Genomic DNA, 72,089 nt, shown 5'->3' on the forward strand with positions numbered 1-72,089 from the left:
TTTCCTTAGCTTACCCAGGGGAATACACTTTCCCGTGACTCACCAATCAGCTTTCACCTTTGTGTTGACGTCACTTTTTCATGCATCCCCGCACTCGCGCTGGTTCTGATCTCTCCATCGCTCTCGCTCCTGTTTTTTGATGTCACTATTTTTATTCTCAAAAATATCTGCAGGATAGTCTTTGCAGACTGTTTCACCGCGATGCTGACTGCAGGATAGTCTTTCCAAAACCATCTCCCGTCTGGACAGCTGTCGAGTTCCTTCATCACATTCTTATTTCATTCATTCATGGAATTTGGCCGTCGCTGGCTAGGCTGGCATTTATTCCCCATCCAGAATTGCCCTTGTTCAGAGGGTAGTTAAGAGTCAAGCACATTGCTGTGGGTCTGGAGGCACATGTTGCCCAGCAGATTTCCTTCTCTAATGAGCATTAGTGAACCCGGTGGTATGTTGCAAATGTCGGCAATGGTATCCTGGTCATCATTGTGCGTTTCATTCCAAATTTTTTATTAAATTCAAATTCTACGATCTGCCAGGGCGGGATTCGAACGCCTGTTCCCAGAGCATTATGCCGGGTTTCACGTCCAGTGACAATCCCTCTACACCATCGCCCCACTTAATTTGAACCCCCTGTCTCCCATTTGTCCTGATTGTGCTGCTCAATGTTCTCACCGTCAGACACATTTTAGTGAACAGCAGAGCCCGCAGGAGACTCCAGCCTCACAGCAGTGGAGAGAGTCCCAGAGACCCAGAGATAGAGCGTCGGAAGAAATCCATGATTTTACTGCTCGTTATCTCAGCCAATTTCATCCTGTTGTGGGCAATGTTACTACTGTTTTCTATGTGGAGCAAGATATCGTTCTTGGGGAATGTGTAAATTGATCTAGAATATATTGCGATGGAATCGGGCTTCATACTGCAGCTCCTGAGTTGCTGAAAAACACTGGGATTAACACCGTGACCGAGGTTAAATTCAGGGAGCAGTTGTGCTGAAATATCCCTTTACTCTAATTCCTTAATCCACCCGAGAATTTGAACATTCACTGACTGAGAATATCCATTACTTTTCCGTTTTATTTTTTCTTTCCATCAGCAAAGGACATGTTTGCTGGGCTGATATCAGGCAGAGGGCGGAGTGGGAGGGTGTGCGGCAATTATGGTGACAGAGCAAACGGACAGAGTCTGTTCCATAAGCTGTTATTTGCCAGCGCTGCACAGAGACCCATACAGACTGGAGAACAGAGGGAAGGGGAGCGACATCAGTGGTCCCGCAAATCCCTGGTTGTGAGAGCAATCAGGCCATCAACAAAAGCAGCAGCAGCAAGGGGGGATGATGTCTATCGCTGGCAGGGGGACGGATAATAAAGGTACATGAGGTTGGACGTATTCCAGGCACACCAGGGCATGAAGGTATATAGTAGCTACAGTTGGGGGAGGTACCTGTTCCAGGTGCATGGGGAAGTGGGAACATATAAAAAGTAAAAGTTGCGAGTGTGAGTGAGATTCCAGGATCACGATTGCGGAAGGCTGTTATACCAAGTACACCAGCAGCGGGGCTGCGCCATGTGATATACCAGGTAGAGAGAGGGAGGGTGGGTGATATACCGGGCTTTGAACTCAGCACTGGCCCTCTGACAGCGCAGCACACCGTCAGTACTGATTGTCCGACAATGCGGCATTCCCTCTATGCTGAATCTCTGACAGCTCCGTGCTAACTCAGTGCTGATAGTTCGATAGTGCAACAATTTCTCAGTTCTGACCCTCAGACAGTGCAGCGCTCCCTCTGTACTGCCCCTCTGACAGTGCAGTGTTCCCTATGTGCTGACCCTCTGACAATGCGGCACTCCCTCAAAAATGAACATCTGATTGTCCTTATTACACCCCCCTCATTTACCAACCCCACCCCGCATTTAACGCAAAACATTGAGGTGCGTAGAATAACTTGCTCTCACTTTCAAAAGTTTGGAGGCGTGAAGGTAAATTCAGGATCACAGAATGACGGAGTTGCGATGGTGCAGAAGGAGGCCATTCTGCCCATCGTTACCACGCTGGCTGTCCGAATGAGTATTATTGTTCAGTGACATTTCCCTGCCTTTTTCCCATAACCCTACTCATTGTTTCTATTCAAATTCTCATCTAATGCACTTTTGAATGCATCGATTGAACCTGCATCCACCACAATTCCAGACAGTGCACTCCAGACCAGAACAAGCTGCTATATGAAAGAGGCTTCCTTTTCCCTCAGGCCAAATTTAACAGGCCGGATTAGAAGGTTAAGAGTCATATAGCAGCAGGTACTAAACAATGGGTGACTTCTCCTTGGCTTTTTTTGTGTAGACATAGCGGTTACTATCATTTCACTCAGGGCCGACGGTCGAGAAGTTTTGTTAAAGCATTAGATCTAAATTAGTTCAAGCATAATCCATGAAGATTGAAGGTCAGTAAGATCTATATATTGCTTCAAATCAGTGAAATGTGTTCCATTTAATGATACATATACTAAAGGTCTAGTTGAGAAGACACCTGAAGATGCCCCTCGGAGATGTGTGCAGTTTTGTGAGAATCTCTGGTTTCCATTGATCTGCCTGTTTTATGAGATTGTTTAGCTGCAACTGGGACAGGTGCCGTCGAAAGTTCACTGTAAGAAATTAACCAGTTGATGTCACTTACTTAGGCTTGTGCAGTGAGCAGCGAAATCTCTAAACCCAAGATTCATCACGTGGAATGCAAGTAAAGTTAATCTCAGTCTGGATTACATGAGGAAAAATAATCTGGAAGGTTGTCTGGTTTGAAACTGAAAAAAATTCTACAGCGGTCCTCACAGACCCTTGTGACTAAATATAGCCAATCGTGGATTAACATGGAAATATTGAGGAGAAACTCTTTCGAGTTATCAACAGTCACAGATTGCAACTCTTTCGAGTACAATCACAGTTCTTGGTTTCCAGGAGTGGGACATGAACCCACAACCCTCTGATTCAAAGGCGAGGGCGCTATGAACTGAGGAGAAAAGAGAACAAGGGAATGTGTCTCCTAAATACATGTTAATTGAAAGTTCTAAGGCTGAGGATGGCTGGAACTGAGAAGGTATAAAGCAAGCGACATAGCACTGTCATTCTGGGTGATCCCTAACGAAGTTCATAGCTTCAAAAGTTTTTTATGTTCTAAGATAATTCGCTGGAGGAAGGAGCAAATTTGATCGTGTAGCATCTCTGATTATAATCTGTAGCATTCAGACAATTGTGCTTGTGTTGCTAAAACATCTGTTACTGTTTCCCAACAAACACCGTAATTGGCACGTGGTCATTCGTAGTCCGTATAGTTAACAAAAAACATACTTTCATCAAAAACCCTACCTGATGCTTCATCAACGATGCCAATCGAGTTTGTCAGAGGCATTATTTCATTAATGTGTCTCTTCTGGCTGTTTTTTATAAACCCATGTTTTCTAATCAACAAACTCATTTTGCCCCAAATTATTGAATCTCTGATATAATACAACGTTTCATTAACAGTTCTTTGATTTATTGGCCGATATAAGGTTTATCCATCTGCCCTTCGAAAAACAGGGAACAACATTGACAACAGTTTGGGTATAGTCCGATATCCAAGGAGGGTTGAAGGATAATGTTTAGTGTGTCCACGATTTCCAACTTTCCTTCCCTCGTAAAATCTCAGACATCCCCACAAAAGCTGCAAAAAAGCTGTTTCATTATGGTGCAATAGAAAGGGGTTAAATTATACCTTTTTTTGTGGCATAATAATATCAGTCTCTATGGACCTTAATTGTGCTAATAAAGCTAATACCTCTTCAATTAAAATGCGAATCCTTCCAATCAGCCATCTCGTCCTATAACACAGATACTCAATGCGGCACTGTCAGGGAGCAGCAGATCCAAAGCGAGGGAGAAGATATATTAGAAACAGAGGACAATACTTTGGACTATTATAATGATCTGTCCGAATCAAGAGCAGCAGCTTGGAATTTTTCCACAATGGATCAGGATCTGAGAAACATAGATTGGAATGTAAAAACAATGGATCAGAATCTGAGAACAATAGTGCAGAATGTAACAACAATGGATCAGAATCTGAGAACAATAGATTGGAATATTACAAAAATAGATCAGAATCTGAGAACAATAGATTGGAATATTACAACAATGGATCAGAATCTGAGATCAATAGATTGGAATATGACAAAAATGGATCAGAACCTGAGGAATATTACAAAGATAGATCAGAATCTGAGAACAATAGATTGGAATTTTACAAAGATAGATCAGAATCTGAGAACAATAGATTGGAATTTTACAACAATTGATCAGAATCTGATAACGATAGATTTGTTTTTTACAACAATGGATCAGAATCTGAGAACTGTACGTTGGAATGTTTGAACAATGGAATAGGACCTGAGAACAGTCGATTGTTATCATACAAGAGGCAGGGGTTTACCCTGGTATGTTCACTATTTGTTGACGATTTATTGTGGAATCGCATTGAAATATCGGTTCCCAATGTTTCTTCAGGTTATTCAATGTTCTTATTATCCAATGCTCGCTATTGTTGGTGTGCATCGTAAGTCTTTCTATCTCCAGTTTTTAAGTACATAAAGAATGTTCAATTGCAATGCGGTGCTTGAAATTCACATTCGTATCTTCGGTTCAGCTGATATCCCTGGATGTCTCTCTATCTAGCTATTATATTTGGAAGCCACATTTCACTGATTAGCTGCTCCTGTTTCTTATTTTTCAGTTGAGCCTTGTAAGGATCGAAGCCAGTGTCACCTGACTGCATCCGCAAATTTGTCCTCCATCCACACATTCTCCACCAGCCACACACCCCACCACCTCCCCTTATCGCGACCCAGCCCAATTCCTCCTGTTCAACCAGAGGGTTTGCTGATGGCCTTAGCTCAGTTCCTACCCAATATACATCTTTCTGAAATACGGCCCACGACCACCCTCATAATATCACATATATCCAATCCTACCTCGACACATCTGCTTCATAAACACACAATTTGGGCATTTATTTTTTCAAATTGAGACCCATCTATTACAATGTCAACGGAGCCAGAATCGTCCTCTCACTCCACACCCACCACCACCACCTTGCTCAAAGTGCACCTCCTGGTTACAAACCTTTATAAAACTCAACAGATACCACGTTCTGCTGCCTGTAATCTAACTGGAATCAATCCCGCTAAACCACCGTTCCTGTGCTCAGAGAGTTACATGGGCTGGTAGGCCGAAAGCGAATATTTTCATTCTTATATTGTTTTCCCTCAACACTTTAGAGAGGTTTTCGCCTTCGAATGTTTAACAAATGCACGTTTGAAATGCAATATAAGAACAGGCAGCACCGCGTTAGTGGCCTGTGTATTTCAAATGAGACGTCTGCTCCTTCTGCCAATCAGATTATATCTGAGCCATCCGTTTATCACCCATTCAGCAAACGGAAAATCAACTGGATCTTTCTTCAATTTCTTTCAACTGGTCAAAATGTTGAACACGTTAATGTTAATTTCTCAGCACACAATTCTGACATTGGTGCAGGAGCAGAGTGATCTGTATGTACATGCATGTGCATCAGTGAATGTGGGAGGATGGGTTGAGACAGTGGTTCACTAACCTACCCGCATCCTGCGCATTATGAGGAGGCACACAGACTATGAAAGGAAGATGCAGATGATGAACCTCCATAAAACGCAGTTTAGTCCTCAGCTGGAGCATTGTGCCCAACTCTGGAAATCTCATTTTAACAAGAATGTTAAGGCACCAAAGATGGTACAGAAAATACAGACCACAATTTGCTCTGAGATGATTAATCCAAGTTGTGTAGATGAATTGGAAAAGTTGTAGCTGTTCTCCTTGGAAAACACACGTTTGAGGGGCGACTTGAACAGATATTTAAAATTATAAACGATCTGGAAAAAGTAGGCATGGAGAAACCCTTTCAATGTTGGCAGGATCGAGAATCTGAGGGCAGGATGTAAGGTAATTGGAAAAAGATGCGATGTCCCCCTGAGGAAAACCTTTATTACAAAACTGGATGCGGTGGCTGAGAATGTGGTAGAGCCAGGCCCAACCGAGGAAAAGGGGCATTGCTTTAGTACCTGAAAAGGGGATAAGTGTAGATCAAGGGAGATGGCTGTGGAAGTGACACCAGCGAATTGCTCCGTCAGTGGCCCAGCATGGATAAGATGTATTGAGTACCAACCGACCATGCTGCACCCATTCTGTGATTGCACTCTTCATGATAATAAAGAAGCTTCTCCAATTTATCCATCTCATTGCAATCACTCACCTGCGGTGCCATTCAGCCTGTTTCCTCTCTACCCTCTAGACATTATTCACCTTATTTCTAAAGTGACCTGCACATTATTCGGCACAATACATTTCGTTTGGCCAAACTAGTGTTATGAATAGTTCTAGAGTAGCATTCTGGAGTTTGCATCCATTCATCAAGCTGAAGGTCCTTGCTGCTTTACTAACTGCTTTTGTTAACCTCGCCTGACGTGTTCAAATATTGGGAACAGGCACCCAATGCCGCTGTGCTCCTGCATCTCCAATAAAATTGAGTTCCACAATATCAGTGTTGTACTTTGAATATTTAATCTATCCAGACATACAATATTTTAAACCTCCACCATTTGTTATTTCAGGTAAAATCATGTAAATGTATTAATGGTTACAGTGGGACAATCAAAAATGACTATAAGTTATCAACTAAACTTTTCTGCCAACCTAATGTATTCTTTTCCTGTTTATTTCCCTTGCTCGCAGTTATATCGGTGACAATTCTGATCATTTCCCGGGGAAAGTGTGGTCTATCCAAATGTGTAACTTACTACCTGTTGGCTATGGCATCGGCGGATTTAATGGTGATTATACTCGACATGGTATTGAGGCATATTCCAATTGTTCATCGGGAGCAGTTTCGTTTCCTGTGGTTCTTTCAGATCTGTAATATCCATGCCGTGCTGCTTTATGCAGCCACTGATTGCTCAGTCTGGTTCACCGTCACGTTCACTTTTGACCGATTTGTCGCCATATCTTGCCGAACTATGAAATGTAGATACTGTACCGAAAAAACAGCAGCTGTGGTACTTGGAACAGTGACTGTGCTGAGTTTTTTAAAGAACCTTTTCTGGTATTTCATGTTAACAGGACGGTATCAAATGAGGAACCTGCCCTGGTTTTGTTCTGTAACGCTAGATGTTTACTTGTCTACGGTTTGGGTAACAATCGAGTTTGTCCATTACATTCTTACTCCCTGTGTCCCATTTGTCCTGGTTCTTCTGCTCAATGTTTTCACCATCAGACACATTTTAGTGAGCAGCAGAGCCCGCAGGAGACTCTGGGCTCAGAGCAGTGGAGAGGGGCTCAGAGATCCGGAGATGGAGAGTCGAAGGAAATCCATGATTTTACTGTTTACTATCTCGGTAAATTTCCTGCTGTTGTGGGCAACAATTATGTTGTATTCTGTATGGATCCGGTTGCAAACTTTGGGCTCTGATTCCATATTTCTGCATCCTTATGTTCAGGAACTGGGCTTCATGTTGCAGCTCCTGAGCTGCTCCACAAATTCTTGTATTTATGCCCTGACCCTGAGAAAACTCAGGGAGCAATTGAAGCAGGTGCTGAAATGTCCCTTTGCAGCAATCGTGGAATTCATTCAAAAAGGAGCGAAGAAATGAATCGGGGAAAGTCCAGCATTTTCTCATTTTAATTCACATTCCCAGTGGGTGGGGCTGCTGTGCCGTTCGACAGAGTGACTGGAGGAGTTGTATAGCACCGCCACCGGCATGGGGTGTGGGGAAGGTGCCTGATCCCCATGGTGACAGTATTGACGTAAGGCACCTAATCCGCACAGTTCCCGGGGAGCAGGAGGGCGATGGGGGGGTGGGGGGTGGTGATGTTTCCCATGACGAGGGCATAACGGGAGTTGCGGCACCTGTGACTGCACAATGCCTAGGGGGAGGGATCTGTTCCCCATGACAACGGAATAATATGGCAGGTGGGTCATGTGACGGCACAATGGACAGGGGGCGGGACTGTTCTTCATAACGACTGCATAATAGAAAGGGCGGGAACTGTGGCGGCATCGTAAGAAGGGCCTGCTCGCATTGTTGACAGCTGAATTGGAGGGATGGGTCCTCCGGCTGCACAATGGAAATGGGGGCAGGACCTAGTCACATGATGACGTCATAACAAAGAGTGGAGGGCCCTGAGATTGTACAATGAACGGGGGAGTGATCTTGGCCCATTGATGACGTCACAATGGAAAGGGCCTGGTCCTGCTTCCTTTGTCAGGCACAATGGACGGGGTCGGAGCGAAATTTCCCGCCCGCTCCGCCCATTGGCGCAGGGAGAAAAGGTGAGAGTGCAAAGGTTCACCGCCAAGTCCCTCCACATGTGCTCTCCTGAACATCCAAGGGAACAGCAACAAGATGAATAAAAATGTCGTTTGAAACTTCGTGCGAAATATTTCTCCTGCACCGCCTTCCACTGGGCGCTTTAATTGTACCCTTTAGTACTTTAATAATGCTGAGGAGAATCAATAAAGATAAATGTGATTAAATCAAATCTAAATGCTCGCCAGTAGAAGCACAACAATGTCCCTGATGTCCCTTCGTCAGTTACACCGAGAGACACTCACCAACATCAGACAGCAGCGGGTTAGAAACCACATGATCAGAAATGATGAACATTAGCAGAGGCAGGAATTGTGAGCCCCTCGCCACAGACACGCAGACAAACACACAGGCACAGACACACACACACACAGGCCCAGACACACACACACAGGCACACACACACACACACACAGGCACAGACAAAATGATGCAGACACACACACACACATACACAGACACAATAATGCAGATACACACAGGCACACAAACACACACACATGCACAGACACAATGATGCAGACACACACATACACTGACACACATAAATATAGACCGACACACACACAGGCGCAGAGGCACAAACGCGCATAGATACACTCCCCCCCCACCCACCCGCACATACACATACACAGGCACATACCCACACGCACACAAATACTACTCAGATATGCATACACACAGCCAAACACACACACAGACATACACACGCACTCAGACGCACAGAAAGACACGCAGACACACACACACGCACACACACATAGATGCAAACACAGACACGCACACACACACACAGACACATTGGAAGGAACTAGAATGCAATTTGAAATAACGTGATCCGGTTTTCAGGATTCACACAGTGACTGGGAAATGAAAAGGACCCACTGACAGAGCTCACTTCCATCCACAACTCACAACTCATCTGAATTCCTTTCAGCTCAATCTGTCTCTATATCTCTCTCTCCGCTTCTCCCTGTGACCTGACTATTCCCGCGAGCTTCGGAAAAATGAATTCGGGACCCAATCAGAGTCCCGAGTACTGATGTTGGGATTGTGAGATGAGGGAACAATCTTTCCTGGAGGCCGTCTCCTAATTGTCCATTGCGAAGCTCACTGTCAGATGCAGAATAGTGGGAACTCCACATGTAGCCTCATTATTAAGTGAGCCGGTAGTTCTGGCGCTGGGGCAGCCCCACCGGGAAAGTTGCACAGCCCTGGTAATCGGTGGCTACGAAGCTGCCACAACATGGAGGCTCCCTCATTGTTCTTTACATCAATCACCAAATAACCATTTCTATACTGAAGAAGAGGTAACCAGCCGCTCTATTTGTCTGCACACTCTCACAAGAGTAGCCCCCTCCTTTGGGCACTAATGGGACCAGGAACATTCAGCCCCCACACTCACTCCGTTTGTGACTCTCTCAAGCCATCTTTTTTCGCACTCCTTCAATCTTAACCTCACTCCCTGTTGTCACTCCCTATCACACCATCTTTCTTTCTCACATTTTTTCACTCTGACTCCCTGTTTGTCACTCTCCCTGAAACCATCTCTCTTTCTCGCACATTGCTTCACTCTCACTCCGACCCACTGATTGTTACTGTCTCTCACAATATCTCTGTTCCTCTCACATTCTTTCACTCTCACTCCATGTTTGTCAATCTATCACACACCTTCTCTCGTTCACTCATATTCCTTCACTCTCACTCTCTGTTGTTACTCTCTCTCAAACCATTTTTTACTCCCACTCCGTCACCCTCACTGTCAATCCCTGTTTGGTTCTCTCTGTCACATTCCATCACTCGATTTACATCTGTCCCTCTCCCTCTCTATTTTCGCGTACTTGTCACTCTCTTTCCCATTAAATGCCGGAATCTCCTACATTTTGTTTGTCACTCTCTCACTTTTTACGTCCCCGTCTCTGCCCCAGATTATGGTTCCAATACACTTGCTGCGTTATTGTCCCTCTCTGTCTCCATCAGCAAGTGCTCTCCAATACTTTCTCTCCGACTCTGTATTAGTTTCACGATTTGGTTTAGTTTCAGGATGTATACTAGTTTCAAGATATGTATTAGTTTCAGGGTCTGCATTATTATCAGGATCTGTATTAGTTTCCGGATCTGTATTAGTTTCAGGATCTGTATTAGTTTCAGAATCTGTATTAGTTTCAGAATCTGTATTAGTTTCAGGATCTGTATTAGTTTCGGGACCTGTATTAGTTTCGCGATCTGAATTAGTTTCGGGATCTGAATTAGTTTCAGGATCTGTATTAATTTCAGGATCTGTATTAGTTGCAAGGTGTGCATTAGTTTCAGGTCGGTTTTAGATTCATTGTATTCATTCAGGGTCTGTATTCGTTTCAGGATCTGTATTCGTTTAAGGATCTGTATTCGTTTAAGGATCTGTATGATTCCATTGAGGTGAGTGGGATGCAGTGACTGAGGGGAGAGGGGAGTAGTGACTGAAGGGAGAAGGGAGTAGTGACTGAGGGGAGTGGGGTGCAATGACTGACAGGAGTGGGATGTTGTGACTGACGGGAGTGGGATGCAAAGTGTGAGGGTAGTGGGATGTAGTGACTGAGGGGAGTGGCCTGCACTGACTGAGGAGAGCGGAATGCAGTGACTGAGGGGGGTGTGATGCATTGACTGAGGGGAGTGGGGTGCAGTGACTGAGGCGTTTGTGGTGCAGTGACTGACGGGATTGGGATGTAGTGACTGACGGGAGTGGAATGTAGCGACTGATGGGATTGGGATGTAGTGACTGACCGGAGTGGGATGTAGGGACTGATGGGAGTGGGATGCAGTGAGTGATGGGTTTGGGGTGCAGTGAGTGAGTTAGTGACTGTTGGACATTCAGCGGGGAGAGAGCACAGTGATATTGGTGTGTTTCAAACTGTATAAATGGAGAAGTGAATCATTTTCTAAACTTTGCTACCAATTAAATGCTATCTTGAGGTTCTCCACACTCATCAATCTTCCATCTCTCCTTACTTCATTTGGGAACCAGGGATATCAACAACTCCAAAATCTGAGGAACATATCACTTAAATTGCAGTACCCGTGTATTATCCAGCCCAACAGCATCTGGAATAAGAGATATCATTCTGGAGGGGATATTCTACAAAATACAATGAAGTGACTGATGGGAGTGGGGTTGACTAACTGAGGGCAGTGGGGTCTCGTGGCTCAGCAGAATAGGGTGAAGTGACTGAGGGGGGTGGAATTAAGTGACTGAGGGGAGTGGAATGAAGTGACTGAGGGCAGTGGAATGAAGTGACTGAGGGCAGTGGAATGAAGTGACTGAGGGCAGTGGAATGAGGTGGCTGAGGGCAGTGGAATTAAGTGACTGAGGGGAGTGGGAAGAAATGACTGAGGGGAGTGAGTTGAAGTGACTGAGGGGTGTGGGTTGAAGTGACTGAGTGGGTTGCGATGAAGTGACTTAGGGGGTGCGATGAAGTGACTGAGTGGGGTGTGATGAAATGGCTGAGGGGGTTGGCACGCAGACTGAAGGGAGTGGGATGAACTGACTGAGGGTGTTGGGATGAAGTGACTGAGGGGAGTGGGATGCAGTGACTGAGGGGATGGGGTGCAGTGACTGAGGGGAGTGGGATGCAGTGACTGTGGGGAGTGGGATGAAGTGACTGAGGGGGGTGGGATGAAGTGACTTAGGGGGGTGGGATGAAGTTACTGAGGGGAGTGGGATGAAGTGACTGCGGGGGTTGGGATGAAGTCACTTAGGGGGGTGGGATGAAGTTACTTAAGTGAGTGGGATGAAGTGGCTGAGGGGAGTGGGATGCAGTGACTGAGGGGAGGGGGATGCAATGACTGAGGGGAGTGGAATGCACTGACTGAGGGGATGGGATGCAGTGAGTGAGGGGGGTGGGATGCAGTGTGTGAGGACAGTGTGTGAGGGGAGTGGGGTGCAGTGAATATGGGGAATGGGGTGCAGTGACTGAGGGGAGTGAGGTGCATTGACTGAGGGGAGTGAGGTGCAGTGATTGAGGGGAGTGAGGTGCAGTGACTGAGGGGAGTGGGGTGCAGTGACTGAGGGGAGTATGATTAAGTGCCTGAGGGGAGTTGGATGAAGTGACTGAGGGGAGTGGGATGCAGTGACTGAGGGGAGTATGATTAAGTGCCTGAGGGGAGTTGGATGAAGTGACTGAGGGGAGTGGGATGCAATGACTGAGGGGAGTGGGATGCAGTGACTGAGAGGTGTGGGATGAAGTGACTGAGGAAAGTGTGGTGCAGTGACTAAGGGGAAAAAGGTGCAGTGACTGAGGGGAGTGGGGTATCCTGAGTAAGGTGAGTGTAGTCTGGTTGCAGTGGCTGAGCGGACTGGGAGTTAGTGATTGTTGGACATTGAGGGGTGAGCGAGCAGCGTTTCAAAGGGAGTTGGTATTAGAGACTGAGGGGAATGGGACACAGACTCTGAGGTGGGCGGGATGTCGGGACTGAGGTGGGCGGGATGTCGGGTCTGAGATGGGTGGGATCTAGGGACTAAGGGGGGAGGGACGTTGGGACTGAGGGGGGAGGGACGTGAGGACTGGGGGGAAGGGACGTCGGGACTGAGGGGCTGAGGAGGGTGGGATGTTGGGACTAAGTGGGGTGGGACATCTGGACTGAGGGGGGTTGGACATCTGGACTGAGGGGGGTGGGACATCTGGACTGAGGGGGGTGGGACATCTGGACTGAGGGGGGTGGGACATCTGGACTGAGGGGGGTGGGACATCTGGACTGAAGGGGGTGGGACATCTGGACTGAGGGAGGTGGGATGTAGGGAATAAGGGGTGTGGGATGTAGGGGATAAGGGGTGTGGGATGTAGGTACTGAGGAGAGTGGGATGCAGGGACTGAGGGGAGTTGAATGTAGGCATTGAGGGGAGCGGAATAAATGAAGGAGGAGACTGGGAGATGGTGACAGTTGTTCAGTGAGGGGTGACAGAACAGACTGGCATTGGTGGGTTTCAGATTGTATGAAAAATGCGTGAATCATTTTCTGATCATTTCAACCAAGTAAATGGTCCCTTGAGGTGAAACACACTCTGAATTCTTCCATGTCTCCTTACCTCATTGTAGATCTAGAAACAACTCCAACTCTGGAATCTGAGGAACACTTGACTCGAGAATCCATTGTCCCTGCATCATTGACCCCAACAGGATCTGAAATAACAGGTATCAGTCTGGAGGGGATATTCTACAAAATAATCTTCACACAACACAATCGCTGCAATCTCATACTGAAGGGAGTGGGATGTCGTAACTAAATGGGGTGGAACTGGGACTAATGGGAGTGTAAATCAGTCAGCGAGGGTAATGGGTTGTAGTGAGTGAGGGGAGTGGAATAGAGTGAGTGAGGAGACTGGGAGTTAGTGACTGTGGTACATTCAGGAGTGACATTGCTGGGGTTCAGACTTTGATGGGGTTCAGACTTCGGTGGGGTTCAGACTGTATAAATGATGAAGAGAATCATTTTCTAAACTTTCCTACCAAGTTAAAGCTCTCTTGAGGGGATCCACCATCTGCAATCCCCCATGTCTCCTTACTGTATCATCTGGACAAACAGGATCAAAAATAACAGGTATCAGCCTGGAGTGAATATTCTACCAAACATCTTCACACAATCCGGTCGCTGTAAACACACACTTAAGGGAGTGGAATGGAGAGGCTGAGGGGAGAGGTGTGTCGTGACTGAGAGGAGTGGGATGTAACAACTGAGGGGAGTGTGATGCAGTGAGTGAAGGGAGTGGGAAGTAGTGACTGGTGTACAGTCAGGAGTGACAGAGCAGGGTGACATTGGTGTGTTTCAGACTGCATAAATGATTAAGTGAATAATTTTCTAAACTTTCCTCCCAATTAAATGTTCTCTTGCGGTGATTAAAACCGGAGACATTTTCTGTAACTATTTAACTTATTTAAACATCTGTTAGTTCCAGGCCGGAATCTGACTAACTCCACAACTAAAGTTGAAACACATTTACCCTTTTAATTCTCACTTTAAACCAAATTCATAAATATTCTCACTCAGTCTGTGTTTAACTCAGGCCAATGTCTCCTCTCACTGACTGTGTGTTATTACTGACTGCACACTGTAAAAGCTCCTGTCTTATATCGAGCTGTGATGAGGCCCTCTCTACCTGTGTTTCCAGCTACCGTCGTCAAAAACTATTCAGGCAAAGGTGATTTAAACCTGAGGCAATTATTTGTCCAGTTAACTTACTTAAAAATCTGCGAGTCCATGGCCATATTCTGGCCTTTACTCTAAAAATGAAATTGAAACATATTTACCATGCAAATTCTCAAAATGAATCAAATTTCAAAACAGACCCACTTTTGGATCTGTCTCTGAAATCTCCACCCTTCCTAAGGCACCTGCCTGCTAAACAGAATACTTCTAGGTCAGAATCAGACTATTACTCGAAAACTGAACTTGAAACAGATTTACCATTCAAATTCTCACTTTAAAGCAAATTCCAAATTCACTAATATACTCACTCAGTCTTTGTATCACTCAGGCCAATGTCTCCTCTCACTGACTGTGTGTCCATTACTGACTGCACACTTTAAAGTTCCCTTTCTTATATTGAGCTGTGATGAGTCACTCTCCATCTCAGCTTCTTGCTACAGTCATCAAAAACTAATCAGACAACGGAGGTTGACAGTTAACTGCCACTAATGCTGCTCATCTCAGAATCTGACTATCTCTCTAAATGTAAACTTGAAACAATGTTCACTGTTTTGGCGTTTGGTTTTTCAGTGTTTTGGGGTTCAGTCTTGGTTGGTGTTTGGGGGTTTCAATGTCAGTGGAGTTTGGTTATTCAGTGTTTTTGGGTTTTTCGTTTCATTGATTTTGGGGTTCAGTGTTTTGGATTTTCTGGCTCAGAATTTTTAGGGTTTTGGGGTACAGCGCTTTGGAGATTTGGGGGTTCAGCAAAAACTTGAGTAACATTCCCTTTTGCTATCACAGACCGGGACACATCACACAACGAGGGGTCTGAGGAACAAAGTAGTTGAGATTCCACTCGGCGTCCATCCTTTGTCAGAGTCGGAACATCAGACTCAGGCACCTGACTTGTCAACTCGATTTGAGGATAACCTTCTCCCAATACAACTTTATCACGGAGATTCATTCAGTCTGTCAACGAGGGGAGTGGACAGAGTCTGACCCTCGAGCCATTCCCCTCCCCTCTCTCCCACCCCTACACAACCCCTCCCCTCCAATCCACCTCCGTACCCAGTTCTCACTCCCACCTCTAACCCTGCCCAGCGGCTTTGTGTGGGTGTGTCTGAAGCATTGTCCTCTCCATGTTACAGTGGTCCTGGACCTCAGCAATGTGGACTGTGACCAGACCAATGCCGAAGTCCAAGTGAAGTACATCGGGAAGAACAAACCGGACACTCGCGAGGAAAAGGAAGCCCATCTCCAGCAGGTGAGGGTGTTCATCCTGCAGTCATTCTCGGGCTGTGGGCATCACCCATTCAATAACCCGACTCAGCATTATTTAACCACTTCATTGATTGAACATCTCCAGTTGGCATTGAGTCGAAGGCAGGGATAAGATTTCCCTTCCTCACTCTCTGGTAGATGTTTGATTGAACTGATAGGGGGGAGTGGGGAGTGAATTTCCCAAACGCTGAATAAGGAGAGAGTGAGCTGGTGTGGAGGGGACAGGGATTGTTCGGGTGTAGAAGTGGGGCACGTTTCCCCCTCGTGTTAAGGGAAGGAATTTCCCTCGAGCTAAGGGGCCCATCGATGTCTCCTGAGATCCCCTTGTCAGTTGCTCAGTAACAGCGTTCCCATTCTCTCCAACCTGACTCCTCAATTGTCCATTCCCAGGTTCATGAAATGCTGGAAAAATATCTTCCCTGCAAGAAGCTGGTGCCAAAATTACAAGAGAATCCCGGCGAGGAGAAGAAGAAATGACCCGGGAGATCCGGGTTGGTCAGCGAATGGGTTGCAACCAGATTTCTGCACTGAGGGACAGTCTCCAGCAGCATGAGGGTGTGGGCTCATTGGTGGTGGTGTGTGGGGTGGGATGTTGTGTTTCGGGTTTATTATTTAATTTTTGGTTTGGGTGCTGAATCATCATCTGTGATAGCTTTTGATCTAACTCGAGAAGAATTGTTTCATGATTTAAGACCAGAAGAGGTTGGGGCAGAAATAGGCCATTCGGCCCATCGAGTCTGCTCCGCCATTCAATGAGATCACGCCTGAGCTGATAATCCTCAACTCCACTTTCCTGCCTTTGCCCCATACCCCTTGATTCTCTTACTGATTAAAAATCTGTCTGTCTACCTCAGTTTTGAATATACTCAACGACCCAGCCTCTACACCCCTCTGCGGTAAAGAATTCCACAGATTGACTACCCTCTGAGAGAAGAAATTCCTCCTCACCTCTATTTTAAATATGGGCCCCCTTACTCTGAGATTATGCCCTCTGGTCCTAGACTCTCCCACAATGGGAAACAGCCTCTCAGCATCTACTCTATCAAGCAGCCAAAGAATATTATGTTTCAATGACCTCGCATGACATTCGTCTAAACTCGTGAGTACAGGCACAACCGACTCGACCTCTCCTCATAAGCAAATCCCTCCATCCCCGGGATCAACCAAGTGAACCTTCTCTGGACAGCCACCAATGCCAGTACATCTTTCCTTCAATCAGCGGGTCAAAACTGTTCACGGTATTCTAGGTGTGGTCTAACTAGTGCCTTGTACAGATGAGAGAATAAGACGCCTGGAAGGTTGGGTATTGCAACTGGTAGTTAGCAATTCAGTTACTTTACGTTTTGTCCTGTTCACTTTAGAAAGGGGCGGATCACATGAGAAGCAATTGAGAGAGGATTGAATGGGCTGATTCCTGGGATGAAGGGGGCTGCCTTATGGAGGAAAGGTTGGCCAGGTGAGGCCTGTGCCCTTTGGAGGTTAGAAGAATGAGAGGCGACCTTATTGAAACAAAGATACTGAGAGAATGTTTCCCCGTCACGTGGGGTGGCGGGGGTCCTAAGGGTGGGGGGGGGGGGGAGGGGGCAAATCTTCAGAACAAGGGGTCTCCCATTGAAGACGGAGATGAGAAGGAATTTCTTCTCTTAGAGAGTTGTTAGTCTGTGGAATGGATTTCTCTCCCCCACAGAGCAGTGGAGGCCGGGACATTGAATATATTGAAGGCTGAGTTAGACAGATTTCTGATCGACCTGGGGGTCAAATCGTTATTTGGTTGGCGGGGGTGGGGGTGGGGCACAGGCAGGAAAGTGGAGATGACACCACAAGCAGTTCAGCCACGATCTTGTTGAAAGGTGGAGCAGGCTCGAGGGGCTGAATGGCCGAATCCTGCTCCTCACTCCCATGTCCGTATGGTCCGATTGATCTGTATTCTAAACTGGTAACTAACCCATTTGAATTCTCATCCAAAAATTGGCAGCGGTTTGTCTGAATCTTTGCCTCTTGCTCTTCATTCATTGAGTAATGTTTGCTGAATAAATGTGTGACATCTGGCACCCAGCGTTGTGAATCCATTTGATCTGAGAGGTGTGTTATCAGTGAAAGAAAGATTTAGCCCTCCTATTTGCTGGCAGTCGGCCAGACTCCAAAACCATGATGTATGATATGGATCTACACCCTGATCTCCTAATCCACACATGGAGGTTTCATGGTCTGAATCACCCTCTGACCACCAGCTCTGGAGGTCCCCCACCATTGCCTCATTGACCTTGCCACCCTCACCCAGGAGCAGCATCAACCAATGGCAGTCTCACCTTCAAACATCGCAGCACACATTGGTCAGCAGCCTAGTTCAACAGGCAACTGACTTTTTGGCAGTTCACTGTCAATCACCCTTGGCTGAATATTTTTTGATGACAGCAGTAGGAAGCTCAGCTAGAGAGTGACTCTCCACAGCTCAGTATAAGACAGGGACTTTTAAAGTGCACAACCAGTAATGGTCACACAGTCAGTGAGGGGAGACATTAGCCTGAGTGAGACAGACACTGAAATTAGTATTTTTGTGAACCTGGTTTAATGTGATAATTCAAAAGTTAAATCTGATACAAGTTTAATTTCAGAATGAGTGTAATTTTAGATTAAGAGTCTGATTCTGACCTAGAGATAGCCAGTTGAACAGGTACCTGTCATAAGAAGTAAGAGTGGAGATTTCTGAGACAGAGCCAAGGGTGAGTATGTTTGGAACTATGGTTCAATGTGAGAATTTGAATGGTAAAGCTGATTCCAGTTTAGCTTTGGTGTGAGAGTCAGTTTCAGACCTAGAGGTAGCAGAATTTTAAGTGAGTTATAAAGTTAAACCAGCAGCTCCTAAAGAGAGTGACTCGTCACAGCTCGATATAAGACAGGGACTTTTAAAGTGTACAGTTAAAGCACACAAAGATTACATATGATTGTTAAATATTCAACAAAATCCTCAACTATGTACATAAGATGTTAAATATTAGGCTTGTTGACTGACTGACAATTGATAATTACACACAGAATAATGAATGGATTATTACACACAGGGGGAAACACACACAGCAGGGATCGCGAACACACACACGGTGGGGATTAATAAAGGTGTGGGCGGTGTGTGTGTGAGATTCAGGCAGTATATATTGGTAAAGGTGTTTGTTTCTATGTCACTCTGACAATTATCCTGTAGAGGGTTGATTGTTAATGGTGTGTGTGTGTGTGTGTGTGTGTCTGAGTGTTTGTGGGTTTATGAAATTGTGACAGTATCTAGCAGAGTGTAGATTGGTAAAGGAGTGTATGCGTGTGTGAGTGAGAGAACATTTCTGGGTGTCTGATTCTGACAGTATCCAGCAGAGGGTAGGTTGCTCAAGGAAGCTCACCAGCACCTTCTCAAGGAGCAATTAGGGATGGGCTACAAATGCTGCCAGAGGCAGCAACACCCACATCCAGAGAATCAATACAGAATAAGCAAGTACCTGAACTGCTGACCAAGACACACACACACAGACACACACACAGACACACACACAGGCACACACACAGACATACACAGACACTCCAGCATTTAATCATTTCCATGTTATTGCAACGCCTCCCCCCGGCCACCCAGCTTTGTGCCTTCAGCATCCTCGGTGTTCCGCCGTGTGGTGTTTTTTGCATTGAATCGTAAGAGAATGTTGTTCACCTCCTGGTGGAATGTGCCTTTGCAAAGTTCTGGAGAGAGATGCAGTGTTTTTTGTTGGGGTTCATCCCGAGCAGTTTTGTGACACAGGACTCTGTGCTCCATGGGCTTTTCCCAGGGACAAACACTGAGACAAAAGTCAGCTGCAGCTGGAGATTCACCAACTCGATGAAAGCCGCTCTTTGCTCTGCCTGAAACCTGCTGGTCCTCCAGTGCAAATACTTGTTCTCGAATGAAAGTTGCATACTGCCACATTCTAAGGTCCAGGACTACATGCTGAGCGATGCACTCTACATTTTTGACCGATAAAAACAATGGAAATTGTTAGACTGCCAAAAGACAGGAAGTGGTATTTGCTCTCTCTCTCTAATTTTTTTAATTGTTCTCTCTTTCTACTTTATAATTTGCATTCCTCTATTTTCACACTGAGTTGCTTTCACTCTCTATCCCTCTAAATTATTAATTGTATTCCACCTTTATTTGTACACTGTTGCTCTCTCTGCATTTTATTAATCACATTCCTGCTCCATTTGCACAATGTGTTTCTCCCTCTAATTGATTAATTACATTAATCCTCTATTTACACACTAGGTTTCAATCTATCCGCTCTAATTTCATAATTAAATTCCTCCTGAATTTGGACACTATGGTGCTTTGTCTCTCTCTCTCTCTAATTGATTAATTACATCCCCTTATATTTATGTACTGGGTTGCTTTCTCTCTCTCGCTATTCATTTTTACACCTCTATTAGCACACTGCATTGATCTCTCTCCCTTTCTCTAATTTATAACTTACATTCCTCCAATCTTTGCACACTGGTTGCTGTCTCTGTCTAATTAATTATTTGCATTTTTCCTCTACGTTTGCACTGGGTTCCTCTCTCCTTCTCCAATTCATTAATGCATTCTTTGCAAATTGGGTTACTCTCTCTCTCAAATTTATTAATTGCATTCCTCCTCTATTTGCACAATGGGCTACTGTCTCTCATTTCTTATTTATATTCCACTATTTGCACACTGGCTTGCACTCTCGCTCTAATTTATTAATTATATCCCGCCTCTATTTTCACACTTGGTTGTTCTCTCTCTCTCTCTCTCTCATATTTATTAATTACATTCCTTCTGTATTTTCACACTGGGTTGCTCTCTCTCTCTCTTATTTATTCATTGCATTCCTTCTCTATTTTCACACTGGGTTACTCTCTCTAATTTATAAATTAATTTCCTCCTCTATTTTCACACTGGGTTACTCTCTCTCTCTCTCTAATTTATTAATTAATTTCCTCCTCTATTTTCACATTGGGTTACTCTCCCTCTCTCTAATTTATTAATTAATTTCCTCCTCTATTTTCACATTGGGTTACTCTCCCTCTCTCTAATTTATTAATTAATTTCCTCCTCTATTTTCACACTGTGTCACTCTCTCTCTCTAATTTATTAATTAATTTCCTCCTCTATTTTCATACTGTGTTACTCTCTCTCTCTAATTTATTAATGAATTTCCTCCTCTATTTTCACACTGGGTTACTCTCTCTCTCTCTCTCTAATTTATTAATTCATTTCCTCCTCTATTTTCACTCTGGGTTGTTCTCACACTCTGGTGTCCATGGGAGTCTTGGCTGCGCGCGCAGCAACCTCCCTCACGGGAAGGCAGCGCATCAGTCGCTCGCCGAACGTCATATGCGCCCGAAGCCTCGCCCTTTTCTGCCGTCGCCCCTGGAGATCGCCTCTTCCGGTCCCAGCCGTACCTAAGATGGCGGCGGTGGTGATCTGTTTTGGAGCCGGGCGGCGCGTGCAGGGTGCGGCCTATCTCCCCATGGCACCGCGGGGAGAGGCCCAGGCTTTTTTTGCGGCCTGGTCCCGGAGGCAGCTTCTGTCGGGGCCTCAGAGGGAGGATTATCCAATAAGTGATAGAAATTAGCCGGAGGGCAACCGATAATCGTCAATTAACCATTAACATCCCCTAAACTCAAATGTTCCAAAATACTAATTAATTCCCCCAAATATTAACATAATCCAACATTCAGCAATTTCCCTGAGGAATCCTGATACTTTCTATCAGATAATTACAATTCAAAGCTTCAATTCATCATTTGGCGGGTTTCATTTCAATATTAAATTCATATCAATTCAATATCTATTGAATTCCAATCACATTTAAACAGATTTAATGTTAATATTTGTATAAAACTTACATTTACGTAAATTAAACAGTTTTAATTATCATATTTAGTTTAAATTTGTGTTTGTTCTGTGAATTAACCTATTAATTTAACTGCAACATTTAAGGCTCATTGATCAGTTTGTCCAAACTGGTGTTTTTTTCACTCTGTCGATTAACACATTTAATCATCTCATTGAAACATGTTTGTTTGATCTGTCAATTGAGATTTTTAATGTTTATATTTACTTCGTCTAATATTGTGTTAATATCAGTTCACACATTCAGCCTAAACTCGAGTTTGTTCAATCAGTTAACTTGTTAAATAAAATGTTTTCCTTTTTCTAAACTGACATTTGTCCTGTCAGTTAACATAATTAATAATTAGATTTAATTTATCTAAATTGACTTTGGTGGTTCTGTTATTGAACCTCTTTCGCTTTTGTGTTCAAGTTGCCTAAACGTGTGTCTCTTCTGCCAATTAATATAGTTATTACTAGTATTAAATTCATCTAAACTCGTTCTGTTTCCCCAAAGATTAACACAGTCATTACATTTGAAACGTGCTTGTTGTGTCAATTAACGTACCTGATCTTAATGTTTAATTTATCTAAACTTGCGTTTGAATCAATTGGCAGATTTAATAATCATATTTCATTTAAACTTGCATTTGTTCTGTTCATTTAATAAAATATCTGTTGATAGGTTGTTTAATTTTCATAAATATAAAAACATGTCCCATCTCTTGTGACACAGTCACATAAGGCGACATTTTAAAATACATTTTGAAACCTTTAGTTCATTAATTACAATTATTTCATTTTCAAATTTAATATATTGTGGCTGATTTAATTAATCTTCATATTTCTGTCAATTAAAAAAAAAATCACTTTTACTTCTTAAAAACTTGTGGTTGTTCTGCCCCTTAACACATGGTGATAATATTCCATTTGCCTAAACTTGTGTGCCTTCTGCCAATTAATAATCTTTCAGCAGATTTATTCAATTTTGATATTGAATTTAATATATTTTGATATTCATCTATATTAATCAGTAAACAACAGCTCATTCTAAATAAAAAAAAGTTTGCATTTAATAATAACTTGGATTCATATTTAAAAACATTTAATTTTTCTAAACATGTGTTTGTTCTGTCAATCACAAATTCACAAATAGCTGATCTGTTAGTCTTGATACGATTGTAATGGTTTGTAAGAATTAGCATAGCTTAAATAATAACTCGACTGCAATTTTAATAACCGTAGATATGTAAATTTGTGTTGTTCCAATAAATTGGCACAAGTTTCTGTTTATTATCCTGGCTAAATCTTTAGTAATCAGAAAACATTTGCAAAATATATGGAATAACTTAGCTTAATAGTAATAACATAACTGATGTAAACTTGCATTTTTTCTGCCTAAATAATACGTCAGGTATTCAGTATTTATAATTAATTGATCAAAATTCACGCTTGTTCTCTAAATCAACATATTCATTAAATAATCCATCATTACTCTTTCCCTGACTGTAACTATCAATAGTCAAGCAGCAATCTAAATATTTAATGCTTTATGTACATGTTTAAGAATTGTATTGAATACTTAATAATCATATTTAACTTTTGTGTTCACGAAATATTTATTATTCTGCATAGAACTGTGCTAATCACTAAATAATCCGGAAATATTTGTGCAGTCTAAATAATAATTTCACTTGTTATTTCATATTCAAAGTTAATTTCTTTAAACTTGTTTTCATTTCATATATTAACACATGCAAATTAATTCTCTACTACAGTCATTACTTTGGAATAATTAATTAATCATCACCCGCGCTAACTAAATATTCAATGTTTGGAACATCGAACGTTTTGGCTAAATATTCTGGGTGTTCAATAAATTATTCCGAATCAATCAGTAATAATAATCTAACAAACAAAATACTTTAATATTTCAGTGAACGTTTAATAATTTAGCGAAAAGTTTAAAAATTAATCTCCACCTTTGTTGAGGTATGTTTAGAAAACTCTCTTAATGATCCGGCATTGATGCGGAAGGATTTTTTTGTATTTACTTAACCTAGTTAATTGAGAAATAAATAATTAATCACTTTATCCTTTACCAGATCTCGGCAAAACAAATCCAATCACATCATAATTGTAACTATTAATTATTAAATCTAATTACAGGATAATTGGTGAATAATCCTAGTCTTTTGAGAGATTATCTTGAATTGGTCATTAATAACTAATGGTTAACCTAAAGAACCAGCCTCCAATGAGCGTCATTCCACCAAAATGTAATAAAAATTTGTTATTCTAATTCGTTAAGAAGCTCATTTAACAAGCATCAGTTAAGAGAAATCGGCTTTCAATGATAACAAATAATTCATGAATTCTAGAGACAATTATTGAGCGAATGATTAATTTGAAAAGCTGCATTTCAAGCGAAGTCGAGAATTAAAAGTCATTGTTCACCAATCGATGTGAAATTCATCTCAAATACATTGGCAGCAATAATCCTTCATTGCAAAGTGAGGCACAGGGCTTCGTTCAGTCGAAACCCGATTTAATCCAGGCGATTGCAGATATAGAACAATAATCCCCTCCTGTGCTTTGGACTAATTTATATTTCTAACAAACAGGGAGTGTGGGTGAGGCAAAGAAAACTGGAGTGAAGAATGTGGAGCCAAGTGTAAAAGGAGCGCTGGGACAATCAGTCTGAACTGACTGGAATATCAGACCAGGGGGTGTTGCAGAGGAGGAGAGTTATCCCTTCTTGGCGGATGATGATGGTTGATATAGACGGAGGCAGCGGGAGGACGACAGCTCGCTGGGAGAGCACTCACGGGATCAGCCGAGGGTCAGGGTGAGTTGGAGCGAGAGGAACATGCGGCAGGAGTTGGATGATGACCAGATGAGTGCGGAGGAGACCAATGACTCGCCGACTGAGACCCAGGAAGGTATGGACACCATTCGAGGTTGTGTGGCTTCACTCTGTATCTAAACCCGTGCTGTACCTGTCCTGGGAGTGTTTGATGGGGACGGTGTAGAGGGAGCTTTACTCTGTATCTAACCCCGTGCTGTACCTGTCCTGGGAGTGTTTGATGGGGACGGTGTAGAGGGAGCTTTACTCTGTATCCAACCCCGTGCTGTACCTGTCCTGGGAGTGTTTGATGGGGACAGTGTAGATCGCTGTTAGTTTTGTGTATTAATTCCTTGAAGCAGTTGGCATTCCAACCCTTCCTCATCCATCAGTGATGCTCCCATTCCCCTTCCTGGAGCTGAGCTTTCCTTTGACTGTGTCATTGCAGAGACATCCTGGCAGGTGTTCTGTGGGAGCGGGTGGAAGAAGCTTGTAATTGGTTCACTAACTATCGCTGCTATCTTTGCAATCACCGCCGTTATCTTGTACAGTGAAGGTAAGGCCAGCTATATCACTGAGGCGATATAGAGTGAGCAGGGCGGAGGGAGGGTGCATGAGGCACAGACACACACAGTGAGCTGGGCAGGGAGAGAGAACAGGGCAGAGATACAGTCAGTGGGCAGGACAGAGAAAGCAAACGGGACTGATATGGTGAATCAATGTGTCAGAGATACAGATTAAGCAAGCGGGACACAGAGAGAGAGAGAAAGCTGGGTAGATATTTTCTTCTTAATGTAATTAAGCGATGTGGGTATCGCTGGCCATATCCAGCATTTATTGCACACCCCTCATTGCCCTAGAGAAGGTGGTACTGAGCGGCCTTGTTGAACCACTGCAGTCCATGTGGTTTAGGTACCCCCGCAATGCTGTTAGAGATTGAGTTTTAGGAATTTGACCCAGCGACAGTGAAGGAAGGACTGATATATTTCCAAGTCAGCATGATGAGTGGCTTCAAGGGGAACTTCCAGTTGTTGGTGTTCCCATGTGTCTGCTGCCCTTGTCTTTCTAGACGGTTGAGGGTTTGGAAGGTGCTGTCTAAGGAGCCTTGGTGAGTTTCTGCAGTGCATCTTCTACATGGTACACAATGCTGTGTGTCGGCAGTGGAGGGAGTGAATGTTTCTGGACGTGGTGCCAATTAATTGGGCTGTTTAGTCTGGTGCCAATCAATTGGGCTGGTTGAGTGTTGTGGGAGCTGCACTCGTCAAGGCAAGTGGAGAGTATTCCATCACACCCCTGACTTGTGCATTGTAGATGGTGGACTGGATTTGGGGAGTCAGGAAGTGAGTTACTCGCTGGAGGATTCCCATCCTCTGACCTACACTTTTAACCAGTGTTTATATGGCTAGTCCAGCTCAGTTTCTGCTCAATCATATCCCCAGGATGTTGACAGTGGGGGATTCAGCAATGCTGATGCCAGTGAAGACAAGGGGCAGTGATTGATTTCTCTCTTGCCGGAGATGGTTATTGCCTGACACTTGTGTGGCACGAATCATACTTGCTACTTGTCAGCCCAAGGCTGGATATTGTCCAGGTCTTGCTGCATTTGGACATGGACTGCTTCAGTATCTGAGGAGTCGCGAATGGTTCTGAACATTGTGCAATCATCAGCGAACATCCCCACTTCTGAACTGATGATGGAAGGAAGGTCATTGATGAAGCAGCTGAAGATGGTTGGACCGAGGACACGACCCTGAGGAACTCCTGCAGTGTTGTCCTGGAGCTGAGATGACTGACCTCCAACAACCACAAGCATCTTCCTTTGTGCTAGGTATGACTCCAACCAGCAGAGATTTTCCCCCAGATTACAGTTGAGATCAGTTTTGCAAGGAGTCCTTGATGCCAGACTCGGTCAAATGCTGTCTTGATATCAAGGACAGTCACTCTCACATCACCTCGGCAGTTTAGCTCTTGGGTGTATGTCTGAACCAAGCTGTCATTAGGTCAGGAGCTGTGTGACCCTGGCGGAAACCTAACTGACTGTCAGTGAGAAGGTTATTGCTAAGCAAGTGCCACTTGATAGCACTGCTGATGACCCCTTCCATCATTTTACTGATGATGGAGAGTAGACTAATGGGGCGTTAATTGTCCGGTTTGGATTTGACTTGCTTTTTGTATACAAGAAACATCTGGGCATTTTTCCACAAAGCTGGGTAGGAGCCAGTGTTATAGCTGAACTGGAAGCTTGTCTAAGGCCGCGGCGAGTTCTGGAGCACAAGCCTCCAGTACTATTGCCAGAATATTGTCAGGGCCCATAGCCTTTGCAGTATCCATTGCCTTCAGCCATTGCTTTATATCATGTGGAGTGAATCAAATTGGCTGAAGTCTGACATCTGTGATGCTGGGGAACTCCGGAGGAGGAAAAGGTGGATCATCGACTCCTGGCTGAAGATTGTAGCAAATACTTCAGCCTTATCTTTTGCAATGATGTGCTGGGCTCCCACATCATTAAGCATGGGGATATTTTTGGAGCTCTCTTCCATGTATGACCTGATGCCATGAGACTTCACGGAGTCCGGAGTTGATGCTGAGGACTCCCAGGGCAACTCCCTCCCGATTGTATACCACTGTGTCGTCACCTCTGCTGGGCCTGTCATGCTAGTATCCAGGATGGTGATGGTTGTGTCTGGGTCATTATCTCTAAGGTATGATTCTGTGAGGATGGCTATGTCAGGCTATTGCTTGACTCGTCTGTGAGACAATTCCCCCAGTGTTGGCACTAGTTCCCAGATGTTAGGAAGGAGGATTTTTCTGGGTCAACAAGGCTGAGATTCCCGTTGTTGTTTCCAGTGCCGAGGTCGATCGAGTGGTCCATCCGGTTTCCTTCCCTATTTGTGACTTTGTAGTGGTTTGGTACAACTGACTGGATTGCTAGGCCATTTCAGAGAGCTGTTAAGAATCAGCCACATTGCTGGGGGTCTGGAGTCACATGTAAGCCAGACCAGGCGAGGGCAGCAGATTTCCTTCATTTGACTTTTAATTCATGATTTTATTTAATTAAAATTCTACCATCCCCACCTGTGATTCGAGCCCTGCTCCCTTGAACATTCCCCTGGGTCTTGAGGTACCAGGGACAAGACCACTACACGTGAGTCGGTGGTACACAGAGAGACATAGAGAGAGAGAATGGAGAAGAGGGAGTGAGCAGGAGAGAGAATGGGGCAGAGACATTGCAGGGATGAAAGGGAGATTGAGCCTGCTGGCAGTACACGTTGCGAATACTGTCACTAATGAGGGAGCGCTGCTCTGTTGGAAGGTCATTGCTGAGGGAGCGCCGCACTGTCGGATGGTCAGTACTGAGGGAGCGCCGCACTGTCGGACGGTTAGTACTGAGGGAGCGCCGCACTGTCGGACGGTCAGTTCTGAGGGAGCGCCGCACTGTTGGACGGTCAGTTCTGAGGGAGCGCTGCACTGTTGGACGGTCAGTACTGAGGGAGTGCTGGTTTAGATATTAAACTGATGCTGCCATGTTCCTCCTGGGGTGAAATTGAAAGATCCCATGCCAACTCCTGCCAGAACAGGGCATGAGATCTCCCCGCCTGTCTTGAGGCCGACAATTATCCATCCAGCAGGTTAGAGACTGGGAATCCTGTGGGGAGTAACTCACCTCCTGGCTCCCCAAAGACTGTCCACCATCTGCAAGGCACAATTCCGGAGTGTGAAGGAATATTCTCCACTTGCCTGGATGAGTGCCGCTCCCACAACAATCAGGAAGGTCAACACCATCTGGGAAAATGCAGCCCTGCTTGAGTGGCACCCCATCCACAAACATTCACTCCCTCCACCACCAACGCACAGTGGCAGCAGTGTGTGTACCAAATACAAGATGCACTGCAGCAACTCACCAAGGCTCCTTCGACAGCGCCGCACAATCTAACAGCACTGTGGGTGTACCTACTCCACATTGACTGCAGCGGTAGAAGGTAGCTCACCACCACATTCTCAAGGGGGCAATTTGGGATTGGCAATAAATGCTGGCCCAGCCAGCGAAGCCCACACCCCATGGAAGGAGGGAGAAAAGAGACTGAGCAAACAGGTTGTCTTTTCGTGATCACCAAGCTGTTTTGGTGATTATTGCCGTGCAGAATCTCTGCTTCCTCGATGCCCCCTGTCCCAGCGCTGAACACGTTCCTGAAGCAGTTAGGCAGGGCTGGGGGCTGGGGGTGTGGTCCCTGGGTGGGGGGTGTCCCTGGGTGGTGGGCGTGTGTTCCACGGGGTGGGGAGGGGCGTGTGGTACCTGGGGCTAGAGATACCTGCAGACTTTTCATTCCCTCGGCTGCTCTGTCAACAGGTGCGCGGATGAAACAGGAGATCTTGTTGAAACAAACAGCCCTGGACGCCGCCCTCAACAGTTACAGCAAGGTCAGCGACTCCATGAAGCTGGAGCTCACACCATCTGACTGCGCTCATTTCCAAGACACGTTCAGGAAATGGTTCCGCTCCTTCTGCAAGATTATCAGTAAGTTTTGGGCCTGTTGTTGCTCACAACGAGACAGCAGGAAGTTCCCTCCCTCTCTCCCTCTGCAACTATTCCCCAACATGCCATTTCCACATCCCCCACCACTTTCCAAATGAACGCCTCCTCACTTCCTTGGTTTCTGCTTCCCACCCCATCCCCAGTTCTCTGTCTGTGCTGTTATTGGCGGGGGCGGGGGGGGGGTGGTGGGGGGGGGGGCGGGCGGCGGCGGGTAGGGTGAGTCACTCAGCTGCACATCCTGTTCGGAGCTCATCCAACATGTGCAGCACACTTTTTTTTTTAAATATACTTTATTCGCAATATATCTTCAACAACATTTCAAAATCACCATCACAAAAATACAATCAGGTTCAACGTTTACAACGTGTATCACGAAATGCATCAATACAATAAATGAATATTACAATCATTTGCAGACATTCATTTTCAGCTGTACAGCCCGAGGGGATTTAAACAGTTCCCAGTCCCTCGGTGCACGAAAACGATCACACCTCCGCACACGCACATGCACACACACAGACGCAGAGATGAACTCACACCTTCTTTCACACTCACTCATACTCTCTCCCTTACTCCTTACACACACTAACACTCGTTCCCTGCCTCTCATACACATTGGACACACTCGCTCCCTGTCTCTCACTCACATTGGACACTCTCACTCCCTGTCTCTCACTCACATTGGACACACTCACTCTCTGTCTCTCACTCACATTGGACACGCTCGCTCTCTGTCTCTCACTCACATTGGACACACTCGCTCTCTGTCTCTCACTCACATTGGACACACTCGCTCTCTGTCTCTTACTCACATTGGACACGCTCGCTCTCTGTCTCACTCACATTGGACACGCTTTCTCTCTGTCTCTCACTCACATTGGACACACTCACTCTCTGTCTCACTCATATTGGACACACTCGCTGTCTGTCTCACTCACATTGGACACACTCGCTCTCTGTCTCACTCACATTGGACACACTCGCTCTCTGTCTCTTACTCACATTGGACACACTCGCTCTCAGTCTCACCCATATTGGACTCACTCGCTCACTGTCTCTCACTCACATTGGACACACTCGCTGCCTGCCTCTCATACACATTGGACACACGCTCTCTGTCTCTCACTCACATTGGACACACTCGCTCTCTGTCTCACTCACATTGGACACACTCGCTCTCTGTCTCACTCACATTGGACACACTCGCTCTCTGTCTCACTCACATTGGACACATTCGCTCTCTGTCCCACTCACATTGGACACACTCGCTCTGTCTCACTCACATTGGACACACTCGCTCTCTATCTCACTCACATTGGACACACTCGCTCTCCATCTCACTCACATTGGACACACTCGCTCTCTGTCTCTCACTCACATTGGACACACTCGCTCTCTGTCTCACTCACATTGGACACACTCGCTCTCTGTTTCACTCACATTGGACACAAAGACACTCGCTTTGTCTGGCAGACACACACACTGATACTCGCTTTGTCTGACAGACACACACTCTGACACTCGTTTTGTCTCACACACACACTCTGACACTCGCTTTGTCTCTCACACACACACTGACACTCGCTTTGTCTCACACACACACTGACACACTCGCTTTGTCTCACACACACACACACACTGACACACTCGCTTTGTCTCACACACACACACTGACACACTCGCTTTGTCTCACACACACACTGACACACTTGCTTTGTCTCACACACACACACACTGACACACTCGCTTTGTCTCACACACACTGACACACTCGCTTTGTCTCACACACACACTGACACATTCGCTGTGTCTCATGCACACACACACACACTGACACACTCGCTTTGTCTCTCACACACACTGACACACTTGATTTGTCTCACACACACACAGTGACACACTCACTTTGTCTCACGCACACACACACAAATACACACACCGACACACTCGCTTTGTCTCACTCAGACACTGACACACTTGCTTTGTCTCTCACACACATACTGGCACACTCGCTTTGTCTCTCACACACACACTGGCACACTCGCTTTGTCTCACACACACTGGCACACTCGCTTTGTCTCACACACACACACTGGCATACTCGCTTTGTCACACACACACACACACTGACACACTCGCTTTGTCTCACACACACTGACACACTCGCTATGTCTCTCACACACACACTGACACACTCGCTTTGACTCTCACACACACACACTGACACATTCGCTTTGTCTCTCGCACACAGACAATGACACATTCGCTTTGTCTCTCACACACACACTGATACACACTGACACACTCGCTTTGTCTCTCACACACACATTGACACACTGGCTTTGTCTCTCTCACACACACACACACTGACACACTCGCTTTGTGTCACAAACACACACTGACACACTCGCTTTGTGTCACACACACACACTGACACTCGCTTTGTCACACACACACACACACACTGACACACTCGTTTTGTCTCTCACACACACACACTGACACACTTGCTTTGTCTCACACACACACACTGACACACTTGCTTTGTCTCACACACACACACTGGCACACTCGCTTTGTCTAACACACACACACTGACACACTCACTTTGTCTCACACACACACACTGACACATTCGCTTTGTATTATGTACACACACACACAATGATACACCAAACTCACTGACACACTCACTTTGTCTCTCACAAACACACACACAGAAAAAGTATTTCTCGCACACACAGACTCCTTCTCTCTCATACACAAACATTGACACTCACTCCCTATATCACACACCAACATACTTTCTCCCTCTCTTTCATCAATGCACACTCTGTCTCTCTTGCACCCACTCTCTCAGGTATTACGATTAATACAATGTCACGCACTCAAACACCGTGACTGTCTCTCCTATGCACAATCCCACACTCTCTCTCTCCACTGTCCTCTCCCCCATGTGCTCGGACGCCATCATTCCCTGTCCACCGCCCAGATTGAGAGCCATTGGTCGGTGTATGATGAAGAGTACTTAGTGCCACCATGGTGAAGGTTTGTCCTCCTACATTCAGCACTTGTAATGTCAGTGACCCTGTGTGTACCTGTCCTGGGAGCGTTTTATGGGGAGCTTGTAGATAGAGCTTTACTCTGTATCTAACCCTGTGGTATACCTGTCCTGGGAGTGTTTGATGGGGACGGTGGAGAGGGAGCTTTACTCTGTATGTAACCCCGTGCTGTACCTATCCTGGGAGTGTTTGATGGGGATGGTGTAGAGGGAGCTTTATTCTGTATCTAACCCCATGCGGTACCTGTCCTGGGAGTGTTTGATGGGGATTGTGTAGAGGGAGCTTTACCCTGTATCTAACCCCGTGGTGTAACTGTCCTCGGAGTGTTTGATGGGGACAGTGTAGAGGGTGATTTACTCTGTATCTAACCCCGTGCTGTACCTGTCCTGGGAGTGTTTGATGGGCACAATGCAGAGGGAGATTTTCCCCACTGTAGAATAAATGAATAGAACAGTGTAGAATGTAGCCATTCGGCCGCTGTACCTGTCCTGGCTATTTGAAAGAGCTATCTCATTCAATTGTCTAACCATCTTTGTATTAAGATTCCTCTATCTCTACGCCCGCCTGTCCTCCCACCCACCCAATTATTTGGCCAATTAGATTCTGCCTGTGGCTTCACCCCAGCGAGAGAAATTTTCACTATGACGACCCATCTTCTTTACAATCCTTTCATGTGATGTGGGCATCGCTGGCTAGGCCAGCATTTACTGCCCATCCTTAATTGCCCTTGTTCAAAGGGCCATTCAGAGCCAACCACATTGCTTTGGGTCTGGAGTCATATGTAGACCAGACCAGGTAGGGGCGACATATTTCCTCCCTAAAGGGCATTAGTGAACCAGATGGGATTACATGGTCATCATGAGACTTTAATTCCTGATTTATTTTATTAGATTGAAATTTCACCATCGGCCATGGTGGGATTTCAACCCAGGACCCCACAGCACGACTCTGGGTCTCTGAGTGACAAGTCCAGTGACAATGCCACTGCACCACTGCCTCCCCATTACCCCTTGAGAAGGTGGTGGTGAGCTGCCTTCTTGAACTCCTGCAGTCCATGTTGTGTAGGCACACCCACCGTGCTGTGAGAAAGGGAGTTCCAGCATTTTGGACCAGTAACAGTGAAGGATCGGCCGATTTATTTCCAATTCAGGATGGTCAGTGGCTTGGAGGGGACTTTCCATGTGGTGGTGTTGCCTTTGTCCTTCTAGATGGTAGCGGCAGTGGGTTTGGAAGGTGCCGTCTAAGGATAATTCTTGCTGTGCCTCTTGTAGATGGTACACACTGCTGCGAATGTGTGTCTGTGGTGGAGGGGGTGAATGTTTGTGGATGGGGTGCCGATCAAGCCAGCTGCTTTCTCCAGGATGGTGTCAAGCTTCTTGAGCGTTGTTGGAGCTGCACTGAATGCAAGCAAGTGGGGAGAATTCCACCACACCCCTGACTTCTGCCTTGTAGATGGTGGACAGGCTTGGGGAGTCAGAAGGTGAGTTGCTCTCAATAGAGTCCAAGCCTCTGACCTGCTCTTGAAGCCACAATGTTTATCTGGCGTTTCCAGTTCATATTCTGGTCAATGGTAAACTCCAAGGTGTTGATAGTGGCGGATTCAGTGATGGTGATGCCATTGAACGTGAAAGGGCGATGGATGGATTCTGACTCATTGGAGATGGTCATTACCTGGCACTTGATGTGAATGCTTCTCACTGACTACTTGCCCTTCCAGGAATATGTGGCAAAGTTCAACCTGAGCCGTGTATATTGGATTGGAATCAAGCACAATCCGCTGGAATCCGCTTGGATGTGGGTGGATGGGACACCTGGACAAGACAACCTAATGTGAGTACCGGGCGAGGCCAAAGTGTGGGCAGCAGGAGGGAAGTAGCTGTGCAGGTGAATCTGGGATCAAACCGAGAACAACGGCAATCTTATCCCAGGCAGTGGAGAATAAGGCCGGAAGTCCAGTTTGACTGCGACTAACCCCGTGTTCTCCCACTCCTGGGAGTATTTGACGGGGACTGCGTCGAGCGAACTTTACTCTGTATCTAACCCCGTGCTGTACCTGTCCTGGGAGTGTTTGATGTGGACTGTTTAGAGGGAGATTCACTCTGTATCTAACCCCGTGCTGTACCTGTCCTGGGAGTGTTTGACGGGGACTGTGTAGAGGGAGCTTTACTCTGTATCTAACCCCGTGCTGTACCTGTCCTGGAACTGTTAGACGGGGACGGTGTCGAGGGAGCTTTACTCTCTATCTAACCCCGTGCTGTACCTGTCCTGGGAGTGTTTGACAGGGACGGTGAAGAGGGAGCATTACTCTGTATCTAACCGGAGCTGTACCTGTCCTGGGTGTGTTTGATGGGGACAGTCTACAGGTTGTTTTACTCTGTATCTAACCCCGTGCTGTACCTGTCCTGGGAGTGTTTGATGGGGACAGTGTAGGGGGTGATTTACTCTGTATCTAACCCCGTGCTGTCCCTGTGCTGGGAGTGTTTGATGGGGACATATTTGAGGGAGCTTTTCCCTTTATCTAACCCCGTGCTGTACCTGCCCTGGGAGTGTTTGATGGGGACAGTGTTGAGGGAGCTTTTCTCTGTATATAACCCCGTGCTGTACCTGTCCTGGGAGTGTTTGATGGGGACAGTGTTGAGGGAGCTTTTCTCTGTACTGAACCCCATGCTGTACCTGTCCTGTGGGTGCCAGAATGTGCCTCACCTGGGAATTGGGTGGGATTTCTCTCTTTCACGTCAGCCCCTAACGGTTAATGAATGGGGGGAACGGGGGTGGCAGGGAGCGAGTTTTACTTTCACTCACAAACCGTATTTGTTCCCCCCTCCCCAACTCCTAGATTCTGGGACCAAGGCAGCCCCGACAGTCACTTCGACTACGCGATAGAGGCTTTCAGGAACTGCGTCTCCCTGCGCCGAGGAGCCTGGGCTAACGCTGTGTGCAGCGCTCCGCAGCACTGGATCTGCAAACGGAGGTCAGGGCCGATCCCGGTCAAATTCTGAGGGTCGGTAATGAGGGAGTGCTGCACTGTCTGAGGGTCAGTACTGAGGGAGTGCCGCACTGTCTGAGGGTCAGTACTGAGGGAGTGCCGCACTGTCGGAGGGTCAGTACTGAGAGAGTGCCGCACTGTCGGAGGGTCAGTACTGAGGGAGTGCCGCACTGTCGGAGGGTCAGTACTGAGGGAGTGCTGCACTGTCGGAGTTTCAGTAATGTGGGAGTGCTGCACTGCCAGAGATACATGCTCCCTATGGGTGGAGATAGCAGCCACCAGTTACATCGCTGGAAAATGGGAGAGGCGGCAATCGCAGGGGCTTTGTGACTGTCGCTATCCAGTCTGCCTGCAAGAAGGCGATAGGCTCTCCTGCATCTACCACAGGATCAGAGGGGAATTCAAGTCTCAAGATCAGTAAATCCTGTCTGAAAACAATATACTTAAATTGAGTGAAATATGTTTGTATTATTTCACTGTTGTAAAGTGTGGGGAATGTTATCTCATAGAATGTGACAATTTTAATCAGATATTAAAGTTTATTTATGCCAGTGAGTTAAGACAATAAGTCTCCAGTTATTATTAATATATTAATATTGTTTCACTCTGTTCTGCTCCATTGAGACTCCAGCCCAGTCTGTCACGTGATGCTTTGTGTCTCTGTCCCAGTGGTGACCTCCCGGGAATCTTTTCCGGGGTCGGGACCTCTTTTCCGGCCGCTTCCCTTCGTTACCAAGATGGCCGCCCCTGCCTACCGGATGTGCTGAGTCAGGCGGCGCAGCCAGATCCCTGAGGGCGGCTGAAGAGGCTGCGAGAGGCGGAGGCTTCAAACTGGGCCCGTGGAGGAGCAGGAGGCCCCCGGCTGGAGCACATCCCGAACTCATCACCATAGAAACCAGGAAAAGTCATCTTCTATTAGTCTTTAATATCTATAATCAATATTAATCCAGAGAATAATAGATCATTAACAAGATTCAATTCAAATAGTATCAGGAATCCATCCAACTCTCTAAATAGCTTTTTATTATCAAACATCCATCCTTTATATAGCTAATCATTTATAAATCTTAATAATCTGTCACTAATCTGTCTGAATAGTCAATAATCTCAATAATAATATATCTAATCATTTATAAATCTTAATAATCTGTCACTAATCTGTCTGAATATTCAATAATCTGAATAATATATAATTATCGATTAATCTTAATCATCACTAATCTGTCTGAATATTCAATTATCTCAATATATGTAATAGATTCATTTTAATAATCTGTCACTAATCTGACAGAATATTCAGTCATCTCAATGATAAGCTTGACCTATAATTAAATATATTATTAACCTATCTAAACATTAAGCCTCAAACCCCACAATCAAACACAGCCCCCAAACGTCAAAAACATTGAACTCCCAAACGCCTCTAACACTGAACTCACATACGCCAGTAACTGAATATATTTTGCAATTAGTCTCTCATTAATATACCTGATTGTTAGTTAGTCTCACCTCATATTTGTTAATTCATACTTAAACATGCTAATACATTACGTTATTACTTAATTTTGTTATGTAATTGCAAATGTTAATGCATAACATAATTAAGTAATTAAACTAACCTACTAATAATTATTCTAAAAGAGAAAATTCATTTAATTGTCACTGGTCAAACCACATTCTCAGTGAATCTTAATCCCCTATTCACCTAATATTAGTTTATTAGGAGTAATTGAGTATTGTCAATCAATAACTCATCTTAACAGAATAAGTAATTTTTTATATTTTAAAACATGAACATTATTTAAATGTTAATTTAATTTTTTATAAATTATAATTTGAATTTTATTAAATATCGGTTAGGGATTAATCTAAAAATCCCATGTAAAGTCACTAATTAAAAGTAGACATCAATAATTATTTGCCGTGAAATGTGTCATGTGCAACATTTGCCAGAATTGAAATTCTTTGCCCATTGCTCAGGAAATTATCCGATTCGACTTAACTCGTCAAAGCCCAAAAACATTTGATATTTAATCTTTGAGAAGAATTGCTTCACAGCCGGGAGTGAGGGAGGGGACGCGGAGGCAGAAAGACACAATGACCACATCGCCGTTGGGTAAATCGAAGAGAGTGTTGGGACGGAGGGAAATGAGGGAGGAGAGCATGGAGCTGGACGAGGAGGAGGTCGATAGGATCCTGCGCCCTGACTCCATGCCCCTGGAGGAATATGAAGGTACCATGGTGGGCATGCACATCTTGGACAGGGCGGACGAGCCGGCGGGGTTGCCAGGCGCCCTGTCGGACAGGCAGAGGGACTTGGAGCACCTCCCCAAAGCCATGCTGGGGATGCAGGTGAGGTTCCTGGACGAGATCGGCTTCAGGGAGCGCCGTTCTGAGGACGTGCAACCGCTGGATGAAGAGGAGCAAGCAGGTAGGCTTGGCCCCCAAACACCGAACCCCCACAAACACCAAACACACTGAACCCGAAAAGAACTGAACACCAAAAGTGAGCCCTAAAACCCTGAGAGACAGTGAACCCAAAAAACACTGAACCCCCAAACGCTTAAACACAGATCCCAAAAACCCTAACACACTGAACCCCCAAATCCCAAACACACTGAACTCCCAAACGCTTAAACACAGAACCCCAAAACCCTAACACACTGAACCCCCGAATCCCAAACACACTGAACCCCCAAACCACAAACACACTGAACCCAAAACAACACAACCCCCAACATTGAGCCACAAAACTGAACCCAAAACCCTGAAAAACTGAACCCCTAAACCCTAAACACAGAACCCCTAAACCCAAAAACACTGAATCCCTAAACCACAAAACACTGCACCCCCATAACACAGAACCCCCACATCCCAAACACACTAAACCACAAATCAACTGAACCCCCAAACCCCAATACACTGAACCCCCAAATCACTGATCCCCCTAAACCCACAAGACACTGAACCCCCCAAACCCCAAAACACTGAACCCCCAAAACGCCAAAACACTGAACCCCCAAACTCCCAAAACACTGAACCCCCAAACTCCCAAAACACTGGACCCCCAAACCCCCAAAACACTGGACCCCCAAACCCCCTAATCACTGCACCCCCAAATCACTGAACCATCACAGTCTAAAAACACTGAACCACCACACTGAAAAAAAAACACTGAACCCCCAAAACACTCAAGCCCCAAAACGCTGGGCATTGGACCCCACACAAACAACCCCCCAAAGTTGCTGGACCCCTCCCAAACCACCCCCAAAGGCGCTGGACCCCAAAAATTCTGGTGTAAGTGAGGGGAAGCGACAGGGCCCCGGAAGTAATGGGAAAGGGGGAGGCGAGCGTGTCCCGGAAGGTCTGGGCGAGGGGGTGTGTAGGAACGTCTGTGCGAGGGGGTGTGTAGGAAGTCTGTGCGAGGGGGTATGTAGGAAGGTCTGGGCGAGGGCGTGTGTAGGAAGGTCTGTGCGAGGGGGTGTGCAGGAAGGTCTGAGCGAGGGTGAGACGAGCGGGCATCCTCCTGAGCGTGGCAATACTGTCTGATCATCACCTCCTTACAGCATCAAAGACACGAAGAGTCCACAATTCGAAATGGAGCAAGCTGGCACTGGCCCTCTTTGCACTGTGTGGACTCTTTGCTGTTGCTGCCCTGGTGTTATTCTTTGAGGGTAAGACTACGTCTTTCATTCGGTTTTACAAAGCCTCTTGTACTGACCCTCCAACGGTGCGGCGCTCCCTCAGTGCTTACCCTCCGACAGTACGGTCCTCCCTCCATTCTAACCCTCCGACAGCGCGGCAGTCAGTACTGACCCTCCAACAGTAAAGGCACTCCCTCAGTACTGAAACTCCAACAGTGCTCTCCTCCCTCAACGTTGACCCTCCACCAGTTCGGCACTCCCTCTGCACTGACCCTCCGACAGTGCGGTCCTCCCTCAGCGCTGACCCTCTGACAGTGTGGCACTCCCTCTGCACTGACCCTCCGACAGTGTGGCGCTCCCTCAGCACTGACCCTCTAATAGTGCGGCGCTCCCTCAGCACTGACCCTCCGATAGTGTGGCGCACCCTCAGCTCTGACCCTCCGAAAGTTCGGCGCTCCCTGGGTTTTGACCCTCCAAGAGGGAGTCACACATGGGCCGCCCTCAATTCTGATTTGTGCCGACCTGATTGTGGTGCAGGCTTGTCTGTAGAGAGATCCCACGCTGAGCAGAAGCTGGCTGCTGAAACCATGGAAGATAATACATCCAAACTGAAGGACGAACTCGCTGTGCAAGACTCCACGGGCAAGTGCGCCCAGTTCCAAGAAGCCTTCCGCAACTGGCTATCGGCCTTCTGCAAGTTGGTCAGTAAGTGCTGTCCTGATATCCTCTCTTGTCTTTGGGGAGCGGCTGCCAAATTTCTACCACCCTGTTGTTCATTTTTACACTTAGCCTCGGTTATTAACCAGCTTCCCTCCCTCGACCTCATCTGTTCATGTTTTTTTTTAGTTCTTACTGGGATGTGAGCGACGCTGGCAATGCCAGTATGTGTCACCCCCTCCCCAATTGCCCCTTCAACTGAAGGCAGTTCAGAGTCACCCACATTGCTGCAGGTTCGGAGTCACGTGTAGGCTGGACCCGGCCCCGAGGGCAGGATTCCTTTTCCATAGGACACCTGCTCCCATTGATATCTTAAACTTCGATCAAATGAACCCCACTCCAGCATCACCACCGCCCCCCAGCTTAACCCTTGAATTTCCAGCAAATACAACCCCTTAAATTAAATTGTCCCTTCCCATCTTCTCCATCCCGGCCCCTCATAATTTTGCAGCCCTCGATCAATTCGCCCTCAAACCCAGCCACTCCTCATCCTCCTGGTTTCCAAGGAGAACAGCTCCAACCTTTCCAATCTGTCCTCGTCGCTGCAATTTTCCAGTTCTGGGTAGCAACTTCCTAGTAAATCTGCTGTGTGCCCTCTCTCGTGCAGATAGTTCCTTTCTGGAATGAGGCGACCAGAACTGTGCACAGTTCTCAACTTATGGTGATCTATGTTGATTTATTTTTTCTCTTTTTTCTGACTTCATTTCTGTTCCATCATTCCCTCTCTCCCCTACCCATGCACCAGACTGCAGCAGCGAGCTGTGCCACCGATTCTGGAAACCTTACGGGGGCAACTGCTATTATTTTTCTAAGAATGTCCTGGACTGGGAGAAGAGTCGGCAGAACTGCATTTCGCAGGGTGCGGAACTCTTGGTCATTCGCAACAGGAAGGAGCAGGTGAGCGGAGAACTGGGAGGTTTTTTTTTTAGGGACAGAGTAGAGGAATCTTTACTCTATATCTAACCCCGTGCTGTACCTGCCTTTGGAGTGTTTGAATGGGACAGTGTAGAGGGAGCTTCACTCTGTGTCTATGCCTGTGCTGTAACTGAAGAGCGAGTTTTACTGTGTCTATGTTCGGGCTGTACCTGTAGAGGGAGATTTCCTCACTGCTTCCCCCTCTCCTCATTTTCAGAAGTTCGTTGCTGGCTATGATGTACAGAAGGTGTACTGGATTGGGTTAAATGAGACCGCTGAAGGGGGATCGTGGAAGTGGGTCGATGGGACTGATGTCCAGGATGAGCTAAAGTGAGTGTTGAAAAATATCAAATTAGGTCCTATTCAGCAGGGGACCTGCAGTCGGTCCTAATCCCGCAGTGGTTACTTCCGGGCTCAGTATTCTTCATTCTTCAACTAAGAGAAAAGCCTAGTGTCACTGTCACTTGTTACCCATCCTTAATTGCCGCTTGAGTGGACGATGGTGAGTCACCTTCCTGAACCCGATATGGCACAGCAGATGGTAAATGCTGCGCTGTTCAAAACCCAGAGAGAAACTTGAAACCAACACCCCGACTGTTTTACAATTTGTATTTAATTCGAGATGCGTGACTTGAATTCAGTAGTAAAAGCCCAAAAAATCTTCTGGGTTTATTAGAAAACTAAATTTAACCTTTTCTGATTTAAAAAAAAAGAGAAATGATTTTAAGCGGATGCACAGGTTTGCAAATTACCAAGATGATAAGTCCTAGCTTCACTAGTTAATCTAACTCCCAGTTATATCTCCATTCAGACAACAGTAAAACACAGATTCAAAAGACCCAGGCAACGGAACACAATAACCTGGACTGTCAAATTCAATCTAACTTCCCTTCACTTCAGTTCATGTACACCACACCTTGAGGCGACAAGAGCAATTCAGAGGCTGGGAATCCTGCGACGAGTTATTCACCTCCTGACTCCCCACATCCTGTCCTCCACAAGGCACAAGTCACGAGTGTGATGGGATACTCTCCACTTGCCTGGATAGGTGCAGCTCCAAAAAAACTCAAGAACCTCTACACCATCCATGACAAAGCAGCCCCACTTCATTAGCACCCCATCCGCAAACATTCATTCCAAACGTCACCAATGCACAGTAGCAGCAGTGTGTGTAGCATCTACACGATGCCCTGCAGGAACTCACCAAGGCTCCTTAGACAGCAGCTTTCAGACCCACAACCACTACCATCTAGAATTGCAAGGGCAGCAGACACATGGGAACCACACCACCTGGAAGTTCCCCTCCAAGCCACTCGCCATCCTGACTTGGAAATATATTGGCCGTTCCTTCAGTGGTGCTGGGTCAAAATCCTGGAACTGTCCTCCCTAAAAGCACATTGGGTGCACCCACATCACATGGTCTGCAGCTCACCACCACCTTCTCAAGGGCAACTATGGATGGGCAATGAATGCTGGCCCAGCCAGCGAAGATCCCATCTCGTGAATGAATTTTTAAAAATCAATTGAGTCACACACACACAGACACACACGATTCCTCTCCTCACAACAAATTCTAATTGCATGATGAAAATGATTATATTTTGCTGAGAAATCACTGCTGTCCATCTGGACCCGCACGGGGTCAGAGGAGCGTCCGCCTCTGTAAGACAAGAAACCGAGGGTCCCCCTGTGGCATCGGTCCTGTTCCAGCAAAGCTCCAAATTCCCCACAGTCCTTTACCAGCTTTAAGGGGAAGAGCATGTGTGAGAGGGATTTTCCTCCTCGATGTCCTGGCCCCAATACTGAGCCCAGAAGTAACAGCAAAACTGAGCAAAAAATATCTAAGCACAGCCGTGTTGCTGTTGACAGTGAGCTGGCCACACGGGATAGATTATCTGCCCTGTTTCTAATGTGACATCTCTCTCTCTCCTTGCATCTCTGCTTATCTTCCCCACCTCTCACCCCCACCCCCCTTCCTCTTCCTACCGCTCTTTCTCTTGTCTGTCTCTCCCGCTCTCTCTCTTTCCTTGTTTGTCTCCTGCTCTCTCTCGTCTGTCTCTCCCACTCACTCTCTCGCCTCGTCTGTCTCCCGCTCTCTCTCTCCCGTCTCTCTCGAACTCACCCACACTCTTTCATCGTCTGTCTCTCCTGCGCGCTCCCTCTCTCCTCGTCTGTCTCTCTCTCTCTCTCGTCTGTCTCCCGCTTTCTCTCTCTCCTGAACTCACTCACACTCTCTCATCGTCTGTCTCTCCTGAGCGTTCCCTCTTCCTCTCTCCTCGTCTGTCTCTCTCTCTCTCTCTCGTCATCTGCCTCCCACACTCTTCGCGCTCTCATTCTCATTGTCTGACTCCCTTTTTTCCCTCCCCTCGGTCCCCTGCCCACCTCCAGATTCTGGGACAGGGGCTACCCCGACAACTATTTCGACTACGAGTTGGAGCAGTTCAAGAAATGCGGCATGATCCGCAACAAAGCCTGGGGCAATGCGGCTTGTAACCAGGCTAATCACTGGATCTGCAAACGGAGAACGGAGAAACCGCCCATCAGCCTGTGATCCCCGTCCCCGCAACTAGTCAGGGCCCCGGCAGCGAGGGCGGTGGATCGTCAAATTTTGACGGCGGGTGTTGGGAATGCTTCTCCCCATTCTATTCCCATGTTTGGTGTTTGAAGTTGCTGTTGTTGTTGCGAGAGGACATGCTGGAGCAGTGCGGCGGGAAACCAGGTGCCCTGTGTTTGGGGTGAAGTCGGACGCTAACCTCTAACCACCTTCGGTCAGCCGGGGTGAAGAGGGGGTGGTGGTTGTTGAAGAGGTCTTTGTGGCCTTTTCTGATGCCCAGTGAATTTCGGATGCCATTCACACCTCATCGATCCGACTCGAACGACATCGGGTGGTGATCCTCACCGAAACCTCAGAGGGAGGGGCGTTATGCTCTTCTCTGGCGCACGTGATGTTCCTGTTCCGAAATAAAGCTGATCTTCAACGTGAGGATTGTGGCCTCTCACCTCATTTCAGTCACCGGGAGTCCCCTGGTGTGTCGCCATTTCGGCTTGCAGGCTCATCGAACAGGACTGAGGGAGCGCCACACTGTCGGAGGGTCAGTACTGAGGGAGCGCCGCACCGCACTGTCGGAGGGTCGGTACTGAGGGAGTGCCGCACTGTCAGAGTGTCAGTACTGAGGGAGCGCCGCACTGTCGGAGTGTCAGTGCTGAGGGAGCACTGCACTGTCGCAGGGTCAGTACTGAGGGAGCGCCGCACTGTCGGACGATCAGTACTGAGGGAGTGCCGCACTGTCGGAGCGTCAATAATGAAGGAGAACCGCACTGTCAGAGGATCGGTTTTGAGGGAGCGTCCCACTGTCGGAGGGTCGGTTCTGAGGGAGCGCCCACTGTCGTAGTGTCAGTGCTGAGGGAGCGCCGCACTGTCGGAGGGTCAGTGCTGAGGGAGCGCCGCACTGTCGGAGGGTCAGTGCTGAGGGAACGCCACACTGTCGGAGGGTCAGTGCTGAGGGAGCGCCGCACTGTCGAAGGGTCAGTGCTGAGGGAGTGCTGCACTGTCGAAGGGTCACTAGGCCAAGCATCAAAAATTTTTATTAAATCTGTCAATTGATACATACGCAAGTTTAGATACATTAAATATTAACATTAAATTCATCAATTAACAAAACAAATGCACATTTAAATGTGATTAATAAATGTGTGAATCGATAGAAAAAATACAACTTTAGATGAATTTAAAATGAGAACTGAGGATATTAATGGACAGAAGCCAAACAAGTTTCGATAACTTGAATATTAATACTAAATGTGTTAAATGACTGAACAACCACAAGTTTAGATCAATTAAACCTAATTATTAAATATGTTGTCTGACTGGACATATCCAAGTTTAGGTAGAACACATCTGAATATTAAATATGTTAAACGGTGGGGGGAAAGCGGAGTTGCTTATTAAATGCGGCAATTTGCAGAACAAATGCAAAGCTGGACAAACTAAACCTGAAGATTAGATGTTCAGCGGGATGCGCCGCACATTTGATGATTGTTGATGTTTTAGCAGAGCAAGAAGTGAATTATTTCTGAATATCTTCTAAGATATTAAAGTGACTAGGGAACTGGGGACGGTGATTTATGCAAATAATCTGTTCAACTGTTAAATTTAAAATTGAAAATGAATCTGCCAAATTATATTAAATGTGTTACTGAAATTAAATAATTATAAAAAGTTATCACCTACTGAAATTAAATATATCTACAAAAATACATTACATTCAATATCAAAATTAAATAAATCTGCTGAAAGATTATATTAATTGGCAGAAGGGCAGCTCTCCCTCAGTATTGTCCCACCGACAGGGCAGCGCTCCCTCAGTACTGACCCTCCGACAGTCCGGCTCTCCCTTAGTACTGACCCTGCAACACTTTGTGTGTCCTTTCATACAGACCCTTTGACAAAGCTGCGCTCCCTCAGTACTGACCCTCCGACAGTACGGCTCTCCCCCTGTACTGGCCCTCCGACAGAGCTGCGCTCCCTCAGGACTGACCCTCCGACAGTCCGTCTCTCCCTCAGTACTGACTCTCTGACAAAGCTGCGCTCCCTCAGTACTGACCCTCTGACAGTACGGCTCTCCCCCAGTACTGGCCCTCCGACAGAGCTGCGCTCCCTGAGTACTGATCCTCTGACAGTCCGGTTCTCTCTCAGTATTTGCCCTCCGACAGTCCGTCTCTCCCTCAGTACTGACCCTCTGACAAAGCTGCGTTCCCTCAGTACTGACCCTCCAACAGTACGGCTCTCCCCCAGTACTGGCCCTCCGACAGAGCTGCACTCCCTCAGTACTGACCACTGGACAGTCCGGCTCTCCCTCAATACTGACGCTCGGACAGTGCGACACTCTATCATTACTGACCCTCCGACAATGCTCAGGCAGGAAGGAACCGTAAGACACTTCAATGGAATGAAGGGCGCCTACTTATTCAGACCAAGTGACACATGAAGAAAATGGCGGCAGTCCCCACGGCTCCACACCGGTTAAACCTTCTAATGACACGATCAAGCCAAGATCAGAAATACAAAAGCCTGAAACCTCACCCGAGGGGAGCCGACATTTCAAACTACGTGGTCCAGTCCATATGTGTTGGAGGCCGGTGTCGTTTGTTAGGGCGGTGGTGGTGTAGCGGGTGGTGGTGAGGAGGTGGTTGGTGGGGGTAGGGCTGCTTGTAAATTCCATTGGCCTCATGGACAGGACATTGTGACTGTTTCTCAGGGAATGATGGCCAGAGTCTGCCCTTCTTTCATACCCATGAGGTTGTAGTTTATGAGCGAAAGATCGAGTCTGAAAGGGTCGACAAAGCGGATCGTGGGAGGCTCGGGTTCCAGACAAATGACTACAATCAGCTGTCAATATCTAGTCAATTATATTGTTAAACTGTGTTAATGTCATGTCAATTACATTGTTAAGTGCAAGACAAACAGGTGGTGGTTCTTATTTTTCATAGGGAAAAAATCATTTCAATTTCATTAGATAAGTTCTATTTAAAGTCGTGTATTTTGTTTCTGTGCCCCTTGCAGAGGCTGTCAATTTGTTAATTAGTTTGGAGTTAGCTAATAAAATAAAACAGTGTATAAATAGGGGATAGTTGGGGCACTGGTTGTGTGAGAGGAGAGCTGAGAGACTGAGCAAGTCAACAGACTTCCTCAATGAAGAAAAGGTCTGTTCTCGGTTTCTGCTTCACAAACCAGATTGGATCCTGCCAACTCCCCGCGGCCTTGAACAATCACAGGGCCCCGTAGAGACGGACGTCTTCCGACACTTTTCAGCGTTTCGGGAAACTCCACCACCCCGACCCATTCTGTAAAACACGAACAAACGCAACAACGGGTGCAGAACGATTTGCCATTATTTTGCCTCCCCAGCCCCCACACAGATGAAGGACAATGGTAGGAATGATGGAGCAGATGCCAGGCCAGCGCTCCCTCAGTGGCCCTGCATCATTCGGTGGAAGATCAGCTGGAGGCGGATGGCGTTCTTCTCGCAGATGGCCGGGAACTTCGCCCCGCAGGCCTCATCGTACCAGCGCCGCTGCCTCATCAGGCCGCAATTTTCCCTCATCCTGTACGTCCTGCTGAAGGCGTTGTCCGGCTGTCCCGGCCCCCAGAAACTTCCGAGGGCAAAGCGAAAGCCAAAAAAAAAAGAACCAGAAAGTGGTCAGTGCTCACCTGGCGGGATTGAGATCCCTTATCTCAACAGAGCAGAAAAAGCACCACAACCACCCCGCCCCTTTCAAATTAAACAATCTGACCCCTGACCCTCTGCCTAATGCAGTCTGACCCCTGACCCTCATGTAACCTGTGAACTTCAAGTGTCCTCTTTTCTCTTGACCAAGACTGCCCTCTGCCCCATTGATCTAGTGCCTAACCCTGATTCCTCCTGACCATCTGACTAACCCCTGGCTCCCTACATAATCCTTCACCCTCTGCCTAAACACCCTCACGTCTGCCCACTCCCTGACCTTCATCCTAAACCCTGACCCTCCCTTACCCTCTGTTTCACTCAGACCCTTTGCCTAACCTCAACCCGTTGCCTAACCCGTGACACCCTGCCTAACCCAGTATCATTTGCATAACCCCTGACCCCCTACCAAACCCGTCACCCAGTCTGACCCCAATCCCCTCATATGACCTGTGACCTTCAAGCTGGCCTTTGTTCTCCTGACCCAGTTTGAGCTCTGCTCCTTCGAACGTGCGTCTCACATTGATTCTCATGACCCTCTCACTAACTCTCTACTAGGCCTTTCTCCCCCGACCCACACAGTAGCCCCAGAGCATCAGCCTATCTCCACCTCAGTCACCTATCGGTCAATCCCATCGCCACAACCCCCCCTGCCCACCGTACCACAAACTTGGGGCTGACCCTTTGCCACCCTGACCCCAGACGCACTCTGTTACTCACATTTTCCCATCCATGACCTTCGTCCCATCCACCCACATCCAGATCCCTTCAGTCACCGAGTCTGTCATTCCAATCCAATAAGAGGCTTCTTTAGCTTGCTCAAACAGGAAATTCTGTGGAAGTGGAAGGGCATCGTTAGTGGGCATCTGGGTAAACAGGAAATGTGGTCAAGGGAGTAATAGGGTGAAGGTGAAACTGGGAAAGGATGGGAATTTGGCAAAAGGGTGTGGGCAACATGTTGAAGAGCTTTGGAGAGAAAAGGAGCTTGGAGACGGGATAGTCACTCGCAAGGGCGGAGTGGGAAGGAGAAGTCAAGGTTGTATTTAAGGACAGGGCTGATGACGGCAGGTTTTAAGGAGAGTTGGACAGTGGCTGAGGAGAGAGGGATGTTTGCACTTGGGTAAATCCGGTGGCCGGGGAGGGGAAGTTTGGTCTGGTGACCGTTCACGTGATTTTGCCGGGTACACACCACATTATTTATGGACGGTTCCTTCAGGAACTAGGATCTGATTCCTGGCATGAAGGAGAAAACAGCTTGGCCCCAGGAAATAATCACGTGACCAGGTCACCTGGGAGATGAACAATAGGGAAGCAAAAGGTCAACAAGGGTGATAAGGGTTGATAAGTGGTGGTTTTCAGTTCAAGCAGTTGGGTTTGTGAGTTTGGAACAAGCTGGAGTGGAGGAAATATCTCTCCACCACAATTCAATTGAAGTTCTGGCTGCGTGTAAAGAGAGTTAAAAATCATGGTAATTGAAGGACTATTATTGACAGTGAGTTGAATTTCTGACATAGCCAAGCTGAAGAGTGTGTTTGAGTGTGAGAGAGAGAGAGATAGTTTAACATACAAACCTCAAGAGTGAAAGAACATTAGGACCAAGGATGTTCTAACCCAAGCTGGCTCTGCTTAAGGCCCCAGAAGCAGCGTCCATGTTGAATGTGGTGTTTGCAAACTTGGGGCAGCGGTGGAGATTTGAAAGGACCACCTTGCTGGAGGTAGTAGGAAGATCTCAGCCTATGTACAAATATATAGCTCAGAGAGGGCTTGAGGGGAGATACGCGAGAAAGATGATTGTTCAGAGCTTGGCGGTGTTGGGATTGGGGAAGTGGTCTTAGAGAAAGTTTCGCCAGGTGGGCTCGTGGATGGGAAGAGGGACTCAGCAGATGCAACTGATTGGATAGACTCAATCTTATTGACAAGGGAGTGTGAGAGGCCCTGGCACTTCTGGTTGGAGATAAGGGCAGCGGGGACACATGTTACCTGCACCTGGTCGTTGTTGACGATGGCCAAGTGTCCCTGCTGGCTTGAGCACAGTTCCTTGCTCTGCTCCCAGCTAAGTCTGGTATCCGTTAACAGGAAGCAGCTTCTTGAGTATTGGAGCCAGCCAGGATCACAAATACTCGAGGGACATTCTGCATTGAGAGAGGGAAAAGTGGAAACGTTCAGGAATCTATGCTCAGCTAGCAACGTTAAGAGTGCTCTCTAAATGGTGGGACTCTTCACCAATCACCCACCCCAACGACTCCGAGGGATTCCTACCCCATCCCACCAAACTCTGGGTATCCTCACCCCCTCTGCCAATCTGTGGGACTCATCACCTCACCCTCCTTCACAAACTTTGGGACTGTTCACTCCCCCCACAAACAGTGGGACACCTCAACCGTGCCTGATCAAAGCTGTGGGACACCTGACCCCTACCCCCGACCAAACTGTGGAACTCTCCAGCATATCACTAGCCCCCCACCCCCCCACACCCGGCCTAAACTGTGTGACTTCTCAACCCACAAAGTGTGGGATTCCTCATCCCCTCCCAAAGCTTTGGGACATGTCACACCCACACCCCGCCTGAAAAATGCTGGACTCCTCACCAGCCACCACCGCCACCCCCCATCCAAACTGTAGGGCTTCTCACTTTTCCAATTAGACTCTAGGGGCTGATTGAGCCTCCGCCTGTTCCTGTGTTACATGCTCGAGGAGGGGGCTGAATGGACCTCCTCCGTTACATGTCTAACAGGCTCGAGAGCGCGTGGTGGTGAGCTGAATGAGCCTGATCCCCTCTCTCACCACCCGCCTTGTCAGAGGCGACAGGCGCACATGCTCACTATACTTCTCGCAGAATAGGTGTTGCCAATGCTCGGTAGTGTTTTGGAAGCGTGTACAATCCTGTTGGTCTTTCAGCTGGGTCTGCTCTTGGAGTGTGTATAAGCTCTCAGTGGCGTTCTTCAGGCTGTCCCGCATGATGTGCAAATCCTCCGAGGCACCCACGTCTTGTGGAGGCAAAGTGAGAGAAAAAGAGAGAAATGTGTCAGTGGTCAGTCCTACACCATACTGCGATCTGGCCCTCCCCACACATACTGGGCCTCGGACCAGGGATTGACAACATTCTTTCCCCGAAGTACACGCTTCTCCATTTCTGAACCAATCCCAGATTGTCAAGTGTCTCTCGTCGACAGGGGATGTATTATGACACAGAAGGTGGTCAAGGCTGAATTTCTCAAAACCCAGAGGGAAACCTGAAGCAACTGTCATAACCCACTGTTTCACTTTGGATGTTTCGAGGGGCAGGCTTTGAATTCAGCAGTAATAAGACCACTGAGTCTCAAGGGCTTTTTTTTATAAAACTAAATTAAACATTTATTAATACAAGGAGGATTGTAAACACATATACGTCCAAAAATTACTACAATAATAACGACAAAAATCCCCTAATTAATCTGACTGAGTTAGATCCCCGGCAAGGCAACAGCAAATCGCATAGATTTAAACAGATACCTGGCAAAGCACACTCTGGACAATCAAAATCAAAGTGAAAGTCTTTCACCTCTGGATCCTTGCAGGCAGCAGCTTGCGGCTTCTTACACTTGTTGGATAATAAAAAGATTCTACCTTGCACACAATCTCCTTTCTCCTTTATACACATCTTTCTCTTTGAATGTGAATTTCCCATTCTAGCATTGGGCTTTTAACTTTACCTCTTCTAACAATAACATCCTTTCATGCCAATTTTATTAGTAACCAGAAAAAAAAATGGAACACATTTCCTGGCATCATATGGCTAAGTGCAAGATTTCACTCATTACTTTGAGATGGATTTTAAAAATACAAACTGCCCCCTTGACAAAACTTCCATATTTTTACCAAATTACCACATTCAAACCAACTTCTGTATGGTCATCAAAGCCTCCAGAACAGCTGGCTTTAATCCAATTACGACACACACACATAGACACATACACCACTAAACTCGATTTAAAAAATATTTCCCAAATGCATTATAGACATTAATCTCAGCGTGACAGATGACAGTGTCGTGGTAAAGCCACTCGACCAGCAATCCAGTCTACTGCTCTGGGGACACGGTTTCAATTCCCACCACTGCAGCCGGTGGAATTTAAATTCAACTAATAAAATCTGGAATTGAAATTTCCTCTCAGTCCTGGTGACCATGAAATGTCCATCGATTGGAGTAAAAACCCACCTGGTTCAGTATTGTCCCTTTAGGGGAATTAGTAAATCTGCCGTTCTTACCCGCGGTCGGGCCTACACGTGACTCCAGACCACCAGCAACACGGTTGACTCTTAACTACCTCCAAGGGCAAAAAGGGATGGGCAATAAATCGATGTGTCAGTAAGTAAAACACTGCAATTTCAAGTAGGCCTCACTGTATTGTCCTGCTTTTTTCCCCGGTATATTTAGCTGGAATTGTGTCAGTAAAATCATATTTGAAACCAAAATTAATTTAATAACATGAATTAGGAGCAGGAGTAGGCCATTCGGCCACTCGAGTCTGCTCCACCATTCACTAAGATGGCTGATCTGATTGTGGTCTCAACTCCACTTTCCTGCCTTACCTCGCCGGGGAACCGATAACCCTTGACTTCCTCAGCCTTGAATATATTCAGTGAGCTGGACTCCACTGCTCTGTGGGGGAGAGAATTCCACAGGCTGACGACCCTGTGAGAGATGAAATTCCTCCTCATCACTGCCTTCAATGGAGGCCCCTTATTCTGAAACCGTGACCACTCACACCATGTTGTAGAGTCCCCCCACTCGGCTTCGTTTCTTCTCTCCAGCTAGCAATTTGTGCACAGAAAGCTCCCACGAAGAAGGGATGTTAGGATTATCAAATCATACAAATTAGCAGGAATAGGCCACTCGGCCCCTCGACCTTGCTTCGCCATTCAATCAGATAATTCAAAAACAAGTCAATAGTTCCATAATTATAATAACACTAATAATTATTCAATAATATTCAATAACACCCTTATACAAAAAGGCAGGGAGACAAAAAACAGGTAACTATCGTCCAGTTATCTTAACATCTGTCATTGAGTAAATATTAGAGTTTATTATAAAGTATGTAATAGCAGAGCTTTTGTAAATTCATAATATAATCAAGCAGTGTCAGCATGGCTTCAACAAAGGGAAATCATGCCTGATAAATTTATTAGAAGTATTTGAGGAAGGAACAAGCAAGATAGATAAAGGGGAACCAGTAGATGTGATATATCTGTATTTTCAAAAGACGTTCAATAAGGTACCAGTCAAAAGGCTACTTAAAAAGATGAGAACCCATGGTGTAAGGGGTTGCATATAACTATGGATGGAGGATTGGCTAACTAATAGAAGACAGAGAGTTGGGATAATGGGAGCATTTTCAGGATGGCAACCTGTAACAGTTGAAGTGCCACAGGGATCACTGCTGGAGACACAATTATTTTCAATATGCATTAACGACTTGTATGGCGGAAGGGAATGTACTATCGCCAAGTTTGTGGATGACACAAAAATAGGTGGGAAGGCAAGTGATGGGGATAACAAATTGAGTCTACAGACGGGAATAGGCAGGTTAAATGAATGGGCTGAGACTTGGCAAATGGAATATAAGTGGGAAAATTTGAAGCTAAGCACTTTGGCAGGACGAGTAGAGGAACTGATTGTTATTTGCATAGAGAAAGACTGCAGAAAGCTATGACATAGAGGGATTTAGGAGTCCATGTTCATGGATCACAAAAAGCTAATATATAGTTCAGCAGGTAATCGGGAGGCATATAGAATGTTGGCCTTTATATCAAATGGAATAGAGTATGAACACAGGGAAGTCTTGCTAAAACAATTCAAGGCACCAGTTGGACCACACCTAGGATACTTTCAACAGTTTTAGTCCTGGTAAGTTTAGTTAAGAGATAACTGGCATTGGAGGCAGCCCAGAGAAGATTCACTAGGTTGATCCCAGGGATGGAGGGATTTTTTTTATGAGGAAAGGTTGAGCCTGTTGGGACTGTATTCATTGGAGTTTAGAAGAATGAGAGGTGACCTTACTAAAACATAAAATATTCTTAGGGGGCTTGGCAGGGTAGGTGCTGAGAGGATGATTCCCCTTGTGGGAGAGTCTAGGACCAGAGGGCATAATATCAGAGTAAGGTGACGCCCTTTTAAGACAGAGATGAGGAGGAATTTCTTCTCTCAGAGCATGGTGGATCTGTGGAGTGCTGGATCTGTACCTGCTGAATCATTAAGTATATTCAATATTGATGTAGACAGATCTTTAATCAGGAAGGGAATCAAGGGGCATGGGGAAAAGACAGGAAAGCGGAGTTGAGCATTATCAAATCAGCCATGATCTCACTGAATGGCGGACAAGACTCAATGCGCTGAATGGCCTCCTTTTACTCCTACGCTTTATGGACTTATAGAATCGTGGCTGACCTGAGTGTAGACTCAGCTCCACTTTCCTGCCTACCCCTCACCCCCACCCCCCCACCCCCCTCAAATAACCCTTGACTACCTCGTTGATCAAAAACAGGTCTAACGAAGCCTTGAATGTATTCAATGACCCGGCCTCCACTGCTCTCTGGGGGTGAGAAATCCACAGACTAACAAGCCACACAGGAAAAAAATTGCCTTATGTCAGTTGGGGAGTCGGTGGCGGTGCGAGGTAAAGTCACTGGGTTAATAATGCAGAAGACCCAAGCTGGTACTCTGGGTCTCAAATCCTACCACAGCAACTGGTGGAATTTAAATTAAATTAATAAAATCTGGAATTAAAATCTAATTTCTATAACGGCCACCATAAATCTATTATTTATTGTTCTAGAAACCCATCGGGATCACTAGTGTCCTTCAGGGAAGGAAATCTGCTGTCCTTACTCGGCCTGGCCTACATGTGACTCCAGACCCCCAGCAATGTGGTTGCCTCTTCACTGCCCTCTGAAATGGCCAAGCAAGCCACTCAGTCCATGGAAACGGGGATTAGGGATGGGTAACATATGCTGACCTTGCCACCGACGCCCGCACCCCAAAGAATAAATTAAAACCATCTTCAATGGGAGGCCCCTCATACAGAAACTGTGTCTCCTCGTTCTTGATTCCGCCACGAGGGGGAAGCATCCACCCTGTCAAGCCCCTCTCAGGATCTTATATGTTTCAATAAGATCACCTCTGATTCTTCTGAATGCAGATTTGTACAGGCCCAAACTGTCCAAACTTTGTTTCAGAGAGATCTGGCTGTCTTAGTGTATGAATCACAACAGGTTAGCCTGCAGGTAGAGCAAGTAACTAGGAAAACTCAGAATGTTATCATTTATTGCGAGGGGGAATCGAATACAAAAGTGATGTTATGCTTCAGTGAAACAGGGCATTAGTGGGGCCACATCTGGAGTCCTGGGCACAGTATTAGGCACCTTATTTCAGAAAGGACGTAAATACATTGGAAAAAGTTCAGAGAAGGTTTACCAGACTAATACCAGGGATGGGCGGGTTGTGTTATGAGGTAAGGTTGGACAGGCTGGGCTTGTATCCACCGGTGGTTAGAAAAGTAAGAGGCGGTTTGGTTGAAAACTTTAAGATCCTGAGGGGTGTCGACAGGGAGGGTGTGGGGAGGATGATTCCCCTTGTGGAAGAATGGAGAACGAGCGGTTTAAAAATGAGGGGTCACCCATTTCAGACAGAGATGAGGAGCAGTGTTTTCTCTCACAGGGTCGTGAGTATTTGCAAATGTCTTCATCAAAAGGAGGTGGAAGCAGAGCCTTTGAATATTATTAAGGCCGAGCGAGATTGATTCTTGATTAGCAAGGGGGTGAAAGGTTATCAGGGGGTTGGCAGGAATGTGGGGTCAAGGTTACAATCAGATCAGCCGTGATCTTATGGAAATGCGGAGCAGGCTCGAGGGGCCGAGGGGCCCAGTCCTGCTCCTAATTTGTTCGTCACTAAGACAAACCCCTTCTTCCCTGGAATCAGCTCAGTGAACATTGCCTGAACTCTTGCAGTGTAAGTATATTTCTCCTTAAGAAAGGAGAGCAAACTGGACAGAGCGGTCTCACCAGCCGTGCTTGTGTACTTACAGTTCGTTGCAAAGTATGCCACTAGGCAAAGTAGGCCCACACAGGCGACGACACCAGCGATGGCCAATGCCATGATGACAGTTTGGACCCTCCTTTTCCGGAGAGCTGCCCCTGATATCACATAAAGAAAAGGGAAGAATAAAACCTGCATTTCTATATCACAGTTCACCAGCCAAAGAGCACGAAATCGGAGCAGTTGACCTGGTTGCAGTGCAGGAAGCGCGTCACCAAATTTACACACAGCAAGAACCCCAAATGGCAAGGAAATGAGGACCCAAATCATATGTGCTCTCAGTGATGTGGGTTGAGGGGGAAATCTTGGCTCCAGGGTCCTGGGGAGCAATGTCCCCAATCCCCCAGCTCGTTTACAGTGCTGGCCGGGAGGACATTTACATCAACCTCACGTGGCAGGTGGGGCCAGCGATTTGATGAGCTCCCTCAGTACTGACCCTCCGACAGTGCAGCGCTCCCTCAGCACTGGCCCTCCGACAATGCGGCGCTCCCTCAGTACTGACCCTCCGACAGTGCGGCGCTGACTCAGTGCTTATCCTCCGACAGTGCGGCGCTCCCTCAGTAATACCCTTCCGACAGTGCGGAACTCCTTCAGGACTGACCCTCCGACAGTGTGGCGCTCCCTCAGTACTGACCCTCCGACAGTGGGGCACTCCCCCAGTACTGAGCCGCCTACAGTGCGGAACTCCCTCAGGACTGACCCTCCGACAGTGTGGCACTCCATCAATGACGCACCGACAGTGCGGCACCCAGTCAGCGAAGGGAAATCCAAAGGATTGGCCACCAATGTTGGAGTTATTATAATGTGTGGTGCGCACGCGGCCACGATGAAAGTCAGGGAAGTTTTGCAGGTATTACTCAGTGATGTGTTGGGGGAGGGGCTCGAGGAATGGACCCAATTCCGGGCAGGAGTTTGTTCGCTCGCACTCACTTTGTCTTTCAACATCCTCGGTATCCCGTTCATGGAAGACGTCATCTTCGATATCCATGATGAGGTCGGGCAAGTCATTATCTTCGTCGTACTCAAGGGACTCGACATCCCCTCCTGTTGCACGGTCATCATCTACGCCTCTCCGCCCAGGGTTCCTGGGGAGCCCTTTAGACCCCCTCATTCTCCCTTCACCCTCAACTGGTCAACCAGTGCCAAAGACAGAGATGTCCACTCACCTCAACTCCCCTTATAATCTTACCCTATACTCTAACTTTCACCAGCAACAGATCAATTGCAACCACCTCACTCAGCCGGATGAGTAATTCAACAAATCCAACTGTGAAGCTGAGTTGACTTTTCGATTCAGGCAGTGGAGGTTATTTTTGAAGTGTCTAAGGATTAATTTGCGGGCTTTACAGTGTGAGGAATTCTTAATTTTGTGCCTATTTTGCAATTTATTTCGACATAACCACTGCTTTAAGCTTGTGTCTGAGATTGCATCTTAATTGTTCAATAAAGATTTGAGAATTGAATTAATTTTTAACTCATTGTTCTGCATAAAGTATTACATCAGTAGTATAGTTTGAAATAGAAGTATTATTTGAGATGTTTTATTAATAAGCTAATGATGGATTATTCAGATTAAGAATTAATGATTATGTTAATAACATATTATTAAAATCAATTTACTATTTGCTATACCAATGATGGATTAGTGAGATTAATTGAAAAAATAGTCTGAATATAATGGATTAAGGTAAATTAATAGTTAGCTATGAAAAAGTTAATTGATTAAGCAAAATTAATACGTGGCAAAATTAATGATGGACTATTGCAAAAATTAAGAAGTAGAGATCAGTGAAGCCAATTAATCACTATGCTGATTAATGATCAACAACTGGGATAAATTAAAACTTATATATTAACAGATTATAAAATCGAAATTATAATGTATCAATGTTAAGCAATTGAGAATTATTACGCCTATATTAATAGCAAGTTATGAATAATTTATTCAAAGCTTTGTTGAATCAATTAGTATTGTTAACAGTGGACATTGAAATTAGTTATAAGAGACACCCGCCATAAATTGTTCACATTAACTTGTAATTAGCTACATTAAAGAGGGAATATGATTACATAAGAAATACAATCATTAAACAACTATTATTAATTGGAAGTATTAAATAATAACAGGTTGTTGACATTAATAATCGGGTAATGTGATGGAAATTACTAATTTGAAATTAGATATATTAAGTACAAATTATTAAGATTAATTAATAAGTAGATGTTGATTATTGAGTCATTAATACAAATATTAGTGATATTTAATGATTAATGGATAATTAGGTATTTTAATGATAAATTACTGAGATTAACTAAAACTTGCATAAGTGATAGTTCATTACATTTAATTAATACTTACAGCTCCTAATTATAGATTATCGCCCTCCTCAGTACAGACAATTAGACGGTCTAATCTAGGGAATAGAGATGATTTAATATTTGGATTAATGTTCGATTAAGTTTAATAATTAGATTTATTAAAAATAGCAATAGACTAATTAATAGTTAATTATATTAATAGGTTATTCAACAATGAAACTGAGCAGTATTAGATTATTATGGTAAATTAGATATATTAATAATACATTACTAAGATTATTGAATAATTAAACAGATTAATGATAATATGCATCAAATTGAAACATATTAATATTAGATTCATTCGATTATTGAATATTCTGACGGTTTATTGGCTCAGCACTTCCGGCGGACATTTTGGGGAGAGGGAAGGAGACGGAAGTGATGTGGAGACCCCGGGAATGAGGTTATGACCCGGGAAATGATTCCCGGGAGGTCACCGCTGGGACAGAGACACAGGGCATCACGTGACAGGCTGGGCTGTGAGAGGCAATGGAGCAGAACAGAGAGCGAAACAATATTAATATATTAAAAATAACTGGAGCCTCAATGGAGCAGAATAGAGAGAAAACCGATACTCGATGCGGCGATGGGGTAGTGGTTTTGTCATTTGATTACCAGAAACCCAGCAGCACTTTCTGGACACCCGACTTCGAATCCTCACCGCGGCAAATGGTGGAATCTGAATTAAATAAATACCTGGAATTAAAAGTCTAATAATGACCATGAAACTATTGTCGTAAAAACCCATCTGGTTCACTAATGTCCTTTAGAAAATCCGACCTTACCTGGTCTGATCTGCAGGCGGCTTCCACAGCAAAGTGGTTGAATCTTAAAGATGCCTCTGAAAAAGGGCAATAAATGCTGGCCGGGCCAGCGACGCGCCCACATCCCATGAATGAATAACTGCAGAGTCAATGGAGCAGAACAGGGAGAAAATCGATATAAATATGTGAATAATAACTGGAGACTGATCTTCCATTTAATCACTGGCATAAAACAACTTTAATATCTGAATATTGTCACATTCTGGTTTATGTTAGATAACAGTCCACAAGTTTAAAATACAAAGTGTATTGTTTGCAGAAATGATTTACTGATGTTGAGACTTGAATTCCTCTCTAATTCTTTGATAGATGTGAACGAGCGTATCACCTTCTTGCAGGCAGACTGGACATCGACAGTCACAAAGCCACCGTGATAGCAACTTCTCCCATTTCCAGCGCTGTAACTGGTGGCTGCTATCTCCACCCAGAGGCAGCATGTATCTCTGACAGTGCAGCACTCCCTCAATACTGATACTCCGACAGTGCGGCACTGCCTCAGTGATGACCCTCCGACAGTGCAGCGCTCCCTCAATACTGATACACCAACAGTGCGGCACTCTCTCAGGACTGATCCTCCGACATTGCGGTACTCCCTCAGTACTGAATTTCGCCAGTGCCGCATTCCCTCTTTACTGAGCCTCCGACAGAGCGGTACTCCCCCAGTACTGACCGTCAGTTTGATCCGACCTCCGCTTGCAGTTCCAGTGCTGCGGAGCGCTGCACACAGTGCTAGCCCAGGCTCCTCGGCGCAGGGAGACGCAGTTCTTGAAAGCCTCCAGCCCGTAGTCGAAGTGACTGTCGGGGCTGCCTTGGTCCCAGAATCTAGGAGTTGGGGTGGGGTGGGTGGGAAAAACATAGGGTTTGAGAGTGAAAGTACCAGCACCGGTACAGCACGGGCTTAGATACAGAGTAAATCTCCCTCCACACCGACCCCATCAAACACTCCCAGGACAGGTACAGCACAGGGTTAGATACAGAGTAAATCTCCCTCCACACCGACCCCATCAAACACTCCCAGGACAGGTACAGCACGGGGTTAGATACAGAGTAAAGCTCCCTCTAAACTGTCCCCATCAAACACTCCCGGGGCAGGTACAGCACGGGGTTAGATACAGAGTAAATCTCCCTCTACACCGTCCCCGTCAAACACTCCCAAGACAGGTACAGCACGGGGTTAGATACAGAGCAAAGCTCCCTCTACACCGTCACCATCAAACACTCCCAGAACAGGTACAGCACGGGGTTAGATACAGAGTAGATCTCCCTCTACACTGTCCCCATCAAACACTCCCAGGACAGGTACAGCACGGGGTTAGATACAGAGTAAAGCTCCCTCCACACTGTCCCCATCAAACACTCCCAGGACAGGTACAGCGCGGGGTGAGATACAGAGTAACGCTCCCTCTACACTGTCCCCATCAAACACTCCCAGGACAGGTACAGCACGGGGTTAGATACAGAGTAAATCTCCCTCTACACCGTCCCCATCAAACACTCCCAGGACAGGTACAGCACGGGGTTAGATACAGAGTGAAGCCACACGACCACTATTGGTGCCCATACCTTCCTGGGTCTCCTCCGCACTCATCTGGTCATTATCCCCTCCGGCGGCCTTTTCCTCTCGCTCCACCTCAATCTGCCTCTTGGCTGACCCGGTGAACGCTCCTCCAGCGAGCTGTCGTCCTCTTGCTGCCTCCGTCTATCCCAAACCTCCTCCTCATCATCATCCGCCATGTAGGGGGAACTCTCCTCCTCTTCAGCAGCCCCTGGGCTGATTTACCCATCAGTTCAGTCCGATTGTCCCAGCGCTCCTTTTAAAACTGGCTTCACATTCTTCACTCCAGTTTTCTCACTCACCTCACCCACACGCCCTGTTTGTTATAAACATAAATTCGGCCAAAGTAAAGGACGGGATTATTGATCGATATCTGCAATCGCCTGGACTAAATCGCGTTTCGAACGAACCAAACCCTGTGCCTCACTTTCCAAAGAGACTCGTTATTGAGGTTAACCATTGATTATTAACGGCCAATTCAAGATAATCTCTCAAACGACTTGGATTATTTACTGCAGATTATTCTGTATTTGGAATTAATAATTAATAGTTACAATTATGATGTGATTGGATTTGGTTTGCCGATATATGTTAAAGGATAAAGTGATTAATTATTTATTTCTGAATTAACAACTTTAAGTAAATGCAGATTAAACCTTCCGCATCATTGTCGGATCAATAAGAGATTTTTTTTTTCATACCTTCACAAAGGTTGAGAATGAGTGTTAAATATTTCGATAAATTACTAAACGTTCACCTAAATCATAACGTATTTTGTTTGTTAGATTATTATTACTGATCGATTCGGATTAATTTCTTGAACACCCTGATCCGAAATAGGGTGATTAATTATTAAATATTTAGCCAAAATATTCCATGAGCCAAATGTTGAATATTTGGTTAGCGCAGGTGATGATAAATTAATTATTCCAAAGTAATCAACGAGGTAGAGAAATAATTTGCATGTGATAATATATAAAACAACACACGATTAATGAAATTAACTATGATTATTAAACAACAAACGAATTTAGTATTTAGACTGCGCAAATGTTTACAGATTATATAGTGATTAGCAAAGGTCTATCCAGAATAATAAATATTTCTTGAATACAAAGGTTAAATATGATTATGAAATATTCAATAACATTCTTAAATGTGCACGAAAAGTATTAAATATTTTTATTGTTGTTTAACCATTGATAATACAGACTGAGAAATTTAATGATGGGCTATTTAATGAACGAGTTGATTCAGAGAACAAACACAAATTTTGATAAATTAATTATAAATACTAAAAACCTGACAAATGTATTATTTGGGCAGAAAAAGGCAAGTTTAGATCAGTTATATTATGAGTATTATGTATTAAGCTGAATTATACCATTAATTGTGCAAATGTTTACTGATTATTACAGACTTAGCCAGGCTAATAAACAGTAAATTGTGCTAATGTATTGGAACAACACAAATTTACATAACTACGGTTATTAAATATGTAGCTGAGTTATTATGGTAGGTTATGCTAATTCTTAGAAACCATTACAATCTTACCAAGACGAAAATATCAGTCATTTATTGAAAATTTGTGATAGATAGAACAAAGATAAGTTTAGAAAAAATAAATGCTTTTCAGCATGAAGCCAAATTATTATTAAAAGCAAGTTTTATTTAAATTTTGAATGAGCTGTTGTTTACTGATTAATATAGATTAATTGAAAGTACTGGATTATTTAAATATGTTAATTGGTAGAATGAAGACATGTTTAAAAAAAATTAAATATTTTTACGAAATGTGTTAATTAACATAACAAAGGCAAGTGTAAATCGAATGTTTCAAATCTGCCAATTGATTGCAAATGCACGTTTAGATAAATTAAGTATTAACATTAAGTTAATCAATTGAGAAAACAATTACTCGTTTAAATTTAATTAGTAAATGTTTGAATCGAGAGAAAAAACAGTGCTTTGAATGTACTTAATATTAGTCCTGAGTACATTAATTGACAGAAGGCATACAAGTTCAGATAACTTGAATATTAATACTAAATGTGTTAAGTGACAAGTTTAGATAAAGTAAATCTAATTGTTAATTTGTTGACTGACAAGACAAATCGAAGTTTAGGTAAAACAAATGTGTGTACTAAATATTTTAAAAGATTGGGAAAAGCGGAGTTGCTTATTAAACGTGGTAATTTGCTGAACAAATGCAGAGCAAGAAGTGAATTATTTGGTGAAGATTTACTAAGATATTGAAGGGGTTCAGGAGCTAGAGATGGTTATTTATGCTAAGAAACTGACCAATTATTAAATTTAATATTGTAAGTGGACCTGCAATAATGTTAAACTGAATACTGAAAATAAATATGCCAAAACATATTAAATGTATAACTTAAACTAAACAATCAAAAGTTATCAAAATACCTATTGAAATGAAATATACCTACCAAAATGTATTAAGTTAAACATCAACATTGAATAAATCTGCTGAAAGTTTATATTAATTGGCTGAAGGAACACACGTTTAGGCAAATTGAATATTATTACCATGTGTTAAGGGACAGAACCAACACAAGATTAATTAGAGTAAAAGCGATTATTAAATATGTTAATTGACAGGAATATATCGATTTAAAGAAATCATCTAAAATATATTAGATTTGAAAATTAACTTAATTAAATCTCTCAAAATATATTAAATTGAATTAACAGAACAAATGCAAGTTTAAATGGAATATGATTATTAAATCTGCCAAATGATTCCAACGCAAGTTTAGATAAATTAAATGTCAATACTATATGCATTAGTTGACAGAACACACACACACGTTTTAAATAGGATTACTTTGTTAATTAATAGGAAACAGCACGAGTGGAGATAACTTACTGACCATGTTAATTGACAGAGGACACAATATTAGACAACTTGAACACCCGTGGCTCAGTTCATAGCACCATCGCCTTTGAATCAGAGGGTTGTGGGTTCATGTCCCACTCCTGGAAACCAAGAACTGTGATTATACTCGAATGAGTTACAATCTGTGACTGTTGATAACTCAAAAGAATTTTTTTTTTGAACACCAATACTAAATAGGTTCACTGGCAGAACAAATTCCAGTTTAAATAATGTAAATCTAATTATAAAATATGTGAACTGAGGGAACAAACTCAAGTTTTGGCTGAATGTGAAGTAAATATTAACATTAAATATGTCAGTTGACAGATCAAAGTAACATGTTTCAATATGATTATTAAATGTGTTAATCGACAGCGTGAAAAAAACACGAGTTTGCACAAACTGATCAATGAACCTTAAATGTTGCAATTAAATCTGTCCATATATTAATTCACAGAACAAACACAAATTTAAACTGAATATGATTATTAAAACTGTTCAATTGAGGTAAATGTAAGTTTTATATAAATATTAACATTAGATCTGGTTAAATTTGATTGAAATTCAATAGATGTTGAATTGATATGAATTTAATATTGAAATTAAACCCGCCAAATGGTGAATTGAAGCTTTGAATTGTAATTATCTGATAGAAAGTATCAGGATTCCTCAGGGAAATTGCTGAATGTTGGATTATGTTAATATTTGGGGGAATTAATTAGTATTTTTGAACATTTGAGTTTAGGGGATGTTAATGGTTAATTGACGATTTTCGGTTGCCCTCCGGCTAATTTCTATCACTTATTGGATAATCCTCCCTCTGAGGCCCCGACAGAGGCTGCCGCCGTGACCAGGCCGCAAAAAGAGCTTGGGCCTCTCCGTCCGGTGCCAATGGGAGTTGGGACGGGCCCTGCCCTCACCGCCCGGCTCTAGAGCGGATCACCACCGCCGCCATCTTAGGTAAGGCTGGGACCGGAAGAGGAGGAATCCATGGGCAACGGAACTTAAGGGCGTACATGACGTCACGGTAATCAACTGTTGTGTCTGGCATCGCAAGAGGGAGGGAGCTGCGCGCGCAGCGAAGATTCCCATGGACACCAGAGGGTGAGAACAACCCAGAGTGAAAATAGAGGAGGAATTTATTAATAAATTAGAGAGAGAGAGAGAGAGTAACCCAGAGTGAAAATAGAGGAGGAAATTAATTAATAAATTAGAGAGAGAGAGAGAGAGAGTAACCCAGTGTGAAAATAGAGGAGGAAATTAATTAATAAATTAGAGAGAGGGAGTAACCCAGTGTGAAAATAGAGGAGGAAATTAATTAATAAATTAGAGAGAGAGAGAGAGAGTAACCCAGTGTGAAAATAGAGGAGGAAATTCATTAATAAATTAGAGAGAGAGAGAGAGTAACCCAGTGTGAAAATAGAGGAGGAGATTAATTAATAAATTAGAGAGAGAGAGTAACCCAGTGTGAAAATAGAGGAGGAAATTAATTAATAAATTAGAGAGAGGGAGTAACCCAGTGTGAAAATAGAGGAGGAAATTAATTAATAAATTAGAGAGAGGGAGAGTAACCCAGTGTGAAAATAGAGGAGGAAATTCATTAATAAATTAGAGAGAGAGAGAGTAACCCAGTGTGAAAATAGAGGAGGAAATTAATTAATAAATTAGAGAGAGAGAGAGAGAGAGTAACCCAGTGTGAAAATAGAGGAGGAAATTAATTAATAAATTAGAGAGAGAGAGAGTAACCCAGTGTGAAAATAGAGGAGGAAATTAATTAATAAATTAGAGAGAGAGGGAGGGACCCTGTGTTCAAGTACAGGAATAGTACAAATAATGAGTTAGGCAGAGAGATAAAGCAACACAGTGTGCAAATAGAGGAGGAACGTAATAAATAAATGAGAGAGAGAGAAAACCAGTTTGCAAATAAAGAAGGAATGTAATTAATAAATTAGAGAGAGAGACAGAGACCCATTGTGCAAGTAGAGGAATAGTACAAAATGAATAATGGAAAGAGAGAGCAACAGTGTGCAAATACGGGAGGATTGTAATAAATTAGGAATGTAATTAATAAATTGGAGAGAGGGAGCAACCCACTGTGAAAATATGAGGATTGTGACCAGTGAGAAAGAGAGACCCAGTGTGAAAATAGAAGAGGAATGTAATTAATAAATTAGAGAGAGAGTAGCCCAGTGCGGAAATAGAGGACGAATGTGATTAATAAATTTGAGACAGAGTAAACCTGTGTGAAAATAGAGGTCGAATGTGATTAATAAATTAGAGAGAGAGAGTAACCCATTGTGAAAATATAGGAGGAATGTAATTAATAAATAAGAGATAGTGAGATACCCAGTGTGAAAATAGAGGAGGAATTTAATTAATGATTTAGAGAGAGAGAGTAACCCAGTGTGAAAATATGAGGGATGAGAATATTAAAATAAAGAGAGAGAGTAACCAAGTGTGACAATAGAGGAGGGACGTAATTAATAAATTAGAGAGAGGGCAACACAGCGTGAAAATAGAGCAAGAATGTAATTAATACATTAGAGTGAGCAAAACAGTGTGAAATTAGAGGAGCAATGTAATTAATAAGTTAGAGCGAGAGAAGGAGAGAGAGAGAGCGAGATAGACCCATTGTGATTATATAGGCAGAACGTAATTAATAAATTAGAGAGAGAGAGAAAGACAGCATGAAAATAGAGGAGGGATGTAATTCATAGATTAGAGAGAGAGGGCAACCCAGTGTGAAAATAGAGGAGGAAAGTAATTAACAAATTAGAGAGAGAGACCCAGTGAGAATATAGGGGAGGAATATTATTAATACATGAGGGAGGGGGAGCAACCAAATGTGAATACAGTGGAGGAAAGTAATTAATAAATGAGAAAGTCAGAGTGAAAATATTGGACAGATGTAATTAATACATTAGAGAGAGAGAGAGAGGGAGGAACACAGCATGAAAATAGAGGATGTATGCAATTAATAAATTAGGGATAGAGAGAAAGTGTGAAAATAGAGGAGGAATGTAATTAATATATTAGAGAGAGAGAGCAACCAAGTGTGAAAATAGAGGTCGAATGTGATTAATAAATTAGAGAGAGAGAGTAACCCATTGTGAAAATATAGGAGGAATGTAATTAATAAATAAGAGATAGTGAGATACCCAGTGTGAAAATAGAGGAGGAATTTAATTAATGATTTAGAGAGAGAGAGTAACCCAGTGTGAAAATATGAGGGATGAGAATATTAAAATAAAGAGAGAGAGTAACCAAGTGTGACAATAGAGGAGGGACGTAATTAATAAATTAGAGAGAGGGCAACACAGCGTGAAAATAGAGCAAGAATGTAATTAATACATTAGAGTGAGCAAAACAGTGTGAAATTAGAGGAGCAATGTAATTAATAAGTTAGAGCGAGAGAAGGAGAGAGAGAGAGAGAGATAGACCCATTGTGATTATATAGGCAGAACGTAATTAATAAATTAGAGAGAGAGAGAAAGACAGCATGAAAATAGAGGAGGGATGTAATTCATAGATTAGAGAGAGAGGGCAACCCAGTGTGAAAATAGAGGAGGAAAGTAATTAACAAATTAGAGAGAGAGACCCAGTGAGAATATAGGGGAGGAATATTATTAATACATGAGGGAGGGGGAGCAACCAAATGTGAATACAGTGGAGGAAAGTAATTAATAAATGAGAAAGTCAGAGTGAAAATATTGGACAGATGTAATTAATACATTAGAGAGAGAGAGAGAGGGAGGAACACAGCATGAAAATAGAGGATGTATGCAATTAATAAATTAGGGATAGAGAGAAAGTGTGAAAATAGAGGAGGAATGTAATTAATATATTAGAGAGAGAGAGCAACCAAGTGTGAAAATAGGGCAGGAAAGTAATTCTTAAATGAGAGCAAGAGAAACCCTATGAGCAAATAGAAGAGGAACGTAATTAATAAATTAGAGAGAACAGCCCGGTGTGCAAATGGAGAAAAGTAATTAATAAATGAGGGAGCAGGCCAGTGTGCATATAGAGGAGGGTGTAATTAAGAAATGGGATAGCAGCCGAGTGGACAATTAGAGGTGAAATGTAATAAAGAGAGAGAGTGAGCGAGAGACAGTAAACCACTGTGCAAATATAGCAAGAATGTAAATAATAAATTAGAGGGAGAGAGAGAGAGAAACCCAGTGTGCACATAGAGGAATAGTACAAATAATGAGTTAGGGAGAGAGAGAGCAACACAGTGTGCAAATACAGGAGGAATGGAATAAATCAGTTAGAGAGAGCAATCCAGTGTGCAAACAGAGGAGGAACATTATAAATAAATGAGAGAGACAGCAAAACAGTGTGAAATAGAGGAGAAATTTGAGTAATAAATTAGAGAGCGTGAGAGAGAGAGAGGAGCCCAGTGTGAAAATAGAGCAGGAATGTGATTAATAAATTAGGGTGAGAGAGAGTCCCAGTGTGAAAATAGAGGACAAATGCAATTAAAATATTAGAGAGAAAGAGATATTTACCCAGTGTGCAAATAGGAGGGATGTGATTAATAAATTAAAGAGAGAGAGTAACCAAGTGTGACAATAGAGAAGGAATTTAATTAATACATTAGAGAGAGAGAGAAACTGCCGTGAACAAAGAGGAGGAATGTAATTAATAAATTTGGGAGAGAGGGAGTAACCGAGTGTGAAAATAGAGGAGGAATGTAATTAATAAATTTGGGAGAAGGATAGAGAGAGTAACCGAGTGTGAAAACAGAGGTGGAATGTGATTGATATATTAGAGAGAGAGAGAGAGACCCAGTTTGACAATAGAGGAGGAATGTAATTATTGTATTAGAGAAAGAGGAATGTCATTAATAAATTAGTGAGAGAGAGAGAGAGAGATTAACCCAGTGTGAAAATATATGAGGAATGTAAGTAATAAATTAGAGAGAGAGTGTAACCAATTGTGCAAATAGAGGAGGAATGCAATTAATAAATGAGAGAGAGAGCAACCCAGTGTGAAAATAGAGGAGGAATGCAATTAATAAATTAGAGAGAGAGAGCATCCCAGTGTGAAAATAGAGGAGGAATGTAATTAATAAATGAGAGGGAGAGAGAGAACAACCAGTGTGAAAATAGAGGAGGGATGTAATATATAAATTAGAGCAAGAGTGCAACCCAGTGTGAAAATAGTGGAATATAAATAATAAATGATAGTGAGTAACCCAGTGTGCAAATAGAGGAGGAATGTAATTCATAAATTAAAGAGAGAAAGCAACCCAAATTGCAAAGACTGGAGGAATGTATTAATCAATTGGAGAAAGAGAGAGGGACTCAGTGTGAAAGTAGAGGAAAAATGCAAATAATGAATTAGATAGAGACAGAGACAGCAACCCAGTGTGCAAAGATAGGAGGAATGTAAGTTATAAATTAGAGAGAGGGAGTGCTAATAGAGGTGTAAAAATGAATAGCGAGAGAGAGAAAGCAACCCAGTGCATAAATAAAATGGGAATGAAATCCATAAATTAGAGAGAGAGAGAGAGACAGGGCAATGCAGTGACCAAATTCAGAAGGAATTTAATTACTAAATTAGAGGGGACAGACTGAAACCTATTGTGGCAATAGAGGATTAATGTAATTAATCAATTAGAGAGAGAAACACATTGTGCAAATGGAGCGGGAATGTGATTAATAAAATGGAGAGAGAGCAACCAGTGTACAAATACAGGTGGAATACAATTAATAAATTAGAGAGATAGAGAGTGAAAGCAAATAATAAAGTAGAAAGAGAGAACAATTAAAACAATAGAGAAAGAGAGAGAGCAAATACCACTTTCTGTCTTTTGGCAGTCTAACAATTTCCATTGTTTTTATCTGTCAAAAATGTAGAGTGCATGACTCAGCACGTAGTCCGCGACCTTGGAATTTGGCAGTATGCAACTTTCATTCGAGTACAACTATTTGCACTGGAGGAGCAGCAGGTTTCAGGCAGAGCAAAGAGCGGCTTTCATCGAGTTGGTGATTCTCCAGCTGCAGCTAACGTTTGTCTCAGTCTTTGTCCCTGGGAAAAGCCCATGGAACACAGAGTCCTGTGTCACAGAACTGCTCGGGATGAACTCCAATAAGAAACACTGCATCTCTCTCCAGAACTTTGCAAAGGCGCATTCCACAAGGAGGTGAACAACATTCTCTTATGAGTCGATGCAAAAAACACCACACGGCGGAAGCACAGAGGATGCTGAAGGTGAGAGACAGACAATTACATTTCACACAAAGTGGGGTGGACAGGGGAGGCGTTGCAATATCATAGAAAAGATTAAGTGCTGGAGTGTGTGTGTCTGTGTGTGTGTCTTGGTCAGCAGTTCAGCTACCTACTTATTCTTTATTCATTCTCTGGATGTGGGTGTTGCTGCCTCTAGCAGAATTTGTAGCCCATCCCTAATTGCTCCTTGAGAAGGTGCTGGTGAGCTGCCTTGAGCAACCTACCCTCTGCTGGATACTGTCAGAATCATACACTCAGACATGCACTCTCACTCACACACACATACACTCCTTTACCAATCTCCCCTCTGCTAGTTACAGTCAGAATTACATAAACCCACACACACTCAGGCAAACACACACCTTTAACAAAAAACCCCCTGCAGGATTACTGTCAGAATGACATAGAAACACACAACTTTACCAATATACCCTCTGCTGGATACTGCCTGAATCTCTCACACACACCACACAGACCTTTACCAATCCCCACTGTGTGTGCGTTCCCGATCCCTGCTGTGTGTAATAATACATTCATTATTCTGTGTGTAATTATCAATTGTCAGTCAGTCAACAAGCCTAATATTTAACATCTTATGTACATAGTTAAGGATTTGGTTCAATATTTAACAATCATATGTAATCTTTGTGCGCTTTAACTGTACACTTTAAAGGTCCCTGTCTTATATCGAGCTGTGACGAGTCACTCTCTTTAGGAGTTGCTGGTTTAACTATTTAACTCATTTGGAATTCTGCTAGCTCTAGGTCTGAAACTGACTCTCACTCCAAAGCTAAACTGGAATCAGCTTTACCATTCAAATTCTCACATTGAACCAAAATGGCAACAATACTCACCCTTGGCTCTGTCTCAGAAATCTTCACTCTTACTTCTTATGACAGGTGTCTGTACAACTGTTTATCTCGAGGTCAGAATCAGACTCTTACTCTAAAATTACTCTCATTCTAAAATTATACTTGGATCAGATTTACCGTTCGGTTTCTCACTTTAAACCAGATTCACAAAAATACTCATTTCAGTATCTGTCTAACTCAGGCTAATGTCTCCCCTCACTGACTGTGTGCCCATTACTGATTGGGCACTTTAAAAGTCCCTGTCTTATATTGAGCTGTGAAGAGTCACTCTCTAGCTGAGCTTCCTACTGCTGTCATCAAAAAATATTCAGCCAAGGGTGATTGACAGTGAACTGCCAAAAAATCAGTTGCCTGTTGAACTAGGCTGCTGACCAATGTGTGCTGCGATGTTTGAAGTTGAGATTGCCATTGGCTGCTGCTGCTCCTGGGTGAGGATGACAGGGTCAATGAGGCAATGGTGGGGGACCTCCAGAGCTGGTGGTCAGAGGGTGATTCAGAGCATGAAACCTCCATGCGTGGATTAGGAGTTCAGGGTGTAGTTCCATATCATACATCGTGGTTTTGGAGTCTGGCCGACTCCCAACTAATAGGAGGGCTGAATCTTTCTTTCACTGATAACACACCTCTCAAATCAAATGGATTCACAACGCTGGGTGCCAGATGTCACAGATTTATTCAGCAAACATTAATCAATGAATAAAACGCAAGAGACAAAGCTTCAGACAAAAAGCTGCCAATTTTTGGATGAGAATTCAAACGGGTTAGTCTGCAGTTCAGAATACAGATCAATCGGACCGTACGGACATGGAAGTGAGGAGCAGGATTAGGCCATTCAGCCCCTCGAGCCTGCTCCGCCTTTCAACAAGATCGTGGCTGAACTGCTTGTGGCCTCATCTCCACTTTCCTGCCTGTGCCCCCCGCCAACCAAATAACGATTTGACCCACTTGTCGATCAGAAATCTGTCTAACTCAGCCTTCAATATATTCAATGTCCCGGCCTCCACTGCTCTGTGGGGGAGAGAAATCCATTCCACAGACTAACAACTCTCTGAGAGAAGAAATTCCTTCTCATCTCCGTCTTCAATGGGAAACCCCTTGTTCTGAAGCTTTGCCCCCCCCACCCTTGTTCTAGGACCCCCGCCACCCCACGCGACGGGGAAACATCCTCTCGGTTTCTTTGTTTCAATAAGGTCACCTCTCATTCTTCTATACTCCAACGGGCACAGGCGCAACCTGGCCAACCTTTCCTCCATAAGGCAGCTCCCTTCATCCCATAAATTAGCCCATTGAATCCTCTCTCAACAGCTTCTCATGTGATCCGCCCTTTTCTAAAGTGAACAGGATAAAACGTATAGTAACTGAATTGCTAACTACCAGTTGCAATACCCAACCTTTCAGGCGTCTTATTCTCTCAACTGTACAAGGCACTTGTTAGACCACACCTAGAATACTGTGAACAGTTTTGATCCGCGTATTGAAGGAAAGATGTACTGGATTTGGTGGCAGCCCAGAGAAGGTTCACTAGGTTGATCCCGGGGATGGAGGGATTTCCTTATGATGAGAGGTCGAGTAGGTTGTACCTGTACTCACGAGTTTAGACGAATGTCATGCGACCTCACAGAAACATGAGATTCTTAGGGGGCTTGATACAGTAGACGCTGAGAGGCTGTTTCCCCTTGTGGGAGAGTCTAGGACCAGAGGGCATAATCTCAGAGTAAGAGGGACACGTTTATAACACAGATGAGGAGGAATTTCTTCTCTCAGAGGGTAGTCAATCTGTGGAATTGTTTACCATAGAGGGCTGTAGAGGCTCGGTGATTGAGTACATTCAAAGCTGAGTCAGTAAGGGAATCAAGGGATATGGGGCAAAGGCAGGAAAGTGGAGTTGAGGATTATCAGCTCAGGCGTGATCTCATTGAATGGCGGAGCAGACTTGATGGGCTGAATGATCTATTTTTGCTCCTATCTCTTATTGTCTTAAATCACAAAACAATTCTTCTCGAGTTATATCAAAAGCTATCACAGATGATGTTTCAGCCTCAAGCCCACCCCAAACCAAAAATTAAATAATAAACCTGAAACACAACATCCCACCCCACACACCACCACCAATGAGCCCACACCCTCATGCTCCCGGAGACTGTCCCTCAGTCCAGAAATCTGGTTGCAACCCACTCGCTGACCAACCCGGATCTTCCGGGTCATTTCTTCTTCTCCTCGCCGGGATTCTCTTGTAATTTTGGCACCAGCTTCTTGCAGGGAAGATATTTTTTCAGCATTTCATGTACCTGGGAATGGACATTTGAGGAGTCAGGTCGGAGAGAATGGGAACGCTGTTACTGAGTAACTGACAAGGGGATCTCAGGAGACATCGATGGGCCCCTTAGCTCGAGGGAAATTCCTTCCCTGAACACGAGGGGGTAACGTGCCCCCCCCCCCCTCTACACCCGAACAATCCCTGCCCCCTCCACACCAGCTCACTCTCTCCTTATTCAGCGTTTGGGAAATTCACTCCCCACTCCCACCTATCACTTCAATCAAACATCTACCTGAGAGTGAGGAAGGGAAATCTTATCCCTGCCCTCGACTCAATGCCAACTGGAGAT

At 44.7% G+C, this 72,089-nt stretch overlaps 1 protein-coding gene across 1 annotated transcript; it reads left to right on the forward strand.

Annotated features, from left to right (window-relative positions):
- Window positions 1-23,846: 23,846 nt before the first annotated feature.
- On the forward strand, window positions 23,847-35,718 carry LOC144672833 (uncharacterized). The gene is made up of 4 exons (XM_078534814.1): window positions 23,847-24,679; window positions 28,931-29,098; window positions 33,896-34,008; window positions 35,015-35,718. Exons 1-4 carry the CDS (start codon window positions 24,607-24,609, stop codon window positions 35,105-35,107), a joined length of 447 nt encoding a protein of 148 aa, XP_078390940.1. The 5' UTR covers window positions 23,847-24,606; the 3' UTR covers window positions 35,108-35,718.
- The last annotated feature ends 36,371 nt before the right edge of the window (window positions 35,719-72,089 follow it).

This window comes from Cetorhinus maximus, unplaced genomic scaffold (assembly GCF_964194155.1).
Source record: "Cetorhinus maximus unplaced genomic scaffold, sCetMax3.hap1.1 HAP1_SCAFFOLD_72, whole genome shotgun sequence".
Lineage (NCBI taxonomy): Eukaryota > Metazoa > Chordata > Chondrichthyes > Lamniformes > Cetorhinidae > Cetorhinus > Cetorhinus maximus.

Bases quoted from the DNA above. Each gene is read 5' to 3' on its own strand.
- LOC144672833 (XM_078534814.1), top strand. From the start codon at position 24,607: ATGCGGCAGGAGTTGGATGATGACCAGATGAGTGCGGAGGAGACCAAT. The intron at 24,680-28,930 runs GTATGGACACCA...CTCTGTCAACAG, and splicing joins GCCGACTGAGACCCAGGAAG to GTGCGCGGATGAAACAGGAG. The intron at 29,099-33,895 runs GTAAGTTTTGGG...TTGCCCTTCCAG, and splicing joins CTCCTTCTGCAAGATTATCA to GAATATGTGGCAAAGTTCAA.